The following is a 56,461-nucleotide window of genomic DNA, read 5'->3' as shown; positions in this document are numbered from 1 at the left end:
CAATAGCAGCAACACGTCGGCCACGCAGAGGACGAAGATAGAAGAAAGTTAAAGAAGATCTCGAGTCGGCTGGCGGGGGTTGGGGTCCCCCGCCAGTAAAAGTAAGCGACGGAGGGGAGGGTTGACGGCGGTAGGGGGCCAGGGCGAAATCTGCGGGGGCCCAGGCCCCTGTGGCCCCATGCAGATACGCCCCTGGTTAAATGCAGTGCTCAATCTTCACATTATCCAACCCAGCTTTTCTCTTGGCATTTGGTTTGTGGATCTCTATCCACCCCAAACAAAAACAGTCTGTACTTAGCTTCAGGTCAAGGTTGTCCCTGAGCTGCCAGCTACAAGCTGCAGGTATGGCTGCTTATTTCCTCTTTCCCATTAAGATTTTCTCTAATTCCTTCCATACTTTGAATATTTTTACTGCTGTAATTGTCTATTGCTCATGTTTGATCTAGTCTTACTGTACACCGCCTTGAGTGAATTTCAAAAGGCGGTAAATAAATCCTAATCAATAAATATCCTTTAAAATTCCCAGGAGATGGGGGAGGAAAAGGGTCTCACCCATTGTGCAGCGGTGACGCCTAGGTGCTGATGCTCAGAAGTAAACAGGAGTACTAGAGTACCCCCTGCATCAGCCCTGCATAACCGTACCCTGGTTCTGATTGTGCTGACCGAGCAAGAATCAGTGTCTTGACACCAGCCCCTTCCCGAAGCTGTGCACTTCCTATGGCACAAGATCCAGAAACGTGACCCGATCATTCTAGTGCACGATTTTTTTTTTTTTTTTTTTGCACAACATCGCTTCCTTATTACCCCACAAGAGGCCTGAGAAGGAAGTAAAATGTGACACTCAGCTTTACAGAAGTAATTACCTAATAATGCAGCTGTTAATAAATATTTGGTGAGTCCAGGATGGCGCAAGAAGGAAATTAAAAGAATATGTTTGCCCTGCATTCTGTGAAACCACCGAGCATTGTGTGCTGATCTCCTGATACAAGAAACCTTGTAACCCCTTTGGACTTTCCAGCGATTTCCCCCGGAGAAATAGGGAAATCCTCTCTTTCATCTAGGGTTAAGCCCTGCCCCTACCTGTCTGGCTGTTGGGAAAGGGAAAACATCCCTCCAAGCTCAGGTGTGTCACTCACTGAAAAGAATGCAAAAGGAAAACATGCCTGCACAATGTCTTTTTGTCTTTACAGTTCATGTATTTTAATTAGTTTTTGAAGAATGTGCAAACAAGAAAGTACAACTTCCAAGAACAGGTTGAAATGGTAGAGAAAAGTTCTAACGCCCTCCACAGAAGGATGTTCTCTATACCATAACACCATACTGGGACTAGGGGGCATGCGATGAAGCCACAAAGTAGTCAATTTAAAACGAATCGGAGAAAATGTTTCTTCATTCAACGTCTAATTAAACTCTGGAATTCGTTGCCAGAGAATGTGGTAAAGGCGGTTAGCTTAGCGGGGTTTAAAAAAGGTTTGGACGGCTTCCTAAAGGAAAAGTCCATAGACCGTTATTAAATGGACTGGGGGGAATCCACTATTTCTGGGATAAGCAGTATAAAATGTTTTGTACTTTTTTGGGATCTTGCCCGGTATTTGTGACCTGGATTGGCCATTGTTGGAAAAAGGATGCTGGGCTTGATGGACCTTTGGTGTGTCCCAGTATGGCAATACTTTTGAATTTATGTACTTGGGATTCTGAATGGAATGTTACTACTCTTTGGGGGTCAACATGGAATCTTGTTACTCTTTAGGATTCCAGAATCTTGCTATTGTTTGCAGTTCTACATGGAATGTTGCTACTCTTTGGGATCTTGCCAGGTATTTGTGACCTGGATTGGCCACTGTTGAAAACAGGATGCTGGGCTTGATGGACCTTTGATCTTTCCCAGTATGGCAATACTTACGTTCTTATGTAGATGCAGAACTTTATATGTCAGTGCATTTATAGCTGAAACCAAATCTTTTTGTGCTATATTCCATAGCTCTCCTGCTCCTCCCCCCCCCCCCCAAAAACCAAAGGAGCACCTAAGTCCTCCGTCCCCCAAAAGAAGAAACCCCTTCCTGGACCCACCCATAGACCCCCCACCCCTAGGCCTACCATACCTCTCTGGTGGTCTAGTGGCTAGTTGCTCCTACCTGTGCTGACTCAAATCCAGGAAAGGTCAAGTTCAAAGGCCAACTGGTAAAAGAAAAGGAAGCTTCCATGCCACTCAAAATCCAGGAAAAGTCAAGGGTCAAAGGTCAACTGGTAAAAAAAAACAAACAGGTTTTTAAGCCAAACTTAATTTCACCAAAGATGAAGAAGGAATGTGCTAGAGCAGCATATGAGAACGTAGCTTAGCGGAGTTTAAAAAAGGCTTGGACGGCTTCCTAAAGGAAAAGTCCATAGACCGTTATTAAATGGACTGGGGGAAATCCACTATTTCTGGGATAAGCAGTATAAAATGTTTTGTACATTTTGGGGATCTTGCCGGGTATTTGTGACCTGGATTGGCCACTGTTGGAAACAGGATGCTGAGCTTGACGGACCTTTGCTCTTTCCCAGTATGGAAATATGTAAGTACTTAACCTATAATGCCCAGGAAGACTGAGGCATAAGGAATCAGACAGCAAAATAACCAGATTGATTGGTATGAAGTGTCCTATGCAGCAGAAATAATATTTTAAATTTAATCTAATACATTACTGAGAGCCCAGGGCTGGTTCAATCTATGGACCAGGTGAGGCATTGACTCAGGGCTCCAAAATCCCAGTCCAGCCTGTCTCCCTGTCTCTTCCCTCCCTCCTGCAGGTGGATGGGAGGGGAGGGAGAAATGCCAGACCGGGATTCAGGATTGTGGTGCCCTTTATCACTAGCTGGGGGGGGGGGGGATTAAAAGAGAGGGGAAGCTACCAGATCATGGATGGGGAAGCACTAATGCAAGAGTTGGCTCAAGGCACCGCAGTCCATTCAGCCGGCCCTGTGAGAGCCAGTGCTAAGCAGCCGACAGACGTGATCAACCCACCTGGGACCGGTTGGGAACTTCACTGCCATCTTCTGTACCAGCCGAAGGAGTTTTAGTGTACCCGAGAAACCCCATCATAGTGGATTACAATAGCCGACATACATTGAACTATACCCGCTTAAAGCTGGTCATGTGAGGCCTCTGGCAGTTTTTGGACCGGGCTGGGTGGTATTCCTTCCTGGTTTATGCCGAACAATCAGTTCCCCTGAAGACGCCGCTAGTTTGGCGGAACATGGCCCATGGGAACTAGGAACTCTGAACGCTGATTTTTGAACAAAGGGCTTTGCACGGATTGAGATTTTAAAAGTATTGCAGTGATCAAGATCTTACATCTATCTATGACTTCAAGAAGACTGTTGGACCTGTACAAACTCCACCTAAGCTAAGTAGCCGATATGTATTTTTTTGTCAACATACTATCAGCTTCTTTGGATAAACGATTTCGCTATTTGGTTTAGTGCTACGACGATTAGGATGGAGGCAGGGTGTGCAAATGATGTAAGTGCGGTGTTTATACACATTTTGAACCTCCAGGTCACTGTTAATACACCAAAAAAATTAAAAAACTGAGCACAAACTAATATTATATATAAGTATATTTTTGTATATTTTACGCATTTCTTTTTTTCTTTTTGTGATATCAATATATCTTTACTTTGGTTTCTGTAACAGTATATCAATTGTGATATTAGAAACCGACCTTTATAGGATACCCAGAAATTTGAACAGTATTCGACATAGGCACGCCAGTTTGTTTTAAAAGCCACTGGAACACTGCCACGTTGTGACAAACTCATGTTTGTCCCGGCTCACCTCTCTCTTTGTTTATGGCTTTGGAAGGGATACTGGTGGGAATTTCAAATCTCCTCCATAGTTCTCCTTTGTCTGCACTGCCTGCTCTGTGGAGCCCTGAATGCCAAACCACATTTTTGTTGATCTTGAACTTGAAAAGGTTGAGAAACATTGGTTTAGTCCCTTCCTTTCTTCTTCTGCTGAGCTTTTAGCCTTCTTCCGTTTGAACTAGGTTTAGCCCTCACCCCCACCGCCTTTTCTTTCTCCTACTGAGATGCACCTCTTGTCTACTAAGCTGGGTTTAGCAACCTTTCCTCCTACTGAGCTAGGCTTATGTGTCCTACTCCTCCTGAGGTGGAATAACCCCTTTTTCTCAAGCTGGGTTGGTTTTATCCGTCCTTCTTCTCCAGTAAAGCGGAGTTTAGCCCTCCTCTACCTCCAGCTAAGCTAGGATCAAACCCTTGGCTTTTTCTCCTCCTACTGAGAAGGATTTTATTTGTCCTTCTGCTTCTGAGCTGAAATAACCCATTTTTCTCAAGCTGAGTTGGTTTTATCCTTCCTTCTCCTCAAGTAGAGCTGGCTTTAGCCCTTCCCTACCTCCTGCTAAACCAGGCTTAAACTCTTGGGGTTTTTTTTTTCTCTTTCTCCTGCTGCTGAACTAGGTTTTCTTCCTGTCTTGTGCTGAGCTGGGTGTTGTGTCATTGAACTGGTCTCTGATGTACATTAGCATGCCAGCCCCGCACACTTTGCAGAATTCGAAACTTCTCTTTTGGGTTGAGTCAGAAGAGAAGTGGAACAGAATCTCCCTTATTACACCTCTTCCTTCCTAGAGCTTTCAGTGTTTCAGCCTGCAGAAAGTTTAGAAAGCCAATATTTCATTCATGGAGGAGGTACACTGGGAACCTGAAAGTGTATAAGGACAGACTTTGAGGGAACCTGCAAGATGTAATCTAGGTTCAATGCAATTGCATCCCTCACAGTAGAGGCCTAGGGCCCTGGTGGGGATCTACTAAGGAGGGGGAAGGAAGAGAAAAGACAGGGGAATAGATGGAGTGAAAAGGACCAGAGACAAGGGAAGAGAGAGAAAGAGGGGGTGAGGAGAGATAGAGCCCTGGGAGGGAAAGGACTCGAAGAGAGAGAGAGAAGAATGGGAGAGCACAGGCATGGTGGGAATAGAAGGAGTAGGCAGGAGATGGAAATGTAGGGAGGGGGGAGGGAAAGAAAGGGAGATTTTGTCCACGAGTGGTGCTGCAGTGAGGCTACAGATGTTTTTGTACATATTATAAAATTACACTGGACGATGTGTTTAAATTTAAGAGACTGTGTGCCTGTGTACACCAGTACTGTCTTGGCACAGAGAGCAGTCTCTCCTACTGTCCCCCACCATGATAGGGGGTGGGTGTAAAGCTTCCCCCCTCACCCAAGCCTCCTCCAATCACAATGAACAGGTTGGGTTGAGAGGCTGGGATAAGGAAGCGCTCTCTCTCTCTCTCTCCTTGTACTGAACCTGCTCCCTCACTTGCCTGCCTGAAAGAAGTTTACAGACCTCTCTCACTTACAACATGAGTTCTCCACTCTGGACCACATCCCGGGTGAGTGACTTTCTCTGCTCCATATCCTGTCGGTCCATGCTCTGATCCACTCCTGGAACAACCAGAAACTCTTCAGCTGTTTCTATACATTTGTATTAGGGATGGAACCAGGGAAGGATAAACCCGCATCATAATTATAAGACTTCCACAAATGGGGTCCCCATGGTTGAGACACACACACACACACACACACACACACACACACACACACACACCTTCTGCCAACAACTGATTGAACTACCCCTCTGCCTTGATCCTGTCCTGGATGGAATGTCTATCTCCCTCGCTGTCCTTCATACATGAGTGGCACCATATCATTTATATTAAAGATAAAGTATCCAGTGACCCTCACTGTCCCCATTACATCAGTTACGATAACTTTATATTAATTTATTTATTTGCTGCATTTGTATCCCACATTTTCCCTCCTATTTGCAGGCTCAATGATAAAATGCCTGCAGTTCTCACTGTCCCTAACCTACAAATTGCACTGTAGAATTTTATATTAAGAATAAAATACCCCCCCCCCCCCCCCCCCGTCCTTGCTGCACGTTTCGCTTTGCAGTTAGATAACCAAACTCTGATTCAACTCCATACATGAAGAAAGGCTTGCTTTTCAACTTCTAAAATATGTATTGAAAAACAGCAGGATAAACATTGTGGAAATGGAAATAATAAGGAATGTAGGGCAATCTCTGAATTATTAGAGCTGCTTTAAATACTTTAGTTGAATTTAGTGAGCAAAAAATATCCAAATTACTTAAGGGGAATTCCCCATAATGCAACAGTTCCATATCCTTGAGTTCCTGGACAGCATAGATTAAATAGTACAACCCCAGCAGGCTCTGAATTCAGAACAATGTCCGCCACTCCCCTTGTTGTCCCCATCCCAGGCGAAATCATAGAACGTTCCGTTACAGAGAAATTCCCACTTTCCTCACCATCAGTCATACAGGCAGTTTGTGAGCATAGTGGTTTTAGATTTCAGGGTCTCAATATACATACACAGGAGTGGATTGCATATTAGTTACCCGGCGGTGATCAGCATTTTGGTGACCGCCACCAGTTTTAAATCTGGTGATTCAGTGCCATGTCCGGGCTCTCACATTAGATTTCTGGGCATAAGGAGCCGGTTAAAACATAGCCATTCAAGTGTGATATTTGGCCCTTAATCGGACATGAAGAACCGCATAAAGGGCTCCTTTTATTAAGTCAGGGTAGTGATTCCCGGTGCGGCAAATGCGACGAAGCCCATTCCATTCCTACGGGGCCTCGGTGTATTTGCCGCGCATAGTGACGTACCCAGGGCAGGGCGGTGGGGGTGCGCGCTGCAGGAGGGGTGCAGGGAACAGCTGCATGGCTGTCGGCTCCACCGGTTCCCTCTGATGTTACTTCCTGTTTCGGGGCAGAGGGAGCAGGGAACCGGCAGAGCCCACAGCTGCGAGGCTGCTCCCCAGCACCCCAGAAGGTAAGAGCAATGCACCCGGAAGGGGGGGGGGGGGTTAAGTTTTGAATATCGACATTTAACTGGCTAAGTGCCTACTCCGCCCTTGGAATGCCCTCAAATAGCTGATTTTGGCTTAAGCACTAAGTAGGTAGCGTCAGCAGCAGTATCTGATTAAGTTGCCACTGAAAATGCCGGGTTAGCCCCAGACGAATTATTTAAATGGCCAGGAGAGGCTTCTGGCCATTGAAATTGTGGTTGAATATCAGGCCCTATATGTCATCAGCCAGTCTCAAATTCAGCCATGGTGGCAGTGGCGTTCCTAGGGGGGCTGGCACCCGGGGTGGATCGCTGATGCGCAGCGCCCCCCTCGATGCAGCACGGCCCCCCCCCCCCGGCGAAAGGACACCCCACAAAGGAACCCCCCGCCGGGTGCACGCCGCACGTGCCTATCCTCCGTTGTTCCATGCTTCTTCTCTGCCCCGGAACAGGAAGTAACCTGTTCCGGGGCAGAGAAGAAGCATGGAACAACGGAGGACAGGCGCACGCGGCACCCCCCCAGCGGCGTGCACCCGGGGCGGACCGCACCCACCACCCCCCCCTAGGAACGCCACTGCATGGTGGGGGGATTTGGCCATATTAGTAAGAGACACTACCGGAGATTGGCAGAGACAGGAGGGGGCACATTCGTGGCCTCAGTGCACACGTGGGGGTTGTCATTACCAGCCATCAGTTGCAATCGATCTGTTCCATTATAAGGATATATTAAGAACAAAATACCCACTCTCCTCAATGTCCCTCACAGAGAACTTACACTGTATCACTTTATATTAAAGGGAACTGGGACTTGATATACTGCCTTTCTGAGGTTTTTGCAACTACATTCAAAGTGGTTTACATATATTCAGGTACTTAATTTGTACCAGGAGCCAGGGCCGGTCTTAGGGCGAGGTGACCGAGGCGACCGCATAGGGTCTCGTGCTCAAGGGGGCCCCACGTGGTGTGCCTCCGCCCCGACCGCCCGAGTTCCAGTCCCCCCTCCCTCTGAATTTTAAAAGTTTACCTCGTCGGGTTACAGGCAGTGGCAGGCAGCAGCAGTGAAAAGCGTGCGAGCTGCTCGGCGCTTCAGGAGCCTTCCCTCTCTCAGCTCTGGTCCCACCCGCATGGCCTTAGAGCTGGGAAGGAAGGAGGGACAGGGAGGGGGGCCTTGGAGCTGGGAAGGAGGGCCAGCCTTGGAGCTGGGAAGGAGGGGGGATGGTCCTGGAGCTCAGAGGGGATGGCCTGGGAGCTCGGAGGGAGCTCGGAGGGAGGGGTGGCCGCCCTGGAGCTAGGGTGGGGGCGGGGCTAGGATGGGGCCCCATCAAATTGGTCTGCACAGGGCCCCGCACTTGCTAAGACCGGCCCTGCCAGGGGCAATGGAGGGTTAAGTGACTTGCCCAGAGTCACAAGGAGCTGCAGTGGGAATTGAACTCAGTTCCCCAGGAACAAAGTCCGCTGCAGTAACCACTAGGCTACTCCTCCATTCCCTTCCCCCTCATTCATGAGGTACACTGCATCACTTTCTATTAAGGATACCCCCCCCCCCCTCACTGTCCCCATTCATGAGTTACACTCTGTAACTTTATAATGAGGATAAAATTCCCCCTCCCCTCACTGTCCCCCACAGATGAGTTATATTGAGGATACCCCCCCCCCAATACACACACACTATCCCCTATACCTGAGTTACACTGCATCCCTTTGTATTCAGGATAAAATGCCCCCTTTAAATGTTATACTGTATAATTATATATTAAGGAAAAAATACCCCCATCTCTTCACTATCCTCCATATATGAGTTATGCTGTATCACTTCATATTAAAGATAAAACACTCAATCTTCTCACTGTCCCCATACACGAGTTACACTGTATCACTTTAAATTAAAGGTAAAACACCCCCTCCCTTCACAGTCCCCCATACAAGAGTTACACTGGATCAGTTTATATTAAGGATAAAATGCTCGATCCTCTCGCTGTCCTCCATATACAAGTTTCACTGTATCACTTTATACTCAGGATAAAAAAGTTCACTTCCATTGCTGCCCCTGCCCCCCCCCCCCCCCCCCCCCATGAACATGTTATACCGTGTCCCTTTACGTTAAGGACATACTAGCTATTCCGCTCATTCCACACATCAGAGAGCATGAATCATTGTGGGTTTTGATATCATGATTGGAGAACTTCATGCAGGTAGCATTCTTTTTGTTTCAGGATTTGTTGAAAGAATCGGGCCCTGACTCTGGAGAACTTTGGCTGAACTGCACAGACTGTGCACTCAACAGCACACCTTCATCTCCCAATCAGACTGACTGCAAGGAAAACGCAGACTTCCAATATATCATGTTCCCTATTGTTTACAGCATTGTGTTCATCCTGGGACTGGCAGGGAACCTCTTAGCTCTCTGGTACTTCATCAGCACCAAAAGTGCTACTGCCTCTTCCAATGTATTCAAGGTGAACTTGGCCACCATCGATCTATTGTTTGTTCTGACCTTGCCTTGGAAGATCGTCTACCATGCATTGGGTAACAACTGGATTTTCGGGGAAGCCATGTGCAAAATCACTAGCTCTTTGTTCTTTGCTAACCTGTACGGCAGCACCCTCTTCCTCACGTGCATCTGTATAGACCGCTACATCGCAGTGGTCCATCCCATCCGGTCTCTCCATCTCAAGAAACCAGTCTACAGAATTTCCATCTCCATTATCCTATGGATCACTCTGGCTGCTGCCATCATGTTTCTCACTTTCCGAGGACCCTTGACTAACGCTTTTAAGAATGGGAATGTGGCCTGCATGGAGAACTTCTCCTCTAAGTCGTGGAAAGGTCGCATTTCGGGGATCACCATCTTTTCTGCTGTACTTGGGTTTTTCATTCCATTGGTGGTTATCATTATCTGTTATCCACTCATTGCCAGGAAATTGTTGGTTACAGCGGGGCCCAGTCACAGATCCAACATGATTAAGAAGAAGGCGCTTCGCACTATTCTGGTGGTGTTGGTGGTTATTCTCATTTGCTTTGTCCCCTATCATGTAATCCAAGTCATCCACACTCTACGTCGCATCAATGTCTTTTCCAGCTGTACGTTGGTTCGCTTTACATATGCAGCACGACATGTCACCATGGCATTATGTAGTCTGAACTCTTGCTTGGACCCCCTAATCTATTACTTTGCTGCTGAGAAGTTTGTTTGGAAGCCCACCTGCTGTGGCAGGCCACTGAAACTTCCCCAGTTTTCCAAAACCATTTCCTCCTTAAGCAAGTTCACTTCTGGTCCACACTCTACCAGCAAGTCCACAGAGTCCTCTATGGATCTCTGAAGGGATAGAACTCATCATGTGACTCTGTGTGTTGTTTGATTTTACAGCCAAAAGAGGGGCATAATCGAACGGGGCCGGCCATCTATATGGGCGGCCATCTCTAAGGCCGGCCCCGTAAAGCGGCATACCCGACCGCATTATCGAAACAAGATGGCCATCTTTCGTTTTGATAATAGTCGGGGCCGGTCAAATCTCAACATTTGGGCCGGCCTTAGAGATCGTCAGTGTTAAAGATGGCTGCCATTAGTTTTTGCCGATAATGGAAACTAATGGCGGCCATCTCAAACCTGGTCAAATCCAAGCCCTTTGGTCGTGGGAGAAGCCAGCATTTATAGTGCACTGGTCCCCCTCACATGCCAGGATACCAACCGGGCACCCTAGGGGGCACTGCAGTGGACTTCAGAAATTGATCCCAGGTGCATAGCTCCCTTACCTTGGGTGCTGAGCCCCACAACCCCCCCAAAAAACCCACTACCCACAACTGTACACCATTACCATAGCCCTTAAAGGGTAAAGGGGGGCACCTACATATGGGTACTGTGGATTTCGGGTGGGTTTTGGAGGGCTCCTATTTACCACCACAAGTGTAACAGGTAGGGGGGGATGGGCCTGGATCCGCCTGCCTGAAGCGCACTGCAGTACCCACTAAAAACTGCTCCAGGGACCTGCTTAGTGCTGTGATGGAGCTGGGTATGACATTTGAGGCTGGCACAAAAATGTTAAAAAAAATTTTTTGGGTGGGAGGAGGTTGGTGACCACTGGAGAAGTAAGGGGAGGTGATCCCCGATTCCCTCCGATGGTCATCTGGTCAGTTGGGGCACTTTTTTGAGGCTTGGTCCTAAAAATAAATGGACCAAGTAAAGCCAGCCAAGTGCTCATCAAAGACGGCCTTCTTTTTTCCATTATCGGCCGAAGCCGGCCATCTCGTAACCACGCCCCCGTCCCGCCTTCGGTACCCTGCCGACACGCCCCCTTGAACTTTGGCCGACCCAGAGACAGAAAGCAGTTGAAGCCGGCCAAAATCGGCTTTCGATGATACCGATTTGGCCGGGTTTATGAGAGGGCCGGCCATCTCCCGATTTGTGTCAGAAGATGGCCGGCCTTCTCCTTCGAAAATAAGCAGGACTATAAGTTTAATAGGTCCTGGGCAACACATATGGAGTTTTTGTCGCTCTAGATAATTGAGAAGGCAACAGCTGTGTGCAGGAGCCTTAGAGATAGTAAGGCCAACCAAAATTCTTTGAGTCCTGGGGCGACCATGTTGTAAACCCCCTTGTTCTGGAACATTCCTCAGGGAGCTGATGGGTAACCTGTTTATGCTTTTTATTAGCCCCAAACAACCATCAGCTCTGCCAATGTATTCATGGTCAATTTGGCCACCGTCAACCTTATTCCTGATCTGGCTATTCAAGGTGTTCCATCGTACTTTGGGCAACAAGCAGATCTTTGGGGGAGGCCTTGTGCCAGCTATTACAAACGATTGAAGACTTATCTCTTTGAGAAAATTTACTGCAAGGATCAAAACACATGAAGTCCACACACACTAACAGAAATGCATCAATACACCCTCTTCTGAATTCTCTTACCCCGTATTTTCTCCACAATTAATACTCCACCCACATATAAAATTGTTATACTCTAAGGTTTTCGTGCCATTGTTCTATCGCCCTATCTTTTCCCCATTGTAAGATTCCATTGTTTCTACGCTCCAAATGATGTTTTGACTTGACTTTGTCTTCCCATAACTCCTCTTAATGTAACCCATAATCGTACTGTAACACATTGTATTTCCATCATTCACAATGTATTGTAAGCCACACTGAGCCCGCAAATAGGTGGGAAAATGTGGGATACAAATGCAATAAAATAAATAAATAAATAAAATAAAACAACCAATCTAAAACTGGATCTCATAATCTCACTGGTGTTTCACTCAAAGAGCAGGAAGAAGTGAGCTGGAAACTGTCAGTGTGTGAGGACAGACAGGGAGGTGGCCCCTGAAGAAACTCCTTCAGCAAAGAAGAGATGAGATTGAGCTTGACTACATCCCTTACAACACAGACCAAGCGCAGTTGGGGGGGGGGAGGGAGGGATCCATAGAGGCCTGTAGAGGTAGAAGGAGAGAGTCGAGACTGACAGAGCAGTAAGACGGAATAAAGGGGGAAAAGGGACAAGGGAAGAGGGGGAGAGAAGAGACATAGATAGCACTGGAAGGGAAGAAAAGAAAAAAAAAAGGAAAGGGGAAACTAATAGAGAGAGAAGAAGGTGAGAAAAGAGAACAAAGGAAGGGAAGACGAGAGAAAGGAGAAACAAGAAAGATATAGAAGGGGGGGGGGAAGAGAAAGAGAAAACACAGGGAAGAAAAGAGACGGGGAAAGAGAGAAAGAGGTTACACAAAGAAACAAGCAAGAAAGAAGTTGGGGAAAGAGAAGGGGGAAACAACAAAGAGAGAGAAGAGGGTGAGAAAAGAGAACACTGGAAGAAAAGAAGCGGGAAGAGGAAAGCAAGAAAGACATAGCAGGGGGAAAAGAGAAAAAGAAAAAGGGTTTGAGTGAAAAGACAAAGAGAACAGGGGGGAGTGAAGAAAAGGGAAGGGGAAACAAGAAAGACAAGAGAGGGAGACCAGACGCTTGGAGAAAAGCAAAAAGGAGTAAACAGGAGAAGCGGAAGGAAAGAGAGTGAGGAAGGAGAGCCAGACCGATTTTGCCAAGAGATGGTATTTGCCTATGTTGCTGCTGGTGTTTGTGTTCCTGCTATAAAACAATAAAAGGACACTGAAAAGTTTACACAAATTAGAAAAGTGTATGTGTGTGTTTGTATGAAATATCTGTCTACCTTCCCTGCTGCCACACTGCCCTGAGCAAACAATTTCCTGGCACTGAAATCAAAACAGGAGGGGAGGAGAAAAGAGTTAAGATGTGGAGAGAGTGGAGAGAGTGCCAGACTTCTTATAGAGACTAGCACCTTCTGTTTCCTGGCCTAAAACAGGGGGGGGGGGGGGGTGGAGGAGATTTCACGCCCCTCTCCCTCTCCCTCCCTCACTAGCCCCGCCTCCTCCAATCACAGTCAGCAGGGTGGGGTGAGAGGCTGGAGTTTTAAAGTGTTCAACTTCTCTCCTGCAGTCAGACAGTCTGCTCCTCACTCGCCTGCAGCAGGACTGAAAGAAACTTGGGGGTCCTGTCCTCCCACAATGGCCTCTCCGCTCTGGACCACATCCCAGGTGAGTGACTTTCTGGGCTTCAGTCCCTGCCTGTCCATCCTCCTGGTTTTCTCTTCCTGATCCAAAACACTGACAAAATAAATAAGTTTGAATTAGGGACAAAATGTCTATTTCCCTCTCTGTCCCTTGTACATGATAAAGTAGAGTTGGCCGTCAACTTTCAAGATAATAAACAGAAAAAAAAAACCAGAAATTAAGCAAAACAGAAGAATAAGCTGATACCTTTTCTTAACTTAATATATATAAGGGTTAAACTGAATAATTTTATGTTAAGGATAAAACCTCTGCTTCCCTCACTGTCCTTCTTACACGAGTTACATGGTATCACTTTATATTAATGATAAAACACCCCCCCCCCTCTGTCTCCCATATACAAGTTATACAATATAACTTCATATTAAGGATAAAACAGCCCCTCCTCTCACCTTCCCCCATATATGAGTTACACCGTATAATTGTATATTAAAGATAAAATGTCCATGACTTTTGTTATCCCTTCTGTACAAGTTTTTCCGTACAACTTCATGTTAAGGATGTTCTAGCTTGTCCTATATATTATCCATGAGGAAGAGCTGTTAAAGGTATGAATCACTGAGGTGCTTTATGTAAGTGGTATTCTCTTTGTTTCAGGATTCTCTGAACGAGTTGAGACCTGATCCTGGGAAACTTTGGCTTAACCACAGCAACCTAAACTGCGCTGGCTGTGCATTGAACACCACACCTCCATCCTCCAATGGGACTGAGTGCGAGGAGCGTGCAGACTTCCAGTATATCATGTTCACTACTGTTTACAGCATTGTGTTCATTCTGGGGCTAGCAGGAAACCTACTGGCTCTCTGGTACTTCATCAGCACCAAAACTGCCACCACCCCTGCCAACATATTCATGGTCAACCTGGCCACCATTGACCTCATCTTTGTTCTGACCTTGCCATATAAGATTGTCTACCATGCGCAGGATAACAATTGGATTTTCGGGGAAGCCATGTGCAAAATCACTGGCTCCTTGTTCTTTGCCAACCTCTACGGCAGCACCCTCTTCCTCACCTGCATCTGTATAGACCGCTACATTGCAGTGGTCCATCCCATCAAGTCCCTTAAACTCAAGAAACCGGTCTATAGAATTGTCACCTCTGTTGTCATATGGCTCATTCTGGCTGCAGCCATCATGTATCTCACTTTCCGAGGACCCTTGACGAGCACCTTTGAGAATGGCAATGTGGCCTGCTTGGAGAACTTCTCCTCGGAGTCCTGGAAAGGTCGCATTTCTGGGGTCAGCCTCTTTGCTGCCGTAATTGGGTTTTTCATTCCATTGATGGTTATCATCATCTGTTATCCACTCATTGCCAGGAAGCTACTAGTCAACACTGGGCCTCGTCGTAGCTCCAGCATGATTAAGAAGAAGGCACTACGCACCATTCTGGTGGTCTTTGTGGTTTTCCTCATTTGCTTTGTCCCCTACCATGTGATCCAGCTCATCCATACCCTACGTCGCATCAATGTCTTCTCCAGCTGTACGTTAATTCGGTTTACATATTCAGCACGGCGTGTCACCATGGCGTTGACCAGTCTCAATTCATGCTTGGATCCCATACTCTATTACTTTGCTGCAGAGAGGTTTGTTTGGAAGCCATCTTGCTGTGGCCAACAGCTGAGATTCCCCCAGTTTTCCCAAACCATTTCCTCCTTAAGCAAGCTCACCTCTGGTTTTCGCTCCAACTCTACCAGTAAGGCCACAGATTCCTCTGAGGATCTTTGAAGGGAGAGGACTCATTATGCCACTGTGTGTGCCAATGGATTTTAGAACTAAAAATTCAATTCAACCAAGCCAAGAGTTGAAAAAAAGACCCTGTTCAATCCAGAACAAAAACAAAGACTAAACTAATTCCGTCTCTGAAACAAGAGACCTAATGAAGGAACAGAGACCTAATATTAACATCACTAACAGTTCTGGACTAAGAACGGACTCATCCCAGCCAAGGGTCTTCCAGGTACACCACGGAGAAAACTACAGGTCTTGGGCTCCCCATAATGAGTTTCTGTTGCTGCAGATCATGGAGGAGGCTGCAACTGGATTAAAAACAGGAAGGCTGGACCAAATGTTTTGAATGCTGGGGCAGCCTTGGTAGAATCTCCTAATTCTGCAGCCTGTTGGTGCCCTTCATCAGGTTCAAGACCACCCACGTTGCCTGCCAGTGTATTCACAGGCAACCCAGCTACCCTGAACCTCAGTTTTGGATCTGGATCCAAGATTTAATTATTTACTTTTTCCAGGTATACAAGTGGGGCTGACAGTTTTAAATGTACCTGAGGCAATGGAGGGTAAAGTGACTTGCTGAAAGTCACAAGGAGCAGCAGCGTGATTACCAGCTGATCAATAGCTGTCTGCAGTGGTGTACCAAGGTCCACCCCGGGTGCACGCCGCTGGGGAGGGGGTGCCGCGCGCCTGTTGGCCGAGTCCGCTCGTTCCCTCCCTGCTGCTCCCTCTGCGTGGAACAGGTTACTTCCTGTTCTGGGGCAGAGGGAGCAGCAGGGAATGAGCGAACTTGGAGCCGACAGACGTGCCTCCCAGCAGGTAAAAATGCACCCGAGGTGTCGCAATTTCGCCGGGGGGGGGGGGGGGGGGACCAGACCTACAGCCCTAAAGGCCCCAAGACATGTGATTTATAGTTTCATCTGCCCATATTTCCATTAAATCCAGCTGAGGTGATCTCAGCTGTCTAGTAGGTACTTAATATTTCAACATATGGTAACACACTCAGACACATACACACAAAATGCAGGCTCAATGTCTGGACACCAGACTAGCTGAACACATTCCCACGACTTGATTCAGTACTGCTACTCTGAGCAGGAATTGGTCCTGTGCGCAAAATCTCCAGCTCCTTGGTTTTTTGCCAACCTGCATGTCAACAGTGAGAAATGGAGAGAGTGAGGTGGGAGCCCGACATTCCTCCTGGGTAGTACTTTGCCTAAGAAATAAAAATCAAAGCGAGTGGCTTTGGTCTTGGGCAGACTTTTACGATCAGTGCCCTGAGAATGGCAGGGGACAGATCAAGGTCAGGTATACATATAAAGTATCACATACCATGTAAAATGAGTTTATCTTGTTGGGCAGACTGGATGGACCGTACAGGTCTTTATCTGCCATCATGTACTATGTTACTATGTTACTCTTTGGGGTTCTACATGGAATGTTGCTACTAATTGGGATTCTGGAATCTTGTAACTCTTTAGGATTCCAGAATCTTCAGAACTTTTAGTACAAGAACAGTGCTGGGCAGACTTCTACGGTCTGTGCCCTGAGAAAGGCAAGGACAAATCAAACTTGGGTATAAAGTATCACATACCATGTAAAATGAGTTTATCTTGTTGGGCAGACTGGATGGACCGTACAGGTCTTTATCTGCCGTCATCTACTATGTTACGATGTAAATGTTCTGTAAGTGTCAATGAAATGTGATGCATCCTCCGCACCCAGCGAGGGCGTCAAGTTTACATGAGCTGTACAAATGGAAGTACTTGATTCCTTACCGGTCAGTATTAAAGTTTAATAAATTGTGTATTGTTTCTCCAATGTGTATGTATATATATATATATGTGTGTGTGTATGTGTGTGTGTGTGAATTTGTATATATGTGTGCGGAAATGTGTATGTATGTATGTATGCATGCATATGTTTTCACGTTTATGTGTATGTGTGTTTGTGTGTAATGCATATGTGGAAATGTGTGTGGAAATATGTACATAAGTTTGTGTGTATGTGTGTAATGCATATGTGTGTCTGAATTTGTACAGTGGGGGAAATAAGTATTTGATCCCTTGCTGATTTTGTAAGTTTGCCCACTGACAAAGACATGAGCAGCCCATAATTGAAGGGTAGGTTATTGGTAACAGTGAGAGATAGCACATCACAAATTAAATCCGGAAAATCACATTGTGGAAAGTATATGAATTTATTTGCATTCTGCAGAGGGAAATAAGTATTTAATCCCTCTGGCAAACAAGACCTAATACTTGGTGGCAAAACCCTTGTTGGCAAGCACAGCGGTCAGACGTCTTCTGTAGTTGATGATGAGGTTTGCACACATGTCAGGAGGAATTTTGGTCCACTCCTCTTTGCAGATCATCTCTAAATCATTAAGAGTTCTGGGCTGTCGCTTGGCAACTCGCAGCTTCAGCTCCCTCCATAAGTTTTCAATGGGATTAAGGTCTGGTGACTGGCTAGGCCACTCCATGACCCTAATGTGCTTCTTCCTGAGCCACTCCTTTGTTGCCTTGGCTGTATGTTTTGGGTCATTGTCGTGCTGGAAGACCCAGCCACGACCCATTTTTAAGGCCCTGGCGGAGGGAAGGAGGTTGTCACTCAGAATTGTACGGTACATGGCCCCATCCATTCTCCCATTGATGCGGTGAAGTAGTCCTGTGCCCTTAGCAGAGAAACACCCCCAAAACATAACATTTCCACCTCCATGCTTGACAGTGGGGACGGTGTTCTTTGGGTCATAGGCAGCATTTCTCTTCCTCCAAACACGGCGAGTTGAGTTCATGCCAAAGAGCTCAATTTTTGTCTCATCTGACCACAGCACCTTCTCCCAATCACTCTCGGCATCATCCAGGTGTTCACTGGCAAACTTCAGACGGGCCGTCACATGTGCCTTCCGGAGCAGGGGGACCTTGCGGGCACTGCAGGATTGCAATCCGTTATGTCGTAATGTGTTACCAATGGTTTTCGTGGTGACAGTGGTCCCAGCTGCCTTGAGATCATTGACAAGTTCCCCCCTTGTAGTTGTAGGCTGATTTCTAACCTTCCTCATGATCAAGGATACCCCACGAGGTGAGATTTTGCGTGGAGCCCCAGATCTTTGTCGATTGACAGTCATTTTGTACTTCTTCCATTTTCTTACTATGGCACCAACAGTTGTCTCCTTCTCGCCCAGCGTCTTACTGATGGTTTTGTAGCCCATTCCAGCCTTGTGCAGGTGTATGATCTTGTCCCTGACATCCTTAGACAGCTCCTTGCTCTTGGCCATTTTGTAGAGGTTAGAGTCTGACTGATTCACTGAGTCTGTGGACAGGTGTCTTTCATACAGGTGACCATTGCCGACAGCTGTCTGTCATGCAGGTAACGAGTTGATTTGGAGCATCTACCTGGTCTGTAGGGGCCAGATCTCTTACTGGTTGGTGGGGGATCAAATACTTATTTCCCTCTGCAGAATGCAAATAAATTCATATACTTTCCACAATGTGATTTTCCGGATTTAATTTGTGATGTGCTATCTCTCACTGTTACCAATAACCTACCCTTCAATTATGGGCTGCTCATGTCTTTGTCAGTGGGCAAACTTACAAAATCAGCAAGGGATCAAATACTTATTTCCACCACTGTATATATGTGTGCGTGGAAATGTGTGTTTGTATATGTGTGTGCATTGTAACCAGGTCACCCTTCCAGATGGGGCCAAGGTCATCCCTGCTTTTTTTTTTTTTTTTTCTCTCTCTCTCTCTCTCTCATAGATTTTAAGATCCAGGTCTCTTAACATCAGATTAATCTTGCTTAAACACCTCCCTTCAATCAGAAGACTTTATCCCATAACAGACAGTCCTCCCCATCTTTACCTATTGCAGACTCATTTTCCCCTTGACAATTGCAATTTTCGGCTTCAAATCCCACCAAACCTCCAGTAGCACTATCTTATCAACAGACAGTTTTGGTGATTAGGTGATGCCACATCATCCCTTACACAATACAGTTTTCCAGTGACAATCCTTCTCAGAAACAATTTAACTTTCAACAGCACTACCTTTTGTGAGCAGACAGTACTGTAGCAAGTTGTGCTCTCCAGTCTCTTCTCCACTGCTTTACTCCCAGCTTTCCCCAATTCCATAGCCCGGCAAAAGCTTTCACCTTGTCTGCCCGGGTTAGAGCAAAACCAGCCACCTCCATACACTCCTCCTCAGTGGCGTACCAAGGGGGGGGGGGGGCGGTGGGGCCGGTCCGCCCCGGGTGCACGCCGCGCGCCGGTCAGCATCGTTGGTTTCCAAGCTCCCTCTGCCCCGGAACAGGGACCTGTTCCAGGGCAGAGGGAGCATGGAAACCAACGACGCTGACCGGCGCGCAGCACCCCCCCCCCAGCGGCGTGCACCCTGGGGGGTTATTTCACCGGGGTGGGGGGTGTCCCTTCGCCGGGGGGTGGGTTGCACTGCATGGGGGGGTGGGGCGCATCGGCAATCCACCCCGGGTGTCAGCGCCCCTCGGAACGCCACTGGTCCTCCTCCCCTGCTTTTCCCACCTCCTCTTTATCACAAACCATATCCTCCTCCTCCTCTTCCCTAAGCTCCCCCAGCTGTTCCTCATTTCCAGGATCAGACCTCATTTCCCAATTAGTTATTCCCCCCCCCCCCCTCTCCTGGGAGTCCACCTGACCCTGCACTGGCTTCTGGGGAGAGTAGTTTTCCTCCTTAACTAAAGCTTTTTCCAGCAGTTTGGCCCCTAGAGGGCGCACTGCTCTCCTAGCTGGGCTGAATGACCGGGGATGCTGACGGCTAAAAGAACCACTATCCCCCTTTGCCGCACCAGCACTCCAGAGTGCTCACAGCATGTGTGTTTGTGTGTAAGCATATGTATATATGTATGTGTGTGTGTCTTGTCCCCAAGGAGGATGAGCCCTTAGGTCCCGCAAGGCCCAAAAGGACCTCAAAGGACAGCCACGCAACCCCAAGTCTTCACCCGCGACGACTGCCGTTCACCAAGGGTTGAGCCCCCAGCTGCAGGCGGTCAACGGGACTTCAGGAACCGCGGGGTTACCGGACTGGCCTAGGCTGGAACCGGGAGAGAAGCGGGCAGGTGGAAAGAAGAGTCCAAAGACTGGCAGCAGAACAGGACCGGCAGCAAAAGCATAGTCGGGGTCAGGCAAGAGGTCAAGGCCGGCGGCTAGTAGAGAAGTCAAAGTCAGGCTGGAGGTCGAGGCAGGCAGCTAGGCAGAGATACCAGGAAACAGTCCAAAATCCAAAATCCGCAAAACCAGGAAAACAACAAAACACAGGAACCACGGAGATAGGCTTCGGGAACAGAACCTGAAGCAACGTGCTAGCTCAGTTCCCTTCTTTAAATACAGAACAACATCAGCCGCCCCGCCCCCGTAGGAACAGCTGACCAATCCGGCCCTGGGTATCGGCAGAGCCCCTCTGATTGGCTCTGTCCGATTTCCCAGGCGGGACCACCAACTTGGCCTCCCAATCCGGCGCCTCAGAGGCGGAGCTCCGGGCCCTCCTGCCCAGGAGGGAGGAAGACGCCGACCATTGCGTCCTGGCGACGCCTCCTTCGGCGGCGCGAACCTCGCCCCCACAACCGGCGACCGAGAGACTGGTGGCCCAGGCTCAATGTGGCTTACAGAGTTTTGTTATGACATAGTCATTCCAGGATATCAGATACAATTAATTTTCTCCACTTGCTCATTCAAAACATCAATGTGTACATTTTGTAGATAATAGTTAAGGTCACTTAGCTTCTAAACTTGTCAGGCTGTTGAACACCAGGTGCCGATACTCCCGACGGGGACCCCTTTTTGCCCACTGGCGAGCTTTATTGTGTTCATTCAATCTTCGTGGCAGCCCCAGTACCTGGACGGTTTGAGGTCTTTCCCTCCTCTTAAGCTTTGGAACATATCAGTAAAGTGTGTCTACACTCCACGGTCGATTTCTGCTGCTACCTGCAGCGCTTTCACACGGAGGTCAGTGCAGGGGGTGGAGCTAGTGTGGTTCACCCCGTGCAGGTTGCATGGGGTGGGATTGTGTGGCCAAAGTTTTGTGCTATTGTCCATTTCTTGATTTAATTATGTTTATTTATTTAGATTTTGCTCCCACCTTTTTCAGTAGCAGCTCAAGGTGAGTTACATTCAGGTACCCTGGATATTTCTCTGTCCCAGGAGGGCAAAGGAGGGTTAAGTGACTTGCTCAACATCACAAGGAGCAGCAGTGGGATTTGAACCAGCCACCTCTGGATTGCAAGACCGGTGCTCTAACCACTAGGCCACTCCTCCACTCAGGAATCTTGCTATTCTTTGGGGTTCTACATGGAATGTCGCTACTCTTTGAGATTCTGCATGGAATCTTGTCACTCTTTAAGATTCCAGAATCTTATTTATTTATTTAGATTTTGCTGACACCTTTTTCAGTAGTAGCTCAAGGTGAGTTACATTCAGGTACTCTGGCTATTTCTCTGTCCCAGGAGGGCTCACAATCTAAGTTTGTACCTGAGGCAATGGAGGGTTAAGTGACTTCACAAGGAGCAGCAGTGGGATTTGAACCAGCCACCTCTGGATTGCAAGACTGGTGCTCTAACCACTAGGCCACTCCATGTTGTGTTTCACTGTTTGGGTGTTTATGTTGGTTCTGTGCATGCATTCAAGAGACTGTAGTGTTGGGTTCATCCTGATTGTTCAGTTTAATTGCAGATTCGGGGGGGGGGGGGGGTCTGAAAGCAAATTGAAGGGGGTGCAAAGCTAAAGGTTACTTAGGGTGCCCTTGCCCTGGCACTGTTCTCTCCCTCCTGCCTGGGCTGCCTCTGCAGTGTGTTTATCAACTCTTACCAGGCGTTCATCCAGCTGCATCATGTGATCTTCCTGCTAAAACTCCCCAAAGCTTTACTGTTTGTGTCTCTCTTTCCTATTCTCTGCACATCTTCCATCCTTAGGTCTCTCTCTCTCCCCCCCCCCCCCCCCAATTCTCTGTGGTCCAGTCTTTGCTCCACCCTCCCAGAGGCAGGCTGCAGTACAGCTGCACACATCTGGAGCTGGTCACCCTCCAAGAAAAAGCAAGGGCAGCAGCCAGAGGATGGAGACAAGAATCCAGAGGATGCTGTAAGTACCTTGTCCATGCTTCCTAGACCTTCTCCTCCCCTGGTGGAGCAAGAGGTATGGACAGGGGAACAGGGAGTACATAAAACAGTGAGGGGGGGTATTTGTATGCAGGAGGTGAGGACAGAAGTATCTGTGCACAGGGGAGGGGGGTACCCAGATGAGCGGAGTGTGTGTACATGTGAAGGGGGTGTGAAGGGAGAGTTTTCTGGCACCCTTGAATTCACCTCTGTTTTCAGAGTGTATAAGTGGTCTGGCCGCTGTGTTGTCAGTGCAGAGGCCTGATAAGGACAATCCATACAGTAGAGGTTGAGCCGGATAGAGAGTTTCTCTGATATGTATGTACGTCCTCCTCTGTTTTCCCATCTGTCTTTTTCTTGTCTTTCTCCTTCTCTGATTCCTTATCTCGGTGCCTCTGCTCTTCACCCTCATCTGTCTATGTCTCTCTCATCATTCTGCCTCCATCTTTCCCCCTTTTCATCTTTGTTGCTCCCCGATTCACTCTATTTCCCCCCCCCCCCTCTATCTCCCCATCCTTTTTTTCCCCTTCTCCTTCTCTATTCCTGTCTTTCACACTCTCTCTTTAGTGTCTGCACTGACTCCGCAGTATTAAAGAGCTGTTTGGTATCATCCACAGCCTGGGTGCTAGGGGAGGGTGATGCAATCAGAGACAGGTTTGGGATGCTCTACGGGGGGGGGGGGGGGGGGGTAGGAGCATCCCTGTATTCGGGACAGGGTGAGTGGGAGGAAGACATGACAGAAAAAGATTCCCCCCGAGGACTGAGAGAAGACGCTGTGGGAAGCTGCAGCTTTTCATGTTTACATCTGAGGATCTCACAACCTAGATTCATTGGTGAGGCAGCCACCTGACAACAGCTGTCTGGTATCAGCCACAGCCCTGGTGTCTCTGGGGTTCTTCTGGAGTTTTACTTTGGGGTGTCCAGAGTGAGAAAGACAGAGGGAGAGATGCTGCTATTACTGCTTCTGATCGTTTTTGCCTTCGTGTTTGTCACATGTTATGTTTATGATTTAGACAGTGGAGTACAAAAAACCTTTTGCTTTATTGCATGATAAAGGGTGGATGACATTATTTTATGGTGTGTTATATTCTGGTTTATATTACATAAGTACATAAGTAATGCCACACTGGGAAAAGACCAAGGGTCCATCGAGCCCAGCATCCTGTCCACGACAGCGGCCAATCTAGGCCAAGGGCACCTGGCAAGCTTCCCAAACGTACAATCAAGCCATTGTGACATCACTAATGAGGTTGCCTCTTATTGGTGGAATGAGCCACTATGACATCACAATAGGTTAAATCACTGCTCTATGTAATAAAAGTGAGCCAAGTAGAGGACATAAGTACATAAGTAATGCCACACTGGGAAAAGACCAAGGGTCCATCGAGCCCAGCATCCTGTCCACGACAGCGGCCAATCCAGGCCAAGGGCACCTGGCAAGCTTCCCAAATGTACAAACATTCTATACATGTTATTCCTGGAACTGTGGATTTTTCCCCAAGTCCATTTAGTAGCGGTTTATGGACTTGTCCTTTAGGAAACCGTCCAACCCCTTTTTAAACTCTGCTAAGCTAACCGCCTTCACCACGTTCTCCGGCAACGAATTCCAGAGTTTAATTATGCGTTGGGTGAAAAAAACATTTTCTCCGATTTGTTTTAAATTTACTACACTGTAGTTTCATCGCATGCCCCCTAGTCCTAGTATTTTTGGAAAGCGTGAACAGACGCTTCACATCCACCTGTTCCACTCCACTCACTATTTTATATACCTCTATCATGTCTCCCCTCAGCCGTTTCTTCTCCAAGCTGAAAAGTCCTACTAGCCTCCTTAGTCTTTCTTCATAGGGAAGTCGTCCCATCCCCGTTATCATTTTAGTCGCCCTTTGCTGCACCTTTTCCAATTCCACTGTATCTATATGTTTTTATTGTTACCTGCCTAGAATGCAGGTTGAAAATAAGATACCGGGGGGGGGGGGGGGGGGGGAGAAGGTGGACAAAGGAGCAGTGACATTCTTAAGAACATAAACATTGCCATACTGGGACAGACCGAAGGTCCATCAAGCCCAGCATCCTGTTTCCAGCAATGGCCAACCCAGGTCACAAGTACCTGGTAAATTCCCAAAAGTGTAAAACAGATTTTATGCTACTTATCCCAGGAGTAAGCAGTGGATTTTCCCAAGTTCACCTTAATAATGGCTTATGGACTTTTCTTTTAGGAAATTATTCAAACCTTCTTTCTTTTTTTAAATCCTGTTAAGCTAACTGCTTTTACCACATTCTCAGGCAATGAATTCCAAGTTTAATTGCACGTTCAGTGAAGAAATATTTTCTCCAGTTTGTTTTAAATTTTCTACTTAGTAGCTTCATTGCGTGCCCCCTAGTCCGAGTATTTTTGGAAAGGGTTACCAAGCGAGTCACGTCTACCCGTTCCACACCACTCAGTATTTTATAGACCTCTATCATATCTCCCCTCAGCCGTCTCTTCTCCAAGCTAAAGAACAGTAGCTTGGCTTCCTCTTTCCCACATGCATCACTTTGCACTTGCTGACATTAAACGTCATCTGCCATTCGAACTGTGTCAGCATTACCGCAAAGGGGGGTTAGAGAGTTGCCCTTTCAAAGGCTGGGTTCCTGATCCGAAGAAGAAGATTCTGGCCTTTGAAAGAGAGTAAAAAAAACCCATATTGTTAGTCCAACCAAAAAGGTATCATCTTCTTTTCTTTGTTAATGTCTTGCTTTATTTCTATTTATTACCAGTGCTGACAGGTGATTCCAAGCAGGCTGAGGGAAGTGGGCCTGTCTTCTAGATTAAATGCAGGCAGAGAGGACTGCTTTATTGCTACGGCAGAAAGCGGAATGTTAAATAAATAGATGAAATCAATTCAAATCACTATCAGCTGCAGGAGCCTTTGTCTGGGTATTCTTAGCTTTTAATGTAAATACAGACAGAACTACAGACGCTGAAAGAAGAGTCTGACCTCCTTTTGCTTACATACAAGCTCTGGCTTTGTGGTCAATCGGGGAAAGTAAAAGATCCCAGTGTATCTCGAGCGAGTTCTGTTACACTGAGAAAACAAAATCCCTTCTTGGTCTCCATTAGCTGGGAAGTAAGGCCCGTGCCGGGCAGACTTCTATAGTCTGTGTCCTGGAAATGGCAAGCACAAATCAGGATCATAGTAACATAGTAAATGACGGCAGATAAAGACCTGAATGGTCCATCCAGTCTGCCCAAACAAGATAAACTCATATTACATGGTATGGGATACTTTATACCAGAGTTTGATTTATCTTTGTCATTCTCAGGGCGTAAACCGTAGAAGTCTGCCCAGCACTGTTCTTGTACTAAGTTCTGAAGGTAACGTCGAAGCCCCGTAAAATTTACACTCAAGCCCATCCCTATCTATTCAGTCATGATCAGGGCGTAGACCGTAGAAGTCTACCCAGTACTGTTCTTGTACTAAGTTCTGAAGGTAACGTCGAAGCCCCGTATAATTTACACTCAAGCCCATCCCTATCTATTCAGTCATGATCAGGGCGTAGACCGTAGAAGTCTGCCCAGCTCCCGTTTTGTTTCCAATTACCGGCGTCACAACCCAATCTCTGCTAAGATTCCATGGAACCATTCCTTCCAAACTGGATTCCTTTGTGTTTATCCCACGCAATCGAGTATGCGAGGATCGAGTATGTGTATTTTATATCACATTTATATCAAATGCTGTGTTTCTCATTGGAGGAGGGCAAGACATCTTAAGGTTGAAATTAGATTAAAATGTTGTTAGCAATATGGTCGGATTGTTGGTTTAATCATTATGGATAATGAATGCGACAATGCTGAGGCCATAGAAGTGAAACCATTCTTCAGACTGTTGTGATATGATATAGAAACAGTGGCGTAGCTACGTGGGGCCACAGGGGCCTGGGCCCCCGTAGATTTGGCCCTGGACCCCCCTGCTGACGACCCTCTTGACCCCCCTCCCGCCGCCAACCCTCCCCCACCGTCGCCTACCTTTGCTGGCAGGGGTCCTCAACCCCCGTCAGCCGAGGTCCTCTTCTTCCGGCGCAAGACTCCGTTCTGTTTCTGCGAGTCCGACGTCCTGCGTGTACAACGTGCAGGACGTCAGACTCAAAGAAACAGAACGAAGCCTTGCCCCGGAAGAAGAGGACCTCGGCTGGCGGGGGTTGGGGTCCCCCGCCAGCAAAGGTAGGCGACGGCGGTGGCGGGAGAGGGTTGGTGGCGGGGGGGGGGTCGACAGGGTCATCTGCGGGGAGGGGCAGGTGCAGCTCAGACATCCATCTTGGGCAGACTGGATGGACCGTGCAGGTCTTTATCTGTCGTCATTTACCGTGTTACTGTGTGTTATTCTCTAAAAACCTGCCCATTTACTTTTGAATTAAGATAATAGCATAATAAAAATAGAATTTAATTGGTGTTGCAATCGTGGCTCACTCTTGGTAGAGTGTTACATAATCTCTCCACTTGCTGAATTATAAAAAAAAAAAAAAAAAAGCCTTCCTCTGAAGGTGAAAATCTATTATCCTGTCACCCTGTTTTCTAGATCACAAGGAGGCATATGTTCGAACCTATGGAACTTTGTAAGTCTAAGTGCTTTGAAAATAGCCCCAAGGTCATCCATTGACGTTTCATTTCTTGGCAGGTTTTTTTTTGTCTAAGATCCAAGCATAGGGTTTGATCTATGAGCTGAAGACAGTCTCCTCTCGGTCGTTTTGCAGAAATTACTACTACTACTACTATTTAACATTTCTAGAGCGCTACAAAGTGTACGCAGCGCTGTACAAACACAGAAGAAAGACAGTCCCTGCTCAAAGAGCTTACAATCTAATAGACAAAAAGTAAAGCATTTAAATTTAAAATATTTAAGCAGTCAAGCACAAGAGAACAGTCACAGAAGGACAGAAGATGTTGAAGGGTGGTCAGTGTGATTAGGTGTAACTTGTACAATCTAGAGAGCGGGGAGGGGTTGCTAGGTGATCATTTTTCCATCTGACGCCGTCGGAAGCACGAAGATGTAAGGAGATTGTGAACTACAGAAAGGCGATATATCAAATCATATCCCATCCCTTTACCATGACCAAAACAGGAAGTTTGCATCTTCTGTTAAAACATGAGCACGCAGTTATGGAATGCATTACCTACAGACTTGAAAGCAATCAACGAAACAACTATCTTTCGAAAATCTCTGAAAACATTCTTCTTCAACAAGGCCTACAATGAGAGCCTACCACCTCACTAAGTCACCTCATCAACCCACTCAATTATGAACGCCCAACTTCACCAACTACCCCAATCACTCTCTTCCTTCTTCTCTCTTCCCTTCCTTGATCGCTACACATTACTAACTGTATCTGATATCCTGAAATGACAATATTAACAAATCTATGTAAGCCACATTGAGCCTGCAAATAGGTGGGGGAATGTGGGATACAAATGCAATAAATAATAAATAAATAAATAATAATAATAAAACTTAATCTATTTCTATCATGGGACTCAATCTCACCTCAGATGGCCTTTTTCTAATGTAAGTAACCACGGTCTTAAATATCTTTCAACATTTGCAAACCTTCTTGTCTTTTTGATTGCTTTTCTCTTCCAACATTTTGGGATTTCTTTTTGAGAAGGGGTGTCCAGAACCAGTGCATTTTTTTCTAGCGAAAAAGGTGCTGCTACTCAAATGCCAGGCCACCCATCAGGGGTGGGGTGATCACTGAGGGGTCCACCCCACAATAACCAGGCCCCCTGCAACCAGTCACAGAATCCATGACAAGGCATAATTGGTGTGTAGAGCCTGAGCTCTTTCATTAAAACTTGGGGAACCATGGGTCAATTTTAGCAGACAATGGAAAAGGTGCCAGTACCCCCAAGCACCCCCTCAAAAAAAGCCCTGTCCAGAGCAGAACCTCATGCTCCAAATGTGGTCCGATAAACACCTTATTTAATAGTAACCTGATACCCTAAGTCAGGGCCCTCAGAAGAGGCGGGCGAGATGGGCAGCCGGTAGCGGCAAATATTGAGTCCTACACAGCCACATTATTGCCAAAGGGACCAGCTGGCCACGCCACTGTGTCAGAGGAACATTCCTTCCTGGCCAGCCGGCCATGACAGCAGAGGGAGTACTCCCATTTCTACAACCATCTGGTGCATTGCATAGCTCTGCAGTGTGCCTGCCCTCACTCCTTGGTCCCACCCCCATTTAATGCACCCTGACATGTGCCTGGTTCTGGGTCTAATTCTCAGTTTTGAAATGCTTCAGCTTCTTCTGTGTGTGGTGTTCAGCTCTCGAGATGCTGAGAGGTCTTTGCCTTTAGGGGGGGGATTCTTGGCTCATGAGTATTCGGAGATCTTGGTCTGAGGATTCTCAGCTCTTGGAATGGTGAGGGTCTTACTCTAGTTATTCTTAACTCCTTGAGGTGCTAGGGAGGGGGTTGCTCTGCATACTCGCAGCTCCTCTGTCTTGCTGTGTACATTTTCAGCTTTTAAGGTAGGGCAGGATGCAAGCTTTATGATGTTGATCGTCTGGGACTCTTGTACATTGCTCTTGGGGGACACTCATGATGACTACATCACTGGAATTGAGTTGGATAAATGATGTATCCCAGGGGATCGGGGACCAGGGACTCTTCCCGTAGAATGATGATGCATGTGAGCATGTGAATGTGTCTCTCACAGCAACTGTGAATCCATGGTTGGCCATGGAGATACTCAAAGAGAAATCGATCCTGTCTCCCTGCTGCTAATGAAACGTAATGACTTCCATTTTTTCCTTCTCTGTTTCAGGCTGTTTCCTGTTTCTTGACCATTATCGGGACTGGGGATGGATGCCTGCCCTCGTATGTGGAGGGGCCCTCGGAAGACATGGAAAGGCTGCGTTTACGTTACCTTTGCCTGCCTCTGCTTAGCCGTTCTGTACCTGGTGTGCACCGAGACAGGGGTCATGTTACGAAGTCATCACCAAAGCCCTCGCAGGTCCTGGCAGGGCAGGGCGGGCGCAGGCTCCATTGAAAAACTGATCCGAGGCATCCAGATCTTGCCTGGGTTAAACGCAATTGGTCCCTCCGCCTCCGTTTCCCACCACCGAAACATAAGCGGAGCCCCTGTCACTCTGGCGAGAGAGGCAGCCAGGCCCTCTGGGACACCTGGCAATTGGATCTCTGGTCTCACTAGCTTTTTTCACCGGCTGCTGGTAGTGATGATCGGGGACGGCCACAGGGGGGCGAACCTGGACTTTTCCAGAGGGAAGTCTCCTTGGAGGGTGTGGAACGAGAACTCAAGCTCTGACATGCTCAACAAGAGGCTGCATAAGGTTTTCAAGATGTATCGGGCTATGAACAAGTACAACATGCCACTGCAGAAGCAAGGACCCCGGCGTTCCCACAAGAGAAGTGCCCAGGAACTGCTGTGTCAGCTGAGGAACCAGGTGAAGGTGCAGACCCTGGGGACACAACAGCCTCCCTTCAATACTCAGGAGTGGGCCATGTTCCTTCCTTCCCAAAACCTCTCCCAGGAGCTGGGGTCCCTGAAGAACTGTGCTGTGGTCTCTTCTGCTGGCTCAATCCGCAACTCCCATCTCGGCAGAGAGATAGGTAAGTTGCACAGTCCAGGACCTTGGACAGGTCACTGGCATATTGACTGAGGAGGTAGAAAGAGGCAGATATCTCCCCTATGCTTTCCAGATGTCGGGGGGGGGGGGGGGGGGGGGGGGGGGGGGGCCTGCCACATTCTTCCACTGGAGCCGAAAAGGGTTTCTGGCACATACACCCACTGACCACCAGGTAGCAGTGTTATTGCATAGTACTGCAGGAGTAGAAATTCACATAGCAGATGTACGATGGATTATCACACACATTTCATAATTCTGTAATCCTTATATTTAATGCACATCTACCCACTAAAGGAGAGCACTGCAGTATTCATCTGTCTCTATTGCAGTTTATTTTGTCTTGAGTTGCATTATTTGTATCATCCATCCAGTTTTTTGTCCTTAAATATTTCTATTCTTCAGCTGTCTGTGCTGTTTTCATGCATTATGTGTATCATGTGATATCATGAAGATCTGAGCATCAGCCGTCCATGCTGTGTTTATTCTTTACATGTATTAGTGGATGCCTGCATGCTGTACTCGTGTTTGATGTGTCTGAGGTGAGGGTGATGCTTTATGTCATGCTTTATGTGTATCAGTTTGATGTATGCATGAGGCTGTAATGAATACCTGCTGTTCAGCTGTCCGTGCTGTGTTCATGTTTTGCATGTGATGCCTACATGAGGCTCTGATGAAGAATATTCCGGCAGCATCGACTCAGGATTAGGGAATGTTTCAGAGTAAAGGTGACCTAAGAAACCATCCTATCAGTGTGTCTCTTGGACGCTGAACTGGGTCTCTGACTGTGAAGTGGAGCAGCTGAGTAGAGACGCCTGTCCTGTCTCTGTTACTGTGGCCTCCTCAAGTCCAACCTCTCTCACTCCTCCCTCAGATTCCCATGATGCTGTTCTGAGGTTTAACGCAGCCCCAACCTCCAAGTACCAGAGCGATGTGGGCAAGAAGACGACAGTTCGCCTAACTAATTCCCAGGTAACCCGGCTAATTAGTACCTGAGTAACAATTATTCTGAGTTCATTAATACTTCAGTGCCTTCTATTTCATAGCCAAATAATGGTTATCAGTGTGTAATTGTTACCCCTACCCTGAGTAATTATTACCTGAGTAACAGCTATTCTGCTTTAATTAATATTTGAGCGACTGTTCACGCTATCCAAAAATACTAGGACTAGAGGGCATGAGTTGAAGCTACAGTGTGGTAAATTTAAAACGAATGGGAGAAAATTTTTCTTCACCCAACGTGTAATTAGACTCTGGAATTCGTTGCCGGAGAACGTGGTACGGGCGGTTAGCTTGACGGAGTTTAAAAAGGGGTTAGATAGATTCCTAAAGGACAAGTCCATAGACCGCTATTAAATGGACTTGGAAAAATTCCGCATTTTTAGGTATAACTTGTCTGGAATGTTTTTACGTTTGGGGAGCGTGCCAGGTGCCCTTGACCTGGATTGGCCACTGTCGGTGACAGGATGCTGGGCTAGATGGACCTTTGGTCTTTCCCAGTATGGCACTACTTATGTACTTATGTACTTATGTACTCTATTTCTGTCATGCTGTTACCAGAGTAAAGCCTTTCTCTGTACCATTCTGACCTGAGTAACTGATATATTTCATAGCCAAACAATGGTTATCTGTGTGTAATTATTACCCCTATCCCTAGTAATTGTTACCTGAGTAACAGCTCTTCTGCTTTAATTAATATTTGAGTATTTCTGTCATGCTGTTACCAGAGCAAAGACTTTGTCTGCACCATTATTACCTGAGCAACTGATATGCCTTCATATTTCATAGCCAAATGATGGTTATCTGTGTGTAATTATTACCCCTATCCCCGAGTAATTGTTACCTGAGTAACAGCTCTTCTGCTTTAATTAATATTTGAGTATTTCTGTCATGCTGTTACCAGAGTAAAGACTTTGTCTGCACCATTATTACCTGAGCAACTGATATGCCTTCATATTTCATAGCCAAACAATGGTTATCTGTGTGTAATTATTACCCCTATCCCCGAGTAATTGTTACCTGAGTAACAGCTCTTCTGCTTTAATTAATATTTGAGTATTTCTGTCATGCTGTTACCAGAGTAAAGACTTTGTCTGCACCATTATTACCTGAGCAACTGATATGCCTTCATATTTCATAGCCAAACAATGGTTATCTGTGTGTAATTATTACCCCTATCCCCGAGTAATTGTTACCTGAGTAACAGCTATTCTGCTTTAATTAATATTTGAGTATTTCTGTCATGCTGTTACCAGAGTAAAGACTTTGTCTGCACCATTATTACCTGAGCAACTGATATGCCTTCATATTTCATAGCCAAACAATGGTTATCTGTGTGTAATTATTACCCCTATCCCCGAGTAATTGTTACCTGAGTAACAGCTCTTCTGCTTTAATTAATATTTTAGTATTTCTGTCATGCTGTTACCAGAGTAAAGACTTTGTCTGCACCATTATTACCTGAGCAACTGATATGCCTTCATATTTCATAGCCAAACGATGGTTATCTGTGGTAATTATTACCCCTATCCCCGAGTAATTATTACCTGAGTAACAGCTCTTCTGCTTTAATTAATATTTGAGTATTTCTGATATGCTGTTACCAGAGCAAAGACTTTGTCTGCACCATTATTACCTGAGCAACTGATATGCCTTCATATTTCATAGCCAAACGATGGTTATATATGTGTAGTTATTACCCAAGTGTCCCCTATCCCTAAGTAATTATTACTGAGTGACCAAATATCTACCATCTCTGTGTAACTGCTACTTGAAGTGATGACTGATGGGATTAAACATAGAAGGTGTGACAACAACATTCTTCTACCCCCCCCCCCCCCCCACTTCCCCAGGATTGGAAACCCCTCTCCACCCATGCCCCCTTATTTTGGGACATGCGATGGCACTTCTGTGTAGCATTTTATCTACAGTGAAACTGTCACCCACAGGTGATGGCATCGGATGAGTTCAGGTTTTTGGACAGCCCACTCTATGGTGAGGGGATACTGGTGGCCTGGGACCCTGCCCCTTATTCTGCAGATCTGCTGGAGGTAAGTAAGGAGGAAAAGTGTGTGTATAATAACTTGCAGACTCCATACATGTGAATATAGATCCCTCTGCATACCCCATACCTTTGTATAGTACCTCACTGACTCCATATATCTGAACATATCTAAATAATATCCTTCTGTATGAATCCACTGCTTATTTTGGGGGTATCAAAAAAATTCACAGAGTATGTGCATGCAAATATAATAGTCTTAGATAGTTCTAGACTAAAGTGAAGGAGAGTCTCATATACAATACTCAGTAATATTGCTTTCACTCAATAGGTGAATACATTACATGTGTTCATGTTATAATCATAGACTCGACCTCCACCAACCTAATTACAATAACAGAAAAGACTTGCTCTGTTTTTTTATATATATATATGTATTCTCCAAACAACACACTGCACTTATCTTAGGCAGATTGGTGCGCTCTTGAAACCCCGACAGGTTCCCGTTTCGTATTTACTTTGTCAAGGGGGAGTGACACCAGTTCTGTCAAAAGAACAACCAAAAAACAGACGTCAAGACTCTAATAAATATACCTTCACCTTCTTATTTAACTTATCTAAATATTCGCATAGATATTCTAAAAGCGGCTATTGGCTTACCCGATTACTGCCCCAGGCTTTGATGTGTGCTGGCTTGTATACTTTGAACTAATCAAAATGGCGACAGCGTCTTTTTATTATTACCCTGTCCACAGCTAATCATATTACGTCAGACGTTGATGCGTAAAGGTACTAATGGATTCTTAAAGGAATAGACCATTTTAATCGCCTCTGATGGTGTTACGTCCGACGTTAATACATAAACAACCTAATGAACTCTTAAAGGGATAAACCGTTTTAATAATTTTAATGAGAGCATGCAATGGAAAACAACGTGGGAGAACCCTTGTAAAGGCTTATCTAAGCGTTAGGTTCAAAACTTCAAAAAAAGGAAGATATATTCAAGACAACTGTGAGAAACCTGCAGAGGATCTATTCAAATGAACCTGCAGGGAATTTATTAAAAGAAACAACCCCATTGGGTATATGTATTTAATCCTGCTGGCTCTATTGTTTCTAATGTGAAAATCCAATAAGTTTCACGTTGCAAAATTCTTCTATTGAGATCGCCTCCTCTCTTCTGGGGAAGTACTTGCTCAATTACCATACATTTTAAATCTTCTGTAGTATGCTTGTGAGCCACCCAATGCTGAACTAAAGGGGCTCCGAAATTTTGGGCATTTATACGTGAGCGATGTTCAATCAATCTTTCATGTATGGATCTGGTTGATTTGCCAATATAATATTTACCACACGGGCATACTATGTAATAAATGATGCCTACTGAGCGACAAGTAGTGTGACTTTTCAATGTGAATGTTCTATCATTGAGAGTAAATCTTGTGCCTTCAATAGTAACCGGTGAAGGTGAAGGTGAAGGTATATTTATTAGAGTCTTGACGTCTGTTTTTTGGTTGTTCTTTTGACAGAACTGGTGTCACTCCCCCTTGACAAAGTAAATACGAAACGGGAACCTGTCGGGGTTTCAAGAGCGCACCAATCTGCCTAAGATAAGTGCAGTGTGTTGTTTGGAGAATACATATATATATAAAAAAACAGAGCAAGTCTTTTCTGTTATTGTAATTAGGTTGGTGGAGGTCGAGTCTATGATTATAACATGAACACATGTAATGTATTCACCTATTGAGTGAAAGCAATATTACTGAGTATTGTATATGAGACTCTCCTTCACTTTAGTCTAGAACTATCTAAGACTATTATATTTGCATGCACATACTCTGTGAATTTTTTTGATATTGTACTATATGGGACAGAGTGTCGGTCTCGAATCAATTTATATTTTGGGGGTAAGCAGCATAATATATATTGTACTGTTTTGAGATCTTGCCAGGTATTTGTGATCTGGATTGGCCACTGTTGGAAACAGGATGCTGGGCTTGATGGACCTTTGGTCTGTTCCAGTATGGCAATACTTTTTTACTTATGTACTTGGGATTCTGAATGGAATGTTACTACTCTTTGGGGTTCTACATGGAATCTTGTTACTCTTTAGGATTCCAGAATCTTGCTATTGTTTGCAGTTCTACATGGAATGTTGCTACTCTTTGGGATCTTGCCAGGTATTTGTGACCTGGATTGGCCACGTTTGGAAACAGGATGCTGGGCTTGATGGACCTTTGGTCTGTCCCAATATGGCAACACTTATGTACTTATGTACCTCTGTATATTATTTCCCAAACGTCATATATCTGAAAATATATCCCTCTGTATAGCCCCAGCATACTGCAATCGTCTCTATATTGTCTTCTGTATATTCCCCTACGGTTCTGTTCATTTCCCTGTAGACTATTGAGTGAATAATCCAGATTATCCTCTCAAACTGCCTCAGGACTATCCAGATGGCAGTGGGTTGGTGCATGGGCAGACTCGGAACTTGTCCCACTAATGTTGGACAGTGGTATAGTAAACAATTCAAAATAGGCAAGAGATACCTAAGACATAAGCATCGCCACACTGGGACAGACCAAAGGTCCATCTAGCCCAGCACCCTGTCTCCGACAGTGGCCAATCCAGGTCACAAGTACCCAATAGTAGCAACATTCCATATAGAACCCCAAAGAATAGCAAGATTCTAGAATTCTAAAGAATAACAAGATTCCATGCAGAATTTCAAAGTGTAGCAACATTCCATGTGGAACCACAAAGAATAGCAACATTCCATTCAGAATCCCATGCACATAAGCGTTGCCACACTGGGACAGACCAGAGGTCCATCTAGCCCAGCACCCTGTCTCCGACAGTGGCCAATCCAGGTCACAATCACCCGACAAGATCCACGGAGCAAAGCATTTTGTACTGCCTGTCCCAGGAATAGTGGATTTTTCCCTACGTTCCTTTAATAACATTCTATGGCCTTTTCCTTCAGGAAGCCGTCCAAACCTTTCTTAAACTCTGCTAAGCTAACTGCCTTAACCACATTCTAAGGCTGTTTAGATAAGTTCCAGCCCTGACCACATTATCCAGATACTCAGCGCCACACCGCCAACCGCTGTTCAGAGAATGGCACTGAATGGCCAGATATTTTATGACAGCCACAACTGGCATTTACAATGAACACTGACCGGAGCAGCTGAATATAGATCCAAATATAAAATAATTTGCACCTCCAACGTTCTGAAGCTGAGTCCGTGGCAGCCGTGTAGTGTTCGTAGGGTTCGTAATCACCCCGCCCTCGAGGGAACTTTGCCAGGGAAAGAAACGCGACGTCAGAAGGAGACGGGACCAACCACAGGCCTCGCACTCGCTCTCAGTGCCCCGCCCTTGGAGGGAAGGGAAGACTGCATATAATATTCACCCACCGGAAGTTCGTTCCCTCCCTCCGAGTTCCATGGTTGTCGTCCGTCCCCCCTCCCTCCCTCCCAATTCCAGGGTCCCCCCTTCCTTCCAGTTCCAGGCCCCCTCCCTCCGAATTTTAAAAGTCATCCTGACTTACCTCGCGCGGTAAAAAGCATGCAGGTTGGGCACTTACTTCAGTTTTCCCTTCTCTGTCTCTCAGCTCTGGTCCCGCCCTTGCGGAAACAGGAAATGAGGGAGCTTAACCGAGATTGGATAGCAGAGCCGGTAGTGGGAGGCGGGGCTGGAGGTTGGGAGGCAGGGATAGTGCGGGGCAGACTTATACGGTCTGTGCCAGAGCCAGTGGTGGGAGGCGGGACTGGAGGTTGGGAGGCAGGGATAGCGCTGGGCAGACTTATACGGTCTGTGCCAGAGCCGGTGGTGGGAGGCGGGGATAGTGCTGGGCAGACTTATACGGTCTGTGCCCTGAAGAGCACAGGTACAAATCAAAGTAGGGTATACACAAAAGTAGCACACATGAGTTGTCTTGTTGGGCAGACTGGATGGACCGTGCAGGTCTTTTTCTGCCGTCATCTACTATGTTACTATGAGGGTGGGACCAGAGCTGAGAGACAGAGAAGGGAAAACTGAAGTAAGTGCCGAGCCTGCACGCTTTTTACCACTGCTGCCTGCCACCGTATCCCCGACCAGGTAAGTCAGGATTACTTTTAAAATTCGGAGGGAGGGGGCCTGGAACTGGAAGGGAGAGAGGGAGGGACGACGACCCTGGAACTTGGAGGGAGGGACGACGACCTTGGAACTGGGAAGAAGGGAGGGGGGACCCTGGAATTGAGAGGGAGGGAGGGAGGGAGGGGGGACGCTGGAACTTCCCTTAAAAACATTAATGGCAGAAGATGATTACCTTGCTAGCGCCCGTTTCATTTCAATGAGAAACGGGCGTTTTTTACTAGTATTTTTATATCTAGTTATAAATCTACTGGCTGAGGGGAAAAAAATTAACCTCCTAGAATTTTTTGCTGTTTTCTCAGCAACTGCTTTGAATTTCTACCAGAAATTTTACAGCTTTGTTTCGTTGTTATTATCTAGCTTCATGTGCCAAGTGGAATGAAATTACCTTTAAACACAGTGACGTTACAGACTTTTTAGCGTGACCACCCAGCGATTTTCGCACGTTCGAAAAAATGATTTGAAAAAAAAAAAATGGAGGTACCAGCTTGCTGTTAATGATGTCACAGTGACGTAGACATCTGTCTGGGGAGCAATGCTGAAGGCCAATCACAAGCTCCACCCAATGCCGCAAACAATCGCTCAACTCAAGGATGCGCTGCAGATGATCTGGGGCAGCCTGCTACAAGGACTGATCGACAAGGCTGTTAAGAACGTCCCAAAGCGGCTGGAGGCCTGGGTTATCAATATCAATCAATATCAGATTATTGTTTAGATACCGCTGTCCCCATGGATGGCTGTTAAAGCTAGGGGTGAGCACTTGAAGCATTCACAGTGACTGTGAAATTGTGACACATTGCTAATTGTATCATTTGAACGATGGTATTTTACTGTGTTTTAGCTCAAACATTTTTAACGCGCAAAGACAGCTAGGTAGTAACGCTAAAATGTCAGTAACATCAACATGGCTTAAGATAATTAAATGTTATTTAGTAGTAATACGTAAGTATGATGACATAGAGGGGCATTTTCGATCGGGGACGCCCATCTCTAAGGGCGCCCATCTCCGAGGATGGCACCGCGAAGGGGCGAGGCCAATCGTATTTTCGAAATGAGATGGGTGTCCATTTTTCGTTTCGATAATACGATTGGTGGGGGGGCGTCCAAATCTCAACATTTGGGTCAAATGCTGAGATCGCCGGCTGTAGAGACGGGCGCCCTCGGTTTTCGCTGATAATGGAAACCGAGGGCGCCCATCTCAAAAACGAACAACTCCAAGGCATTTGGTCATGGGAGGGGCCAGGATTCGTAGTGCACTGGTCCCCCTCACATGCCAGGACAGCAACCGGGCACCCTAGGGGGCACTGCAGTGGACTTCACAAATTGCTCCCAGGTACATAGCTCTCATACCTTCGGTGCTGAGCCCCCCAAAACCCACTCCCCACAACTATACACCACTACTATAGCCCTAAGGGGTGAAGGGAGGCACCCACATGTGGGTACAGTGGGTTTCGGGTGAGTTTTGAAGGGCTCACATTTTCCACCACAAGTGTAACAGGTAGGGGGGGATGGGCCTGGGTCCGCCTGCCTGAAGTGTACTGCACCCACTAAAACTGCTCCAGGGACCTGCATACTGCTGCGATGGACCGGAGTATGACATTTGAGGGTGGCATAGAGGCTGGCAAAAAACGTTTTTAAAGTTGGTTTTTTTTAGGGTGGGAGAGGGTTGGTGACCACTGGGGGAGTCATTCCTGATTCCCTCCGGTGGTCATCTGGACAGTTCGGGCACTTTTTTGTGACTTGGACCTAAAAAAAAAAAAGGGACCAAATAAAGCGGACCAAATTCTCGCCAGGGACGCCCTTCTTTTTTCCATTATATGCCGAGGACGCCCATCTTTCCTCGGCCGATAAACACGCCCCAGTCCCGCCTTCGCTACGCCTCTGACACGCCCCCGTGAACGCTGGACGTCCCCATGACGGACTGCAGTTGGGGGCGCCCAAAATCGGCTTTCGGTTATATCGATTTGGGCGCCCGCGGGAGAAGGACGCCCATCTCCCGATTTGTGTCGAAAGATGGGCGTCCTTCTCTTTCGAAAATAAGCTGGATAAGCACATAAAATTTCTCTTTGAAATTCAAAGCGGTTGCTGAGAAAACAGCAAAACATTCTAAGGGGTTACTTTTGTACGGTGATGATTTTTTTTTTAATTTACACACCGTGTCATGTGTGACAGATTCCTTTTCTTTTTTTTTTAATTGCGTATTTCAATGTATCATAGAACAAAAAAGCGTAAAGGAAAACATTGAAGGTTGCTGTATGTAACCCAATGAAGTAATCAAACATATAAACGGCGAGTGACCGTACTCACTTGCAAATGCGCAGTAGAGACTTCCCTCTCTGCCCCGCCCCCGCTTCAATACGTGATGATGGGGGCGGGACAGAGAGGGAAGTCTCTACCGGCGTGCAGCAGACGTCGGAACCGCTCCCCCTCCCCCCTCCCCCGGAGTCGCCGCCGCCCCTCCATCTGGCCCGAGCACTGTGAACTTACATCAGCACGCAGCAGCAGGCACATCAGCAAAGCTGCCGTCGGGCTTCCTTCTCTGCCTTTGTCCCGCCCTCGCCGACGTTACGTCACACGAGGGCGGGACACAGGCAGAGAAGGAAGCCCGCCCCGACGGCAGCTTTGCTGATGTGCCTGCTGCTGCGTGCTGATGTAAGTTTACAGTGTTGCTCGGGCCGGGTGCAGGGGCGGCGGTGACTCCGGGGGGGGGGGGCTCGGAACCCCCCCCATTCCAAAAGTAGCCCGTTTTCACGGGCTCAACGGCTAGTTTGTCATAAGAACCAAATATCCAGCGCCTTCAAAAATGAGTCCACAAATAGGAATGGGGAAGCAAACAAGATATGAGTAATAACAGGGAAATAAAATACAAAGAAAACACCCTAGACCCAGTCGTTCCCAAACCTGGTCCCGGAGGCACCCCAGCCAGTCAGGCTTTCAGGATACCCACCATGAATATTCACGAGAGAGATTTGCATGCACTACCCCTCACTACTTGAATTCTCTCTCTCATGAATATTCATGGTGGGTATCCTGAAAACCTGACTGGCTGGGGTGCCTCCGGGACCAGGTTTGGGAACGACTGGTCTAGACCATTTAATCTTCACCTCTAAACACTGTGGATGCCTGACATAAAGATGCTTCAACTAGAGATAGCAGTAGAAAAAAAAATACATTTTTGAGTCAAGAAAGAGTCTCAAATGCTCAGGCAGAAAAATATATACCTAGATGTGGAGTACTAGATGTGACATTTAGAAGGGTGGAGGAGTGGCCTAGTGGATAGGGTGGTGGACTTTGGTCCTGAGGAACTGAGTTGGATTCCCACTTCGGGCACAGGCAGCTCCTTGTGACTCTGGGCAAGTCACTTAACCCTCCGTTGCCCCATGTAAGCCGCATTGAGCCTGCCATGAGTGGGAAAGCGCAGGGTACAAATGTAACAAAAATAAAATAGATACTATTGGAGATTCTACATGGAATGTTGCTACTATTGGACATTCTACATGGAATATTGGAGATTCTACATGGAATGTTGCTACTATTGGAGATTCTACGTGGAATGTTCCTACTATTGGAGATTCTACATGGAATGTTGCTACTGTTGGAGATTCTACATGGAATGTTGCTATTCCACTAGCAACATTCCATGTAGAAGGCTGCGCAGGCTTCTGTTTCTGTGAGTCTGACGTCCTGCACGTCAGACTCACAGAAGCAGAAGCCTGCGCAGCCATATTGGCAATCTGCAAGGGCCGACTTCTACATGGAATGTTGCTAGTGGAATAGCAACATTCCATGTAGAATCTCAAATAGTAGCAACAGTGGAGGAGTGGCCTAGTGGTTAGGGTGGTGGACTTTGGTCCTGGGGAACTGAGGAACTGAGTTCAATTCCCAGCACAGGCAGCTCCTTGTGACTGGGCAAGTCACTTAATCCTCCATTACCCCATGTAAGCCACATGCAGACTCACAGAAGCAGAAGCCTGCGCAGCCACATTGGTGATCTGCAAGGGCCGACTTCTACATGGAATGTTGGAATAGCAACATTCCATGTAGAATCTCCAATAGCACCAACAGTGGAGGAGTGGCCTAGTCGTTAGGGTGGTGGACTTTGGTCCTGAGGAACTGGGTTGGATTCCCACTTCAGGCACAGGCAGCTCCTTGTGACTCTGGGCAAGTCACTTAACCCTCCATTGCCCCATGTAAGCCGCATTGAGCCTGCCATGAGTGGGAAAGCGCGGGGGTACAAATGTAACAAAAATAAAAATAAATAAAAAGGAAGCACCAAGATTCCTCACTGGTCATCTGTGACAGACTTTCACTGTTCCAGAGTATGAGTGAGGGTGAGAGTGAAAAAGCAAAACCCTTCCTTCTCCCTCTCTCTCTAATTTTCCTCTTTGTTTTCAGTGGTATAATAAGCCCGATTATCCCATCTTCACCCGCTACAAGGAGTATCGGCGAAGGCACCCATCTCAGTCCTTTCACATCTTGCACCCAGCTGTGCAGTGGCAGCTGTGGGAGGTAATCCAGGAGAACACAGGCGAGGAGATACAGAGAAACCCCCCTTCATCCGGGCTGCTGGGTGAGTGGAAGAATCCCACCTCCCCCTGCTTCAGGTCCATGCTGAGACCCACAGGCGCAATTCTGCCAAGGCACCTCAGTCCTGCCCCCGCAACACCATCCTGCTATCCCAGAACTGAGGCATCGCCCGCAGGGCTTCGTTCAGTTTATTCTTTTTGCTCACGTCTTTTCAATAGTAGCCCTCAATCCTCAATGCATTTCAGTCCTGCCCTATGACAGCCCCTGCTGTTCAAGACCCCAAACACAGAGTTTCACTAATGCACCTCAATCCTGCCCTACACCACCATTTGTTGTTTCCAGAACTCTGCCAGTGCACCCCGGTCCTCCTCTATAGCACTGTCAGGCTTATTTTCGAAAGAGAAGGACGCCCATCTTTCGACACAAATCGGAAGATGGGCGTCCTTCTCACAGGGTCGCCCACATCGGTATAATCGAGAGCCGATTTTGGGCGTCCCCGACTGCTTTCCGTCGCGGGGACGACCAAAGTTCCCGGGGGCGTGTCGAAGGCGTAGCGAAGGTGGTACTCGGGCGTGCCTAACACATGGGTGTCCTCGACCCATAATGGAAAAAAAAGGGCATCCCTGACGAGCATTTGGATGACTTTATCTGGTCCAGTTTTTCTTACGATCAAGGCACAAAAAGGTGCCTGAACTGACCAGATGACCATCGGAGGGAATCGGAGATCACCTCCCCTTACTTCCCCAGTGGTCACTAACCCCCTCCCACCCTCAAAAAAATCTTTAAAATATTTTTTGGCAGCCTCTATGCCAGCCTCAAATGTCATACTCAAGTACATTGCAGCAGTATGCAGGTCCCTGGAGCAGTTTTAGTGTGTGCAGTGCACTTCAAGCAGGTGGACTCAGGCCCATCCTCCCCCCCCCCCCCCCCCCCCCCCCCACTACCTGTTACATTTGTGGTGGTAAATATAAGTACATAAGTAGTGCCATACTGGGAAAGACCAAAGGTCCATCTAGCCCAGCATCCTGTCACCGACAGTGGCCAATCCAGGTCAAGGGCACCTGGCACGCTCCCCAAACGTAAAAACATTCCAGACAAGTTATACCTAAAAATGCGGAATTTTTCCAAGTCCATTTAATAGCGGTCTATGGACTTGTCCTTTAGGAATCTATCTAACCCCTTTTTAAACTCCGTCAAGCTAACCGCCCGTACCACGTTCTCCGGAAACGAATTCCAGAGTCTAATTACACGTTGGGTGAAGAAAAATTTTCTCCGATTCGTTTTAAATTTACCACACTGTAGCTTCAACTCATGCCCTCTAGTCCTAGTATTTTTGGATAGCGTGAACAGTCGCTTCACATCCACCCGATCCATTCCACTCATTATTTTATACACTTCTATCATATCTCCCCTCAGCCGTCTCTTCTCCAAGCTGAAAAGCCCTAGCCTTCTCAGCCTCTCTTCATAGGAAAGTCGTCCCATCCCCACTATCATTTTCGTCGCCCTTCGCTGTACCTTTTCCAATTCTACTATATCTTTTTTGAGATACGGAGACCAGTACTGAACACAATACTCCAGGTGCGGTCGCACCAAAACCTACCAGAAACCCACTGTACCCACATCTAAGTGCTCCCCCTCACCCGTAAGGTGGTAGTGGTGTACAGTTGTGGGTAGTGGGTTTTGGGAGGGCTCAGTACACAAGGTAAAGGAGCTATGTACCTGGGAGCTTTTTCTGAAGTCCACTGCAGTGCCCCCTAGGGTGCCCAGTTGGTGTCCTGGCATGTGAGGGGGACCAGTCCACTAGGAATGCTGGCTCCTCCCATGACCAAAGGGCTTGCATTTGGTCGTTTCTGAGGTGGGCGTCCTTAGTTTTCATTATCGGCGAAAATCAGAAATGAGCAAGTCTAAGGACGACCATCTCTAGGGACGACCTAAATGTCTAGGGGCTGTGTCCAGTGGCGTAGCTACGTGGGGCCATGGGGGCATGGGCCCCCACAGATTATGCTCTGGCCCCCTCTACGTTTGACCCGCCCCGCCGCCTCATCGCCCGTCCCCCGCCACATCATCAGGTACCTTGTTTGCTGGCGAGGGTCCCCGATCCCCACCAGCCGAAGAGTCTTCTTCAGCACCGCCTTCGTTGTGTGATCATCTGTTTCGTTACGCCTTATGTCCTGCACCGTGCATGTAGCCCCGTGCAGGACGTAAGGCGTCAGAAACAGATGATCACACAACGAAGGCACCGGAGTCGACCGCTGCTGAAGAAGACTCTTCGGCTGGTGGGGATCGGGGACCCCCGCCAGCAAATAAGGTACCTGATGCGGCGGCGAGGCAGGGGGGGTTCCAAAGTGGCAGGGGGTCCAAAATGGTGGGTGGGGGAGTCTGCGGCAGGGAAGGCAGCTAAACAGTGCCCCCCACATTGGGCTCTGGCCCCCCTCCCGCCGAGGTCATGGCTAATGCAGCATTAACACGGAAGCATTTACCATCTCCTAAATAGGAAGCGATAAATTCGCCCACGTTCTTTTTTTTTTGCAGGTGCCGGTCGCCAATGGGAACCAGCCAGACCTACAAAAAAAAAAAAAAGCCTGACTTTTAAGCTGCAGTAAATCTTTGCTCAGCATGCGGGAAAGACCTACATTAGAATGTACTAAAGTCCAGATTTTACCGCACCTTAATGAAAGGGCTCCTTAGAAAGGCTGGCATTAGCTAGCTGTGTACAATCGATTTCACCTGTCTGTATTCTTATCTATTATAATTATATAGATAGATATATAGAAATATAGATATAGATACAGTACATTGGAATAAAAGAAGCTGCATCATTGTTAGTATCACCTCTCCTAGTTTTTAAGTTATTTCTTTTGCCAAGTCATCTTTTCAGTTGTCCGTGCTGTGTTCATGATTTACGTATGTCTGTGTGACATCTGCGTGGGGTTTTGGTTTTTTTTTATGACACCTTGCCCTACTTGTCCCTTCAGGTGCCCTGCTGATGATGTCTGTCTGTGAACAAGTCCATATTTATGAGTTTCTGCCCTCCAGGCGGCAGACAGACCTATGTCATTACTATGAGAAGTTCCAGGATGCAGCCTGTACCATGGGAGCCTATCATCCTTTGCTGTTTGAGAAGAACCTGGTGAAGAGGATCAACCAGGGCTCAGACCTCGATATCTTCCAGCTAGGGAGGGCCACGGTGCCCGGTTTCCAGTCCTTGAACTGCAGCGGAGTTCCTTCCTAGGAGCTACTCCCCAGCCCTCCCTGAGCACTTGACATTTTGCCTTCACGGTACCGTGGGCTAGAACCCAAGCTGTGGTACCTGCTGGGTTGCTCTGGAGCCTGCAGGGATGGTCATGCACAATCCCTTCCAGGGATGAAAGGAAATCGTAGCATGGATCTCTTTAAAAACAATGAATGGGCTGCCTCTGTGTCACATGGGAGTGTTGTAGGAGGTGGAAGGCCTCCAATTATTTAATATACAGAATAAATTCCTCATATTTGGACAGGGAGAAATGGAAGTTTTTCTCTTTCCAAAAACAGGGGAAAGCTTGCTGGAATAGCAAGTCATTTCACTCTCTACCTCCCCCCCCCCTCTTGCCAAGTCAGGTGATTAAACCTGATCGCCCACAATATCTCTCTCACTGAGCAAGATCAGGCCTCAGGGAATACTACAGACAGAAGTCTTTCTGGGGTCTTTTGTATAAGGCTATTTCAAAGCAAACGAGATTGACTTTATCTTGTAACAGTGAGGGAAATAACACTTGCAGAAGACCAGGTAACATCTTATTTCCTTCTCTGCCTAGAACAATTCAAACACTATCTCCCTGATCCCTGGAGTCAATAGCAATAGTTCTATTGACAAGAGAAACCTAACAACTCTATAAGGAAGCAATAATTAACTTTTGTCTCCTCTTTCAGAATAGGGGAAATACTAATTAAAGGTTCTGGGAAAATGTATTCTTGTAAAAGGCTGTATAGATGAATAGAAGAGGTCCAAAACATTTGGACAACAGACCAAATGCATCTTCAAAAGGAAATATAAACGGATGCTATATATTTCCTTATTGTCAGGAGATCCTGCCTGACTGTAAGATCCTAATTAAGGGGGTGAGAAGAAATCCTCCCTCCCCCTTGTGCTCCCTTTTGTCTTGTCCGATCTGACGAAGAAGGGCAACCTTCGAAAGCTAATCAAGAAATGTATTAAGTTATGTCCAATAAAAAAGGTATCATCTTATTTTCTTTTCCATGTTTTATTTTGTTTGATTTCTATTGATTCTACATGGAATGTTGCTATTCCACTAGCAACATTCCATGTAGAAGTCGGCCCTTGCGGATCACCAATGTGGCCGCGCAGGCTTCTGCTTCTGTGAGTCTGACGTCCTGCACGTACGTGCAGGACGTCAGACTCACAGAAACAGAAGCCTGCGCAGCCTTCTACATGGAATGTTGCTAGTGGAATAGCAACATTCCATGTAGAATCTCCAATAGTAGCAACATTCCATGTAGAATCTCCAATGGTATCTATTTTACTGTCATAGTAATGCTTGAAGGTTTTCACTTATATACACTGTCATCTTCCACATTTGCTTATTTCCGATCTGAGGAAGAAGGGCAACCTTCGAAAGCTAATCAAGAAATGTATTAAGTTATGTCCAATAAAAAAGGTATCATCTTATTTTCTTTTCCATGTTTTATTTTGTTTGATTTCTATTGATTCTACATGGAATATTGCTATTCCACTAGCAACATTCCATGTAGAAGTCGGCCCTTGCGGATCACCAATGTGGCCGCGCAGGCTTCTGCTTCTGTGAGTCTGACGTCCTGCACGTACGTGCAGGACGTCAGACTCACAGAAACAGAAGCCTGCGCAGCCTTCTACATGGAATGTTGCTAGTGGAATAGCAACATTCCATGTAGAATCTCCAATAGTAGCAACATTCCATGTAGAATCTCCAATAGTAGCAACATGCCGTGTAGAATCTCCAATGGTATCTATTTTACTGTCATAGTAATGCTTGAATGTTTTCACTTATATACACTGTCAGCTAGCACATTTGCTTATTTCCGATCTGAGGAAGAAGGGCAACCTTCGAAAGCTAATCAAGAAATGTATTAAGTTATGTCCAATAAAAAAGGTATCATCTTATTTTCTTTTCCATGTTTTATTTTGTTGATTTCTATTGATAAGGTTATCAATAGAAATCAAACAAAATAAAACATGGAAAGAAAATAAGATGATACCTTTTTTATTGGACATAACTTAATACATTTCTTGATTAGCTTTCGAAGGTTGCCCTTCTTCCTCAGATCGGAAATAGTAGAGGAGTGTGGTAGCCGTGTTAGTCCACTCTTAAGGTTAACACGGCTACCACACTCCTCTACTTAAGATTCTACATGGAATGTTGCTATTCCACTAGCAACATTCCATATTTAGATTGTGAGCTCTTTGAGCAGGGACTGTCTTTTGTGTATGGTGTACAGCGCTGCGTATGCCTTGTAGCGCTATAGAAGTGATAAGTAGTAGTAGTAATGTAGAAGCCTGCCCTTGCAGATCAGCAACGCGGCCCGCGCAGGCTTCTGTTTCTGTGAGTCTGACGTCCTGCACGTACGTGCAGGACGTCAGACTCACAGAAACAGAAGCCTGTGCGGCCGCGTTGCTGATCTGCAAGGGCAGGCTTCTAGATGGAATGTTGCTAGTGGAAGAGTAGCCTAGTGGTTAGTGCAGTGGAACATGGGATGTTGTTACTATTTGAGATTCTGGAATGTTGCTATTACTTGAGATTCTACATGGAATGTTGCTACTATTGGAGATTCTGTTGCTACTATTTGAGATTCTACATGTTATCAATAGAAATCAAACAAAATAAAACATGGAAAAGAAAATAAGATGATACCTTTTTTATTGGACATAACTTAATACATTTCTTGATTAGCTTTCGAAGGTTGCCCTTCTTCCTCAGATCGGAAATAAGCTATGTCCAATAAGTTATGTCCAATAAAAAAGGTATCATCTTATTTTCTTTTCCATGTTTTATTTTGTTTGATTTCTATTGATAACCTTAAGAGTGGACTAACACGGCTACCACACTCCTCTGTCTTGTAAGGGAAAAGAAATCCTATATAATATTTCTCTGCCAGATAGGAGGTTGGGCAGTGTACATCTCTTTTGGCTCCCAAGCCAGGGAGCCTGAAAGAATGTCCTGCTCCCACTTTCCATTGTAATTTCCATTTCTTTTCTTTTTTTCTTTTTTTTTCTTTATTTATTTTAAATTTTACAAATAACTTCAAGATAATACTTGAAATCAGCAAAGATGATATACAAAAGAAAACAACTCAAATATTTTACATCCTATATTGGTGATCAATAAGTCTATACTTTAACAAAAGAAAAATCAAAAATATATATTCAATTTTGCAATATAGAATATAAGTATTTCTAAATTTATACATCTATAGTCCACAACAGTGAATAAATATAAATAAAAGGGTTGAGATATGTAATTTCCATTTCTATCTATCTTCTCATTTCTGTCATATTCTAGACTATTTCTATGACTAGTTCTTATTATTTATCCTAAATTTCTGGATAAAGAATAAACTTGTGTTTTTCCCCCAACGGAAGCTTCTCTTGGTTTTTTTTTCCTCTTTTTGTTTTTATTTGTTGTAGTGCAAATGGTCCATAATCCAGCTGTCTGGTTTCTAAAAAGATAACAGTTGAGAGGGTTAGTCAAGATCGGGAGGCGGGGCTGGTGGTTTGGAGGCGGGGATAGTGCTGGGCAGACTTATACGGTCTGTGCCAGAGCCGGTGGTTGGGAGGAGGGGCTGGTGGTTGGGAGGCGGGGATAGTGCTGGGCAGACTTGTACGGTCTGTGCCAGAGCCGGTGGTTGGAAGGAGGGGCTGGTGGTTGGGAGGCGGGGATAGTGCTGGCCAGACTTGTACGGTCTGTGCCAGAGCCGGTGGTTGGGAGGAGGGGCTGGTGGTTGGGAGGCGGGGATAGTGCTGGGCAGACTTGTACGGTCTGTGCCAGAGCCGGTGGTTGGGAGGAGGGGCTGGTGGTTGGGAGGCGGGGATAGTGCTGGGCAGACTTGTACGGTCTGTGCCAGAGCCGGTGGTTGGGAGGAGGGGCTGGTGGTTGGGAGGTGAGGATAGTGCTGGGCAGACTTATACGGTCTGTGCCAGAGCCGGAGGTAGGGAGGAGGGGCTGGTGGTTGGGAGGCGGGGATAGTGTCATCTACTATGTTACTATGTTACTATCTCTGCGTAGTACTGCTGGCCTGATTGGACTCCGCTGGCGGCAGGAACAGGCGCAAACAGGAGCAGCAAAGGATCACACAGTTTCAGTATTCACAGAGTTAAAACGTGGACTTTGGAGGAGTGTGCAGAAATAACATCAGCCTTGGGGGGGTGGGGGAGGCATACGTTCATGTCATTCCTCTGGCTCTTCCACGTACCATCCACTCCTGGCCATCAATGTTTGGCCATCAATGCTCAAGTAACACTGCAATAATACTGAGGTAATGTTATATAGGCCCTGTAGGATAATTATGATACCACCAAAGTAACACTGCAGAAGCACTGCGGAAACACTGCGCTAACACTGGCGCAGCTGACCTAGCAGTGGAGCACTGCAGCGATGGTCTCACGTTTGCACTAATGTGAGGGTATTAATACTGAGGTAACGCTGCATTAGCACTGGAGCAAAGTAAGCCAAGGAAGCAATACCACAGCAAAAATAGCTGGCATGACTTATACACATTTCCTCATAGTAAATTGCAAATAGAACATAGTAGAACATAGTAGATGACGTCAGAAAAAGACTTGCACGGTCCATCCAGTCTGCCCAAGAAGATAAATTCATATGTGCTACTTTTTTTTATTTGTACTGTCCTCTTCAGGGCACAGACCGTATAAGTCTGGCCAGCACTATCCCCGCCTCCCAACCACCAGTCCCGCCTCCCACCACCAGCTCTGGTACAGACCGTATAAGTCTGCCCAGCACTATCCCCGCCGCCCAACCACCAGCCCCGGCACAGACCGTATAAGTCTGCCCAGCACTAGTCCCTCCTCCCAACCACCAGCCCAGACCGTATAAATCTGCCCAGCACTATCCCCGCCGCCCAACCACCAGCCCTGGCACAGACCGTATAAGTCTGCCCAGCACTATCCCTGCCTCCCACCACCGGCTCTGGCACAGATCGTATAAGTCTGCCCAGCACTATCCCCGCTGCCCAACCACCAGCCCCGGCACAGACCGTATAAGTCTGCCCAGCACTAGTCCCTACTACTACTACTACTACTTAGCATCCCCGCCGCCCAACCACCAGCCCCGGCACAGACCGTATAAGTCTGCCCAGCACTAGTCCCGCCTCCCAACTACCAGTCCCGCCTCCCACCACCATGGCTCTGGCACAGACCGTATAAGTCTGCCCAGCACTAGTCCCGCCTCCCAACCACCAGCTCTGCCACCCATTCTAGGCTAAGCTCCTGAGGATCCCTTCCTTCTGCACAGGATTCCTTTATGTTTATCCCACGCATGTTTGAATTCCATTACCGTTTTCATCTCCACCACCTCCCGCGGGAGGGCATTCCAAGCATCCACCACCCTCTCCGTGCAAAAATATTTCCTGACATTCTTCTTGAGTCTGCCCCCTCTTCAATCTCATTTCATGCCCTCTCGTTCTATTATAAATATTTTTTTATCTGTGCGAATCTCATATAGATCTCAAATATTAAATGTGTTTCAAGTGAAATTCAAAACATACAGTAAACATTCCGAAGACCCTCTAAATTGATTTTAATCAGTGGCGTAGCCACAGGTTGGCCTGGGTGGGCCCTGACTCAGGCCCATCCAAAATTGTGACGCTCTCGCTGTGGCTGGTTGGGATCCCCAAACCTTGCCAGCTGAAGATTTTCTCTTCCTGGGCAGCCAGCAGCGCTTTCCTTGAGCTGACGCTGAGACCAGCCCTTCTGCACATCCTCAGTTTTCACACACGTAAAAGCACTGAGCACGCACGGCCTGTCGGCACTGTCGGCAGCAACATCAGATTGAGGGAAGTGTTGCTGGCTGCTCGAGGAGGAAATCTTCAGCTGCAGGGTTTGGGTCAGTGGCGTACCAAGGGGGGGGGGCAGTGGGGACGGTCCGCCCCGGGTGCACGCCGCTGGGGGGTGCCGCGGCGCGCGCCTGCGCCGAGTTCGCTAAACTTCGTCGCTCGTTCGCTGCAGCTCCCTCTGCCCCGGAACAGGTTGTTCCGGCGCAGAGGGAGCTGCAGCGAAGCGAAGTTTAGCGAAATCGGAGCAGGCGCGCGCCGCGGCACCCCACCAGCAGCGTGCACCCGGGGGGTGTCATTTCACTGGAGGGGGGGAAGGTGTCATTTAGCGGGGGGGTGGGCGCATCGGCGCTCCGCCCCGGGTGCCATCCAGGCCAGGAACGCCACTGGTTTGGGTATCCCCGCCAGCTCAAATATTTAATATTTGGGGTTTGTGGGCAAGGAGGGGTGGGGAGAGGAGCAAACCAGAGGGGGGCCGGGGGGGGGGGTGAATTCCATGCCCATCCACATTAGGCTCGGGCCCACCCAAAATTGCCCATCTGGCTACGCCCCTGGTTTTAATATGACTCGACTTCCAAATGTATTTGTTGCAGTAGGAGGCAAACGTCTGATTCAGGTTGTCCACAGGATGGACCTTTCCCTTGAGACAGGCCCCTTACCGAAATGCGTCCAGATTGGAGGGGGGGGGGGGGAGTTGCTTGAGTATGTGCATTAGTACTGGGGTAACTGCATTTGTCTTGCTGGAGTACTGAATTACTATTGGTGTAATACTGTATTAGCACTGAAGAAATGCTGCATTGATACCGTGTAAGCAATGAAGGAACACTGCATTAGTACTGGGGTAACTTCATCAGTACTAGTGTAATATTGTGTTAGCATTGAAGGAACACTGCATTAGGACTGGGGGAATGTCATCAGTACTGTTTCTAAAGGCAGCATGGTATCCCTAAACCCATCGAATGCACTACCCTGAGCCCACTGGGAGAAATGTTATGGCACTTTTCTACACACCAAAAAATCCTCATCATAGTAACATATACATAGTAGATGACGGCAGAAAAAGACCTGCATGGTCCATCCAGTCTGCCCAAGACAATCTCATATGTGTATACCTTACCTTGAATTTGTACCTGTCCTTTTCAGGGCACAGACCATATAAGTCTGCCCAGCAGTATTTCCCGCCTCCCAACCACCGGCTCTGGTACAGACCGTATAAGTCTGCCCTCCCCTATCCTCGCCTCCCAACCACCACCCCCTCTTCCCCCCACCTGCTCCGCCACCCAATTTCAGCTAAGCTTCTGAGGATCCATTCCTTCTGCGCAGGATTCCTCTATGCATATCCCACGCATGTTTGAACTCCGTTACCGTTTTCATCTCCACCACCTCCCGCGGGAGGGCATTCCAAGCGTCCACCACCCTTCTCCGTGAAAAAATACTTCCTGACATCTTTCCTGAGTCTGCCCCCCCTTCAATCTCATTTCATGTCCTCTCGTTCTACCGCCTTCCCATCTCCGGAAAAGATTCGTTTGCGGATTAATACCTTTCAAATATTTGAACGTCTGGATTGTAATGGTATATTCTTGGTAGTATGTGTGTGGAGGATAGGGGGTTATGTGTTTATGAAATGTTGGGTGTGTGGAAATGTAGGGGTTTGGGCAGAGTGTGTAGGGATTTGATGTAGTTGTGAAGCTGTTTGTATGGGGGGGGGGCTATAGGCAGGATGTGTATTAGTGTGATGTTATGAAGAGGTGAATGTGTAAGGGGTGTACAGTGTGTTTGTGTGTGTTGTGTATTCTGCGGAGGGGTTGTGTATGTAAGGGGCTTTCATTGGGAGTGTGTATTGTAAAGGTGTGGTTGGGACATGTATGGGGTGGGTGTGGGGGGGGGGGGTGAATTGTAAGTTCATTTTCCACACCTTCTTCGCCAGCCACTCTCTGTGGAGCCTGGGGAGGTGTGGGAGCGTTTGAGATTGTGGAAGTGTGGCTTGAGGTGGCTTTAAAGATGCTTTTTGTGTCATTCTCTGCCAATTATCCTCAGTTTTTCTCTCTCTGTCTCTCTGACTGAGTTGTTGTGGCCTAAAGTGGGACTTTGGTATGAAATACTGATCACCCATTCTGTAGCCTCTACGTGCTCTTCATAGAAAGTGAGGTCCAGTTCTCTGAAAATGCCAACATGATGTTTCTAGTTTACAAATGTGTCTGAAATATTCACTGCATTTATCTATTTAAAACATTGTATGGTATAGTCTTCCTCCCCAGAGCAATACTGTTCCACATGATTTACGATAAGACATAAACAAAATACAGCTAAAAACACACGTTATAATATCAAATGCTGTCTGACCACATCAACAGGAAAGCAAAACTGCTTGCTTGCTAAATTCTTTTTTAGAACCTTGCTGTGCCCGTGGGCAGATAGATGGACATTGACCTTCTTTTATATAATTCTAACTTTCCTTAGGAATATGTAGAAGTATTTCTGACAAGTCCTCTTACATACCGCATCAGGGTTTACCCCTCACTGCCCTCCACACTGAGCATCCCCTGTGCCTGTCTCAGGCTTCACCCCCCCCACTCTCCCACTGCCAAGCATCCCCTCCACACACCCTGGACTTTACCCCTCACTCCCCCATCACTCTTTGCACACCCTGGACTTTACCCTTCAGTCCCCCACCACCCTCTGCACACCCTGGACTTTACCCCTCACTCCCCCATCACTCTCTGCACATCCTGGACTTTACCCCTCACTCCCCCCCACCCTCTGCACACCCTGGACTTTACCCCTCACTCCCCCATCAATCTGCACACCCTGGACTTTACCCTTCAGTCCCCCACCATTTTCTGCACACCCTGGACTTTACCCCTCACTCCCCCCACCCTCTGCACACCCTGGACTTTACCCCTCACTCCCCCATCAATCTGCACACCCTGGACTTTACCCTTCAGTCCCCCACCATTTTCTGCACACCCTGGACTTTACCCCTCACTCCCCCCACCCTCTGCACACCCTGGACTTTACCCCTCACTCCCCCATCACTCTCTGCACATCCTGGACTTTACCCCTCACTCCCCCATCACCCTCTGCACACCCTGGACTTTACCCCTCACTCCCCCATCACTCTCTGCACATCCTGGACTTTACCCCTCACTCCCCCACCCTCTGCACACCCTGGCCTTTACCCCTCACTCCCCCATCACTCTCTGCACACCCTGGACTTTACCCTTCAGTCCCCCACCATTTTCTGCACACCCTAGACTTTACCCCTCACTCCCCCACCACCCTCTGCACACCCTGGACTTTACCCCTCACTCCCCCATCACTCTCTGCACACCCTGGACTTTACCCCTCACTCCCCCACCACCCTCTGCACACCCTGGACTTTACCCCTCACTTCCCCATCACTCTCTGCACACCCTGGACTTTACCCTTCAGTCCCCCACCATTTTCTGCACACCCTAGACTTTACCCCTCACTCCCCCACCACCCTCTGCACACCCTGGACTTTACCCCTCACTCCCCCATCACTCTCTGCACACCCTGGACTTTACCCCTCACTCCCCCCCCCACCCTCTGCACACCCTGGACTTTACCCCTCACTCCCCCATCACTCTCTGCACATCCTGGACTTTACCCCTCACTCCCCCATCACCCTCTGCACACCCTGGACTTTACCCCTCACTCCCCCATCACTCTCTGCACATCCTGGACTTTACCCCTCACTCCCCCACCCTCTGCACACCCTGGCCTTTACCCCTCACTCCCCCACCACCCTCTGCACACCCTGGACTTTACCCCTCACTCCCCCATCACTCTCTGCACACCCTGGACTTTACCCCTCACTCCCCCACCACCCTCTGCACACCCTGGACTTTACCCCTCACTTCCCCATCACTCTCTGCACACCCTGGACTTTACCCTTCAGTCCCCCACCATTTTCTGCACACCCTAGACTTTACCCCTCACTCCCCCACCACCCTCTGCACACCCTGGACTTTACCCCTCACTCCCCCATCACTCTCTGCACACCCTGGACTTTACCCCTCACTCCCCCACCACCCTCTGCACACCCTGGACTTTACCCCTCACTTCCCCACCACTGAGCATCTTTTGTACCTACCCTGGCCTTTCTTCTTTGCTCCCCCAGTACTGAGAAGGGTCGGGACTAATTATGATTGTGAGAAAGGAAATGTGGCAAGTATGTGTTCCTGAAATCAGGGGCAGTGAACGGGCCAGACACCCCTTCTCCTTGTTTCTTCTTGGTGAAGTAGGAGTTGATGGGTGAAAGTGGGGGAGGGAGGTGGAAAAGAGGACTAGGGCTGTAAGCAGAGGTGGAGGGAACTGGGGGACAGTGTGCTGTGAATTTGTGTGCATAACTGATAAAACCCACACTGCTGGGTTATATTTAAGGAGGGACGACGAAGCATGTGTTTACAGGAAATGCATAACAGAAGAGTTTCCTATCTGTCTGCACCTCTGAGAAAAACATGAACACCAGACTGGGGGAGCAGGTGACCCCAAACCCCATTCAGTGTAAGACTACTACTATTACTACTTATCATTTCTATAGTGCTACTGGACGTACGCAGCGCTGTACACTGGACATGAAGAGACAGTCCCTGCTCGACAGAGCTTACAATCCAATTAGGACAGACAAACAGGACAAGCAAGGGATAAGGACAAAAGAGTAGTAAGTTTCCATGCAGAATCCCAAAGAGTAGCAAGATTCCGGAATCCCACAGTAGCAAGATTCTGTGCAGAATCCCAAAGACTCTACCAAAACCCTCATCCACACCCTTGTCACCTCTCGTTTAGACTACTGCAATCTGCTTCTTGCTGGCCTCCCACTTAGTCACCTCTCCCCTCTCCAGTCGGTTCAAAACTCTGCTGCCCGTCTCATCTTCCGCCAGGGTCGCTTTACTCATACTACCCCTCTCCTCAAGACCCTTCACTGGCTCCCTATCCGTTTTCGCATCCTGTTCAAACTTCTTCTACTAACCTATAAATGTACTCACTCTGCTGCTCCCCAGTATCTCTCCACACTCGTCCTTCCCTACACCCCTTCCCGTGCACTCCGCTCCATGGATAAATCCTTCTTATCTGTTCCCTTCTCCACTACTGCCAACTCCAGACTTCGCGCCTTCTGTCTCGCTGCACCCTACACCTGGAATAAACTTCCTGAGCCCCTACGTCTTGCCCCATCCTTGGCCACCTTTAAATCTAGACTGAAAGTCCACCTCTTTAACATTGCTTTTGACTCATAACCACTTGTAACCACTCGCCTCCACCTAGCGTCCTCTCTTCCTTCCTGTACACATTAATTGATTTGATTTGCTTACTTTATTTTTTGTCTGTTAGATTGTAAGCTCTTTGAGCAGGGACTGTCTTTCTTCTATGTTTGTGCAGCGCTACGTATGCCTTGTAGCGCTATAGAAATGCTAAATAGTAGTAGTACTTACAATTTCTATAGTGCTACTAGACGTACGCAGCGCTGTACACTTGAACATGAAGAGACAGTCCCTGCTCAACAGAGCTTACAATCTAATTAGGACAGACAAACAGGACAAATAAGATGGCAGAAACAGGAGCCCTCCTGCACCCCCTCCATCCTCTCCAGCACTAAAGGAAAAAGGTTCCACATCTGGACTCAGAACCAAAAAGCATCTGCAGCCTGGGAAGCAGAGTAAGACTCTTCACAGCCTTTTTTCCTTCCCACCCACCCCTCATCTCCCCCTAATTACAAACTTATCCTATAAACAGCTGTTTATAAACTGCTGCCCATGCACAGTCGTTTACACACATAGACATACGAGTATGATCATACAATCAACACACACACACTGATATGCCTAC

The 56,461-nt window shown here is 47.2% G+C and overlaps 2 protein-coding genes across 4 annotated transcripts; both read left to right on the top strand.

Moving 5' to 3' along the window:
* Positions 1–5,309: 5,309 nt before the first annotated feature.
* On the top strand, positions 5,310–15,874 carry LOC115457811 (lysophosphatidic acid receptor 6-like). Of its 2 annotated transcripts, XM_030187429.1 has the most exons (3): positions 5,371–5,388; positions 13,314–13,411; positions 14,042–15,874. In XM_030187429.1, the coding sequence occupies exons 2-3, from the start codon at positions 13,382–13,384 to the stop codon at positions 15,167–15,169; spliced, it is 1,158 nt and encodes a 385-aa protein (XP_030043289.1). In that variant the 5' UTR covers positions 5,371–5,388; positions 13,314–13,381; the 3' UTR covers positions 15,170–15,874. The 2 variants fall into 2 exon arrangements, with proteins under 2 accessions (XP_030043290.1, XP_030043289.1); XM_030187430.1 differs by lacking the exons at positions 13,314–13,411; positions 14,042–15,874 and adding an exon at positions 9,085–10,303 and having other exon boundaries at positions 5,310–5,388.
* LOC115457810 (beta-galactoside alpha-2,6-sialyltransferase 1-like) lies at positions 15,875–45,080 on the top strand. 2 transcript variants are annotated; one of them, XM_030187428.1, is made up of 6 exons: positions 15,875–15,985; positions 29,085–29,890; positions 30,779–30,876; positions 32,853–32,954; positions 41,441–41,615; positions 44,548–45,080. In XM_030187428.1, exons 2-6 carry the CDS (start codon positions 29,122–29,124, stop codon positions 44,802–44,804), a joined length of 1,401 nt encoding a protein of 466 aa, XP_030043288.1. In that variant the 5' UTR covers positions 15,875–15,985; positions 29,085–29,121; the 3' UTR covers positions 44,805–45,080. The 2 variants fall into 2 exon arrangements, with proteins under 2 accessions (XP_030043288.1, XP_030043287.1); XM_030187427.1 differs by lacking the exon at positions 15,875–15,985 and adding an exon at positions 22,144–22,271.
* Positions 45,081–56,461: the final 11,381 nt, after the last annotated feature.

Source organism: Microcaecilia unicolor, chromosome 14, assembly GCF_901765095.1.
Source record: "Microcaecilia unicolor chromosome 14, aMicUni1.1, whole genome shotgun sequence".
NCBI lineage: Eukaryota > Metazoa > Chordata > Amphibia > Gymnophiona > Siphonopidae > Microcaecilia > Microcaecilia unicolor.
This window is presented reverse-complemented; position numbering and strand designations above follow the sequence as displayed.

Excerpts from the sequence above, each read along its gene's own strand:
- LOC115457810 (XM_030187428.1), top strand. The coding sequence starts at position 29,122 with ATGGATGCCTGCCCTCGTATGTGGAGGGGCCCTCGGAAGACATGGAAA. Across the intron at positions 30,877-32,852 it reads TTCGCCTAACTAATTCCCAG|GTGATGGCATCGGATGAGTT; the intron begins GTAACCCGGCTA and ends TGTCACCCACAG. Across the intron at positions 41,616-44,547 it reads CCCTTCATCCGGGCTGCTGG|GTGCCCTGCTGATGATGTCT; the intron begins GTGAGTGGAAGA and ends TTGTCCCTTCAG.
- LOC115457811 (XM_030187429.1), top strand. The coding sequence starts at position 13,382 with ATGGCCTCTCCGCTCTGGACCACATCCCAG. Across the intron at positions 13,412-14,041 it reads CGCTCTGGACCACATCCCAG|GATTCTCTGAACGAGTTGAG; the intron begins GTGAGTGACTTT and ends TCTTTGTTTCAG.